The sequence below is a fragment of the Cavia porcellus genome, unplaced genomic scaffold (genome assembly GCF_034190915.1).
Source record: "Cavia porcellus strain 051 isolate PalLab524CR breed Dunkin Hartley unplaced genomic scaffold, mCavPor4.1 scaffold_19, whole genome shotgun sequence".
NCBI lineage: Eukaryota > Metazoa > Chordata > Mammalia > Rodentia > Caviidae > Cavia > Cavia porcellus.
Window position 1 is genome coordinate 29,464,615 of NW_026947502.1, and position 72,089 is coordinate 29,536,703.

A 72,089-nucleotide genomic window follows, 5' to 3' on the forward strand; every position below is an offset into this window, starting at 1 on the left:
GTCTATTTCTCCTTTAAATGCGGGGTTGGTCTCATGACTCCTTGACCAACAAGATGCAGTGTAAGCGAAGGTATGCCAGTTCTAAGCTTTGGCCTCAAGAAACCTCAATCAAACCTTCTTTCTCCCACATAATGTACTCAGGCCAGTCTCCTGCAGGAGTGAGACTAGTGGAGCAGAGCCGAGCCCTACAGTTATTCCAGAAAAGGCCCCAGGCATAGGAGAGGGCCCTGCCTAATCCATCACAGCCTCCCACATCTCTCAGCCATCCACGAACACAGAGTAAGGGTAGCAGAACTTGTTCCAGAGGCCAGCTCAGATGAGCTAACTGCCCAAACAACCTGTAGATTCAGGAACAAAATAAAAGTTTATTGCTGTATACTCTGAGGCTTTGTGATTATAATATAACTTTATTGTAACAACAGGTAACTGATACATTTGTATCTACTGTGTTTCCCCTGCAACTGTAGATGTAGCCAACTGGGTCTATCCTTTCCTAGCCTACACAGAATTTAGTTGTCCATCCCACATAAAACTGTTACAAGTGTTTTTATTGAATTGTTACCATTTGTTTTAAATGGCAATTACAGTCTTAAAGAGCCTATAAATTCTTTAAAAGGAAGAATCATTTAGATTTTTTTAAAAATCCTTTTGAACCCAGCATGGAAGCAAAACATTCGTAGGAATTCTAAAGATGAGTACTACCACCCTAAATAACTATGAAATGCCGTTTGAAATTTGCAAGTTTTTGTTTTTCACATTTAGATCATTAATTCACCTGAAGTTGAGTCCCATGTGCAGGATAAGATGGGGATTTCGATTGTCCCAATTTTGTTCAATAAACATTTCACCCTTTTCCCCTGACCTGTGATGCCAACTCAGAGCAGCTTTCTTCTGCACCTTCAGGGACCCATAACCTCCAGCTGTCCTGCTGCATAACCGCTCCTTTGCCATCACTTTATAACAAATTTTGCATCTGTAGAGCAAGTGGTGCCACCTTGTTCTTTCCTTCAAAATTGTGGCTGTTTCAGGCTCTTTATTTTCCCACATATATTTTACAGTCAGCTTTTGAAGTTACACAGGCACACTAGCGATTTCCTGCTTTTGTTTTAAATTGCACTACATTTATAGTTTATTTGGGAAAAAAAAAACTGTGTCGTTAAAAATGGAATCTCCCTCCATTAACATGATGGAATCCACTTCTTAGATTTCACACTTTTAAAATAATATGTTCAGGATCCAGCGTATCTCTTCAGCTGCACTGTTACCAACGTGGTCCAAGACCCCCACCCACATCTCTGCAGTTTAACCAGCGTGACCTCCATAGATGGCTTCCTCTGCGCTTGGCCTCCCCTAGGGGCTGGTCTCCTCATAGCAGCCTGGGTACATAAAACGGGCTTTGTGTACCATCTAAAGTCTCTCTGCAGCAGTGGTGGGTCTAAAGATTACGCTTTGGGAGACAGACTAAATGAATGAAGGCATGAGTGGATGCTGATTCTATGAAAGGCTCCGGGACTGAAGACACAAGAAAGGAATCATTCCATAAGGGAAACCAAAATGCAAAGCGGAGGCCTCCACCAGCGGGATGAACTTGGTTCCCTACAGAAGCAGAGCCTGACAAGCGCCCAGAAGCAGAAGGCGGCTACTGAGGTCTGGTCTGCAGCCGGGAGGCTCGGACGCACTCGCCCCGGCCCCGCCGGCCTCCCACCTCCGGGGGCGCGCGCGGGGACGAGCTCGCAGCGACGCGCTCCGAGGCGGCAGCGCGCCCGGCCTCGCTGGCGCTTCCGGTAGCGGCGGAGGCGGCGCCGAGTGGGACCGGGGAGCGGCGGCCGGGGGGAAGCGGTGAGTCGCGGGTGGCGGGCCGAGCCGCTGGGTGCACAACGCGCGGGAGCCCGGCGGGGCGCGCAGGCTGGGGCGCGGTCCGAGGGCCCGCGGCGAGCTGCAGGGAGAGCAGGAGGGCAGAAGCCCATTCTCAGGACTGGGGTGCCGCGGGCTGGGGTCCTCCTACACCTTGGGGACCCCCCTCGTGATGCTGCCGGGCTGCTCCCCGCTTCCAGCATCCCGAGGCCCTGGCGCCCCTGGAGTCCGCCGGTGGAGTGGGTCTCGCCCCCCAGTGGGTGGGGGCTCCTCTGTCCACGCCCACGAGCACCCTGCTGAGCTGTCCCCAGCGCACCCTGACGAAATTGTCGCGAGAGCACCCAAGATGGCTGCCGTGGGGACACTCCACCCCGGGGTGGGCGTGAGCGACCGCCAGGTGACCGCGTGGCGCAGACCCCTGTGCCTTTCAGCATCCTAGTTTCTGGCGAAAAGCGAGGCCTGGGAGATAGGACTGCCTGGCCTCTACCTGGGAACTCAGTCTAGTAGCAGATGTGCTACTGGCCCCGTGCACACCTTGCATTTCTGTCTCCTCTCGTGATCCCCACGTGGCAAAGGGCTCTAACGTTCCTACAATGGCAATAACCTCAGTACCTACTGAGTCTGTGCCAGATGGGATAGGTCCCTTTATTTTTACATTCTTCCAGCCCTGTGATGTCCTTGCCATTCTCTCTGTAATTCTGATGGAAAACGGAGAGGCTGGGCAGAGAGGTTGAATAATCTACCCAAGGTCACACAACTGGCATCCCTAAACCAAGGCCATCAGAGTAGCAGCTTAAATGCTACAGCCTGCAGGGTGTTTTCCAGTGCCATGCTGTCCAAATTCCCTCACACAGGCACACCTTTGTTACATTGCACCTGTTTTGTTTTGTTTTTTCTCTTTAACAGCATTTGTTGTTAGTTGAAATAAATAGCATTCACTTGTTTTATTCTCTCCTTGTGAATAGGACCTGGGTGTATCTTGCTTAACCTACTCCCCAACCCTAGCCAAGCAATTGCTTCCACCAGGTAGATCCCAATCAAGATTTGTATGAAACAGCCAGCTCTGCTTGACTTAGTCTGGGCACTTACCAGTCCATAGATCAAAGCCTTCTGATCCCCCAAGGTGTTCTTTTACCTTCTCATCATTCCATTCCCTCTTCTGCTTGCTTTCTAGCTTTTGACCTGAATCCTGGATTCTCTTTCTTTTCCCTGCCTGTCCCTGTTTTATTGAACTGCTTTCATATTCCAAGCATTGTAATACTGTAGGTGCTGGAGGGGAGCAGGGGTGAATTGAGGGGGCTCTGCACAAAGATTTGAAGTACAAGAGGAAACTATCCAGCAAAATGAATGAAGCCCCTGCCAAGAAGTTCTGGGATCTTAAACAGTTTTAGGACTTTAGGGGCCTCCTTGTAAAACTGATGATATTTGGGGAGCAGAATCTGTCAGTTCCCGTCCAGCTCAATATAAAATTCCATTATAGCAAGAGGTAATCTATATTTTGTAGATTTTTAGCCCACATGGTTGTTCAGGAAAGGGATAAGATCTATGGTTGCAATTGTCAGAGAGAAGTCTGCATAGCAATGGGTGGCCAAGATTAAGGATTTTGTAAAATCTTGAGAGTGCTCTTAATTTTCTGAAAATTTTACAAAATCCCATGGAGGTGAAACCAACTGGGAGAGAAGCTCTCTTTTCCCTATTCTTACTTCTGCAAACAAAGCTGAGAGGACACACAAGGCAGCAGTGACCCTTCAGGCAGGTCCACTGTCCAACTTCATTGTTCTCGAATACCTTAGAATAAAATAAGACATCTGCCTACGTCCTGCTGTGCAGTAGTGATGAAATGCATTTAATTGTAATATAATCGTGGGTGGTTTCAACTTTGACTTGTGGTAGAAGGTAAGAAATCAATAGTAGTAACTTTTTTATGGCTATTGTTTTGGGAATAAAACATTTTAAGATAGTACACATACACATTAAGTCTATATATCATATATATATATATATATATATATATATATATATATCCCTTGTGCTTAATTATGCAAAGTTCAGAGTTGAATGTTTAGTTAGCTACTGTTAATTTGTAAAATGATTTTATGGACTTGGGTATGTATAATCTGCAAGTTGATTCTTGTAAGTGGGCGGTAAAACATTCTACTCAGTGTATCCTACATTTTATAGTTTGGTAGTGTTTTATTATGTTTATAGATGGATGTCACCTCAAGAATTGGGGTTGCAAATGATTGACCTTTTGAAGGTTTTGAACTTCACCTGGCCTAAGATGTTGCTTAAGCAACCCAAGAGCGAAGCTGATCTTGAGGACTGGGATGAGAACAGTGATGTGTTGCCGTGGGAGGGGTTTAGCGTTAATGAAAGGGTGGACTCTATATGAGTGTTAGGGAGCACAGGCACAGTGGCAGTCATCCTCAATTCTAGATGGGAAGAGTATGCAAAATGCACACCTGTTGCTAAGTGGAAATGTTCTTTGAAAGAATCTAATTCTTCACGGGAATTCCCCTTTTTTGTCATTAAAATTTGATGTTTTACATGGCCACACCCATAATAAAGAAATGCTTGTTGCAGACAATTGACCAAAAGCCAAAGAGAAGTTAATAAACTGCTTTTTGGGCTGTTTGAGTCAGTGTAACTGTCCATGGCTGGCACTGCCTCTGACCTCTAGAGGACCACAAGTGTGGTACAGAGTCACAGAATTGCCACTTCCAGGCTGAGTCATTAAGTTTGGAACTTAATTTCTTTGAATAATTGTAAAATAGAGGGAGATATCTTAGAAGCTATAATGAGGATTTAGCAATCTAGGACAGTGGAAGCCCAGTGTCTGGGACTCACTGGGCACTCGGTCACATCCACAGGACAGTAAATAACAGTGGCTCCAGTGGGCTGCTTTGCAACTGTCCAGCCCCAGCTGAGGAAGCTGAGAGAGACCCTATCTAAATTCCTTTGCGGCACAGCAGTTTTAACCAACAGGGAATCCCAGTTTAGTAACAGTGATCGTTTTTAATCTAGCCAGGGTAAGAGGCCATTGTTACTAATTTTCTGAGAAAGCACATTTCCTACTATCTGTGTTCTGTGGAATTTCAGAAAATTCTTTTCTAGTAGGCAAACTTTTTCTTTATATGTAGCCAGAAGTTTGCAGTGCAAAAAAATTATTTTTCTTAGACCTTTCTCATCGTGTTCTGCGGGAAGCCAGGGTAGCCAAACTCCATCTTTTCCATCCCTGCTGCCAGTGGCTACATTTAAGGGCAAGAACACAGCTAATGAGAACAGGAATTGCACTCCCCGCTTGTTCAGAATCATCTGTCTGTATTGGGAACTAGGGGCCTCCACCGTACATTTCATAAAGATTTTAAAGACTTCTGTTTACTTCTACTTGGTAAACAGTACCAACTCTGTGATCCAATCCTTATCACCATGTTATTGATGAGAAATGGAGGATCAGGATTATAACTTTCCGAGGAATATACCCTCAGAGGGATTGGGAGAACCAAGACTCGGCCCTAGATAATGTTCATTTAAATCCTTTACCTATTCCAGGGGTTGCAGAGTAAATTCTCAGAATAGGTCACAGGGCGGGAACCTGCCAGGGAAAACAGGCCCAGATAGGATTCCGTGGGGTCACTGAGGTATTTATGCTGCCACAAGAATCTTCTTTTAACTTGCAGGGTACTTGTGCTTATTTATTTTGTGTTTTTGTATTCTTTCAATATCGTATCTCCCAAACTTACCTGGTGTAATCATTAATCATTCATTTTCCATTCACTTCCTTTATTAATACATGTTTGTAAGACATAATGTTCACAGGTTTGTCAGCAGTTGGTGTGTGTACATAACACATCTTCATTCCTTTTTATACCCTTTCCTTTGCTCCCCCCTACCCCCGCATCCATTTCCTGACCCTTTCCTTTTTGGGGCAGGTAGAGGGGATGCTTGTTCTATTTCTTATATAAAGTTTGTCCATTTACTTAACATACTAAGTTCCTTTTTTCAGTCCTCTTTCCTTCCTGTTCCCTCCATTTCTTAATAACCTTCCCCTTTGAGAAAGATGTGTCCCCTACTTCCCATTATTTAGCTTTTATTTTGCTCTTTATTTGTGCTTTGGGTTTCTCGTGTAAGAGAAACCTTGTGATAATATTTAAGCTTGTGTGCCTGGCTTATTTAACTTAACGTGATCTCAAGGTACATCCACTTTCCTAAACATGCCTTAAACTTATCCTTCGTTAGGGCCGAGTACTACTCCATTGTATATAAATACCATGTATTTTTCATTCATTTGTTGATAAGCATATAGACACATAAGGTTTAGCTATTATGAATAGTACTGCCATAACATTTTTATATATGTTTCCCTGTAAGGTGATGTCTTCAACTCTTTCAGGAAGATACTGTACCTAGAAGGGGAAGTGCTAAGTCAAATGGAATTTTTAGTTTTAAGTTTTTGAGGAATCTCCACACTGATTTCCATGGTGGTTATGCTAGCTTACATTCCCACTAACAAGATAGGGATTCTTTTACCCTCCAGCCTCACTAGCATTTCTTATTGTTTGATTTCTTAGTAATGGCCATTCTTTGTGGGATAAGATGGAATTTCAGTGTTGCCCTAATTTGCATTTCTCTAATGGCGAGTGATGTTGAGTATTTCTTCATGTATTTCTCGGCCATTTGTACTTCTGTGAAGTGTCTGTTCATTTCACTCACCCATTTCTTGATTGAATCTTCTATTAGAGGGTGTGGTGGATTGAAAACTGGTAGTCAATTTAAACGCCAGTGAACTGAATCAGTGTGGTACTGAATATAGATGGCCCACCTCAGGACTGCTGCCAGCATAAAAAGGAGATCTAGAGAGGAAGAGTAGCATTGTGGGTTCTCCTAGTTGGTGCTGTGGTTTAGTTCTGTTGGTTCTTTTGGAGCTGTTGGTTCTTCTGGAGGAGCTTGTCATGCTGGCTTCCCTGATAGGCCCTCAGCTGTAATCATCAGGATCTCAGGACCTTGTCACTGAGAATGGCTGTGGCTCACTTTGAGGAGCTCTGGTCCTTACTCTGAGCATCGCTTGTCACTCCAGAGGGGAACATGTGTGCTATTCAGTCTCCTGGAGAATCTTGTAATGGTGGCTTCCTATGTAAACTCGCCTGTTCTCATCATCGGAGGAGCTCAGAACCTCTTTGTCGCTGTGGTACTTTTTGAGGAAGCTCTAGCTCTTACTTTAAGCATTGCTGCCTGTCTTCAATATAAAACCCTCAGCCTACTAGCACAGATCCTTCACTCTGCTGGCACAGACTTGCTAGCTTCCACTGCTGACCTTGGGGCCTTCCCTGCGCAGATCCATGAAATATTCTTAGGTAAGACCATTGTCGTGGGCTCTAGGGAGGCACTGTCATGGCCATAGGTCTTCAGCTGAACTCATGCAGGTTGTTTCTGTGGGATCTAGGCTCTCAGCTGGATTGTCTAGGTCTTCAGCGGTGAACAGATTTCCTGCCCTTTCTTTGTATTTGATTCCTTGAGTGATCATTATAAATAACACTATAAATTATGTGTCCTATATGTAATTGTTCTCCTTATAATCTCTGACTATAGCGGAGACAGGGAAGGGAGGTCTAATTTTTTTGAGTTCTTTATAACTATAGATACTAGTCCTCTGTCTGAGGAACAGCTGTCAAATATTTTTTCTCCATTCAGTAGGTTGTCTTTTCACTCTGGTGATTGTTTTCCTTGCTGTGAAGAAGATTTTTAATTTCATATGATCACATTTATTGACTCTCAGTACAGTACTATTGCTTGTGTAACTAGCATTCTGTTCAGAAAGTTCTTACCTATAATCATGATTCCAAGAATTTCATATATTTTGTCTTTCAGCAGGATGATTTTGTTCTAACATCTAGTTCTTTGATCCATTTTTATTTTAATTTAGTGTACAGGGAAAGCTAATGTGACCTGAGGCAATCTTTTGCATGTGGATAGCCAATTTTCCCAAAACCATTAATTACAGAAACTGTTTTTTCTCCAGTATAAGTTTTTTACTCTTTTGTCAAAGATAAGGTAGCTGAGTATGCAGGAGTTGTAGCTGCATCCTCTCTTCCGTTCCATTGATCTGGTGTGTTTTGTGCCACTACCATGCTGTTTTTATCTCAGCAGCTTTGTAATATAACTTCATTATATTGAAGATTGTATTGCCTCCTCCTTTGCTCCTGTTGCCCAGGATTACTTTTGCAATTCTGAGTCTCTTCTGGTCCTGTGGGAATCTGGGATTATTTCTCCAGTTTCTATAAAGAATACTGGAATTTTGATTGGGATTACATTAAATCTGTGTATCAATTTTGGAAGTATAACCGTTTTGACTATATTGATTCTGAGTATCCAGGAACAGATGTTATCTTTCCCTTTTCTGAACTCTTTGAGTTCCTTTTTCAGAGTACTGTAGTTTTTATTATAGGTCTTTCACATCTTAGCTGGGGTAATTGGTCATAGGGTATTCTCTGTATACTTAAAAAATCTAATTCCTCTCAGCTCTACTGAATCAGATTCTCAAAAGACGCTTTCCCAGCCGCTTGTTAAGGGTATAGGAGTCCCAGAGCCTCGCGACCTAGTTTCACTTTTTGGCACTACCCCAAACTTGAGCAATTTAAGAATGGCCCCCCTGTAATACATAGAGATGATGATTGTTACAAGACCTAAGTTGGACAAGGAAAACTGTTAGAGTAAACCGTTAATGTATGTGAATGGTTTTTAGTGGGCAGAGTTCTAACTGTGTTGATAAAGAAATGTGGAACATGTAATTATATGATCTCCACATAGTTGAAAGAGCCAGAATTTGAACTTAGACCTGTTGCTTCCACAAGCACAGATTAATAATTACCACCCAGTAATAGCTCTCCTGTTACCGGGACCAGGAATGGCCTTTCCTGGTCCTCGTCACAGTCCAGGAAGTTTGTATTTGTGATCCCATGGGAAAGTTAGTGGAATTCTAGTGAGTTTATTCCAGTCTACCACCTCCAGTGCCACACGTGGGAAGAATAAAAACACTAAGGCATGTTTGTAGTTGTGGGGAGCCAAGTGTGTCCTAAGTGCAGCTAGAATGATGGATAACTGGAACAAAGGCCTTGACCCAGGGCCAAACCACAGTATTATTAATTTGTGAGAGGGGAGTGGCTCGGCGAAGAGTGACTGTAGAGTGTGAGGACTACATGAGAGCTGTGAGCTGGGCCAAGTAAGACGCCTGAGATCACCTTGGCAATATGCAGAGAGAAGAATATGCAGAACAAGTCATCCACATAATACAGTCAAGGTGGTATCTAGTACTGCAGCTCTGATGTGTAATTTTGTATGCCCTGGAAAGTCATAGCCTCTTATCTCAAGGCTGAATCCTGGCCCACAGCATGGATCATGGCTCTCCTTACCACCTGACTCACACAACTTTATGGGAGCACTGAGCAGAGCAGCACTGACCTGTCACCTTGCTTCAAATTCTACACCTTGGCTAGGCTGATTTGCATTGCTTAAAGCCAATTAAAGAGATAAGGGAAAGTCCTAGCCAGCTCTGTATACATCAGTATATGCAAATAGCTCCAAGTTTAGCCAAAATGGAGATAATTGCTGTTCTTTCAAGGAGAACTCTCCTTGAAAGAGTATGGTCCTCCATACAATCCTATATACCTTTCCCTCTCTCGGTCCTCCCAAGAATTCTAAGTTATACCAGGTGACCAAAGTTAAGGGAGTGTGTTGTAGAGCCGGGAACACAAGTTAAGCTAACCCACCATTTCAGTCAGCCTACTTGGGAGATGCTTGATTGCAGCAGATTTCATCAGTCATGCAGACATATGTGTGTTGGGAAACATCTCAGGACCTTGGTGTTGGGAATGGTTTAACGCCCTTGCATAACTGTGAGCTACTTGTATGGCATCAGGCAAAGTGATATCCCAAAAGAGAGATAGCCATGCCCTCACAGAAATGTCCATGAAGACAGTTTGAAATAAGGTGGACAGCTAACATTTCCAGCAGGCCTGTGATATAAAATGTATCAGAACTATATAGAATATTTGTCATGCCATTCATTTTCAACTTTCATGATACAGAGTTCTCATAAATTTCAAAGCAAGTTTAGTCTATTAATATGATGGATATTTTTGAGAGATGTGTGCAGGTTTGAACACCAGAGCCATTCATATGCCAGCCTTTAATATGATTATTTACCCACGATAGTAACCTAAAAACTAATTTTGAGATTTCATCAGCAGAGTTGGATGATGTCCATACATGATAAGTTTTAATGTGAAAGGTATATATAGGTATGTTTGGGGAAATTAATTTAGGCTGTATGTCACTAGAACATGTTTGTTTTCAACTTTATTATATATGAATATCTTTCCAAACACAAGCGCAGGCCAATGATAGACCTCTAACAGATATGGAATTAATTAAATTTGTTTTTGAATAAGTGAATAGAAAGATACTGAGAAATTCATCTTGATGAGGCTCCATGAGTCTGTTTGTCCAAAATCTTAGCTAAGAGATGAAACTTTACCAGACTTTTTTCTAATGGATCCTTTCTGTCCTCTTTGAAGCCTTGTTTCACGTATATAATATATAAGATAATCTGTGTACAGATTATCAGTGCTGTACTTACTACTGGAATGCAGAATAGTACTGTACTTACTACTGGTTTCAAATAGCTGATATTCCTAGTTCACTGTGAGAATGTCTTAAACAGTAAAGGTTAGTGGGCAAATAACTTCAAATCACTTTACTTCTTAATGAAAGTGGTGTCAGCCAAGCACAGAAACTTTTAAAATTCTACTTTTTTTGTCTCACACAAAATTGTACATTTTCTTTTAAAATCAGTCCTGAAAAAGATTCTGAAGTCAGAACTCACATCTCAGATGATCAAGCCTCACTGAGGAAGACTTCTAAGTCCAAATTAACACCTCATTCAGTCAGACATCAGGGAGTTACAGTTCAGCTGCTTAAATACATAGGTCTCTGTTGCAGAGTTGGATAACTTCGGTTACTTCCCTACACACCCTATTTCATTGGTCCTTCAGACCATAAAAAAAAATGAATTCTTGGAGTATCAGCAGTCTGACAGCATGATGTGTAAGCCATAACCTTTGTGACTGATGGGCTGCAGTTCCTAGTGAATACCCACTCTGGTCACTCTTCACCTGTCTGTCTGTGATAGACTGTGGTACATTGTCATCTCTTACAGTCTCAATGTCTGGCGATATCATTTCAGTGTTTTTACTTAACTACCTGTCATGGTTTATGTCAATGGCCCCCAAGCCTCATGCAATCATGGGCATGACCAAATCTAGTGTTTGTGATTGGTTCGTTGTCAGTGCTTGGAATAATGGTGAGAATGTTTCACCTAGCCAGGGTGGAGCCAGGATGTGGTGTAATGACGGGAAGAAGATGTGTCTCTCTCTCTCTGTCTTGCCAGTTCACGCCTGGCTGTTTGTGGCAGCTATGAATGGCAGCCCTGCCATGCCACTCTGTCTTGGAGCCAGATGAGTATAAATTGAAACCTCCAAGCACTGTAAGAAATAAACCTTCCCTTCCTTCATTTTGGGTGTTGGGTATTTTGTCCCAGCAAGGAATAAAAAGTAACTAAGACAGAATCTAGTACCAGAGGAGTAGGGTTGTTGACTATACCTGACCATGTGATTTGAGAGCGTTTGGAAATGGCTTGTGGGCAGAGTTTGGAAAGGCTTAGAGATGTCGCCTGAATGATTAGAGCTGGAACAGCTTAGACTGTTCTGTAGAGAAGACTCTGGTCAGAGCTCAGGAGACCAGAAGTCAGATAGAAAGCTTGTTGGTAAAGACCAGGCTCAGGAGGTTTCTACTGGAAAGAAGGACTGCATTGATTGTTGGACTCCAGTTGATGTATGTTATGGCTTGGTAGAAAGTTTGTCTGCATTTTGCTTGTGTCCAGAGACTTTGCCTGAGACTAAGGGCGGTGTGTCAAGGGTGGTGGACTGATTAATCTGGGAGTAGAAATTTCAAGGCAGCCAAATGTTGAGGCTGTGGCATGGGTATTGTTTGGGCTTTTAGGGAGATTTATGTTGCAAATCAAGAGCAAAGAGCCCAGCAGGATATTTAAAATGATGTGAGTTTGGCCAGAAGGAAAACTCCCGTAAAACTGTGGACTGTGAAGATGGAGCTGAGACTTTGATTGCAGAGAAGGAACAGAGAAATAAAAAAAATAGCCAGGGGGCACCCACGAATCAGCAGATCTCCATCTTTTGACACCTCAAAACTGCAAAAGTGAAAGACTTTGCTCAAAGGAGAAAGCTGCAGAGCACTATGCCCCAGAATGGCAGCAGAGGCCATATGAAGTCCAAAATGGTGGCAGCCTTACGAGGTTCCAAAATGACAGTAGTCATATAAGATTCCAAAATGGTAGCAGCCACACCAGGTTCCAAAACAGCAGAAGCATAGAGAAGCTCTCCCTCAGTCAGGTTCAGAGGGCTCAACAATCTAAGCACTTGAACCCTACAGCCAAGAGAGAGAAAAACCTGGCTACTGCTCCAGCTTGCAGCAAACCTTGGCAGCATCCACATGGCACTGATTTTAGGTGTAAGGAAAATGAACAAATTCTGAGGGTAAGACAGCTTCCACCTCAATTGCAAAAGACCTGGAAGGCCAAGTAATGTGCCCCTGAGAGGGCAATATATAAAAATGTAAGGGTAAAGCCAGAGATGTAGTGGAGACCCTAGAAGTTTGGAAAAGCCAGGAACATTGATCATCCAAGAAGAGCTGCAAAAACTGAGCAGGAAGGGCCTAAGAGCGATGTGATGGGAGTTAAAATCACTGGAGGTGCTATGGGGGTGGAATCACCCAAGCATTTTGGAGCTTGCAATCAAATTGCTTCAAATGTTGAGCATGGAACTCTAGGACTTAATGTTCACCCTGCTGGATGTTGGACTTGCTTTGTTTCCATACTTTGTATTCGCCTGTTTGTAACTTTTGGAATGGTAATGTTTATCTTGTGCCTTTGCATTTTGGAAATGTTTAACCTTGTTTCATTTGTACAGGGGGTTACAGTTAAAGAGTTTGTCATAGATCTTGAGGAGACTTGGCACTTGTACTTTTCAGAGATGCTGAAACTGCTAAGACTTTGTCTACTCTTGGAGATGGATTAAATGTGTTTTGTATAAACAATGAGCATGAGTCCTTGGGGGCCAGGAATAGAATGTCATGATTTATGTCAGTGGCCCCCCCAAACCTCATGCAATTATGTATGCAACCAAATCTAAGGTTTGTGATTGGTTTGTTGTCTAGTGCTTGGAATGGTAGTGTGAGTGTTTTACCCACCCACGAGTGGAGCCAGGATGTGATGTAATGTAATGGCAGGAAGAAGGTGTGTTTCTCTCTCTTGCTGGTTCGCACCTTGCTGTTTGTGGCAGCTATGAATGGCAGTCATGCCCTGCTATCCTACCTTGGAACCAGCTGAGTATGGATTGAAATCTCCAAGCACTGTAAGAAATAAACCTTTCCTTCCTTCATTTTGGGTATTGGGTATTTTGTCCCAGCAAGGAGTAAAAAGTAACTAAGACACTACCAAAGCATCAAGTAGACATGGCAAAGAGAATATTCTCCCCCACTGACTATCTCCTATATCTCCATGGCATCTTTCACTTGCTTGATGCATTAGGAAGCTGATGAACTTCCACATCCTTCAGCGTTCTTTGACATTGTGTGTAATTTGTTGTGTGCATTTGATCTTCTATCCCCTGAGGTATGGCATTTTTCATTATTTTTGCTTTATTTGCAGTTAGGCAGTATATATATATATATATATATATAGTCCTCTAAGATCGTCTTTTGAACTGTTCATGGCATCATTGTATGCACAGTATCTATGTAGAGTTTTGCAACATACTCTCTTCCTCTAGCGTAAGCAGCACAAATTCATAGTTAAAATACATCCATTGTAAAATAGTCACCATTCATTATCACAGACACCGTCAGAACCTTCTGACTTAAATCAGGAAGTTAAAAGAGGTGCTTAAGAACACTTCTCTGCTAAGATATTTGATCTTGCCTGGATTAAATCTTCAGGACAAGTCCAGAGACCACATTTCATGAGATAACTGCTCTTTATGCATTAAACCCAACAGAGAGATCAGAGAACTTGTCTATTTCCTTTACCCTCATTCTACCACCACAACCTTGCTTCCTTCTCAAGAAAGTGCTCGTGGCATTCCCAGCCCAGACCAACTCTCAGTACCAGGCATACAAGTTGGATATCTCCACAGCACATTTCCCTGCCTCTCCCAGCTGCAGGTTTCCTGGGTATCTTGCCACCTGCCAACTTATTGTCAATCCACGTGTGGCTACTCACCACTTAAAAGCCAATGCTCAAGAGACAAGATTTGGTGGGAAGAAGATGAGTTTTAATCAAGGGCCAGTGTCCTTGGAAGGTGAGAGGTCATTGCCTGAAAAGCCCCAGTTAAAGGGAAAGAAAGAGCTTCTGTGGGGAAGGAAATGAGGAGCAGGAGCAGGAGCCAGTACAGAGGAAGGCTTCTTACTGAGCAGCATTTTCATCGTCCTGGACATGTGTCTTCTTTTTTTGCTCTAGTGGGAACATTGCAATCAACCTTGACCTACTGGGAATAATTATAAATGTATTACTTTGCTGCAAGTTAAATATTGTAGCAGTGTACAAGCTTTATGTTAGTTAATGCACAAAATTAAAGAATATGAAGGGCCATTTCATATTCTGATGTTATCTGAAGGTCACCAGATGTTCTGGGGTCTGCCAATCTAAAGGAAGATTATTTAGTGGTACCATTTTCATTCAGAGGTGGCTTTTCTTTACAATTTGGAATGCTGGGAAACAGGAGAAGAGGCAGCTCTGCTGAGAACAGTTCCTAAAAGAACAGCCACTGTTACAAGGCACTGGGTGCTCAGGGTGCTGCAGTCTGTACACAGGCAGGTGGAATGGGGTATACAAGGTGCATAAGTCCCAGCCTTGCTTCAGTGGCCCCTCCGGTGCCTGCTGCGCATTGCAAAGCACAGCTCCCAGCCCTGTGTGCACTGCTCAGTCCCATTGATTTTAATGTGCAATAGAAAATATTTCAAAAATTTAGGAATACTGGGTATAAAAACTCACCAATTCATTTGGAGTAGAGAAAATAAAAGCTATTCATGTGCTCACAGGTGGAAGTCTAATTGATACATAGAAATATATAGTTGTTAAAATTTTATCTAGTGTGTGATCAGCTCTTTTGTATGTGAATATGGCATTTCTCCATTACTCCGTTGGTTTTGTTTTTGTTTTTGTATTTTTTTCTTTGTTTTTTTTTTTCTGGGACCTTGGGAACATAGCTCATCAAGCTGTGATCAGCTGGTATGTACAGCTTTGGAATCTCTTTTAAGTAGGGGAAACGATGCTGTATTAATTCCTATTGCTACTGTAACAAATTACCACAAATTGAGTAACCAAAAATAACACAGATTTATTCTCTCTGAAGGTCGGATATCTAACACGAGTATCGCTCCTTCCACAGGAGAGTCCTTGCCTTCCCTTCTCCAGCCCCGAGAGGCTGCCTGCGGCCCTTCACTGTTGACCTGGCATCACTCCAAGCCCCACTTGTCCTCTTTTCTGTCCTTCTGGTCCTTGTGGTTACAGTGGGCCCCTCTGAATCAGACTAAGCTCCCCATTTTAGGATCCTTAACATAATCAGCAAAATCTTTTTACCATGTAAAGCAGCATTTTCTCAGTTTCGAGGGACTAGAGTGAGCACATTTGGGGGTCCTTATTCTGCCCACCATACGTACGAGACCATCAATGGGATTTTTCAGTGCCTTTTCAGGTGGGCTTATCCTGGAGTGTAAAGATCAGCAGTTGGGGTCAAGCTCTTCTGCTTCCTCCCTTGCTGGATGGATAAGGAAGGGTCATGAATAACATCTCACAGTCTTTTCTCTTCTAAAAAATGTAGATAGTATGTTTAAAACATACATTTGTCATGAACACCAAGGCAGTATTTTGGCACTGGAACACACTAAGAGCTTACACTATTAGGGCATCTAGCCCAATTCCTTGAATGTAGTAGAAACTCCCTAATTTTGGGATTCCTTGCTCATCTTTCACGTTTTCCTTGTTAAGATACTTTTTTGAGGCCTTTTCATCATTGTTCTGGTTAACTTGTACCATAGATTTGCTATAAAATTGCTATAGACCAAAAACTTCATAATGTAGTAGATGTCTTTATTGAAAGGAAAATAAACCCTAAAAAATATTCATGCTCTATAGACATTGATTGATTGCACCCTTGAGAAAAAAAATTAACTAAGAGAGACAGTGGATAGAAAGAATGATTCTGCCAGCTGATGGGCTACAGTCCATTGGGTTCCCATGCACTGACAGGCCACCTATGCTAGTTACTTCTTTCCCCTGGACCTCAGTTTCCACATCCACATCATGAACACATTTGATGGTTCATTTGTAAGATCCTATGCAACTATATAATTTTTATTTTATAAAGTAACCACATACTAAAGTGAGGTCATTATCAGGTCCTGATAATCCCCAATCTCCCAAACAAGTGTACAGCAAAGGCTTACCCTTACAATAAAATGAGACAAGTGGTATAATTTTAGGATTCCAGGAGGGTCAAAATCCTTCAGCTGAGCTTGAGACTCTGAGGGCTAAGACAAAGACTTCTCTGGACCGCCCGTATTTATTAGGTCCAAAACAAAGGGTGGGGAAAGTGCAAGAAATGAGCAGGACCATGGGAGTCACTTCAAAGACTTCTCCAAGTAGTAAATTATGTCAATTTAGGAGAACCATCTTATCTCTAGGGTGACATTTATGGTAGGAGTGGACTGCAGGAATTAGATTCCTTCAGCTGCAGTCCTAATTAGTGTTGGAGCCAAGGTGTCCTTAGCTGTGACCTTATCACAGGCCACTACAGGCCTCAGCCAGGATTAGTGATTCACAGAGGTTCACTTACTATGAATCAACTTCTGTCTCCAGGCAAGGGGCCTAGGCCTAGGACAGACTCACAGATAAACGTAGAAAGCAATTAGTTAATTTTAAATACTGCTCCGTGTGGCTTCGTAGTGGTCTCTAACCGTCATATCGGTGACAACTTAGCCCCAGTGTTGGATTGACTTAACAAATGGGAGATTGTTTTGTTACTAAAAATGCAGGAGCTATAAAAGCTACATTTGAATTTTTATCTTTGATTATTTATGTTAAATGTGAAGAAATAGTGACAGAACTAAAAGAGTAGAAAAACTGCTCAGTGCTCAATTTTCTGAGGAAAGTAGATACCGAATACAGTCTAGGGAACATAACAGTTTGAGGTGGGTACAGGTGGAACCTGAGATAGATGTAGGGAGGAATGGCTCTCAGCTCTGTGTATGACCCTATCCAGGGGCCCTTCAGGCCCAGGTCCACGCCCAGAGCACTTGCACAGCTTCTTGCCCTGCTTATGCCATCCCCACTGGATCAGACTTTAAAGAAGAGGTAGTACTTGTCTCTGTAAAGAGCTCTCTTGGGTGGCTTTTGATGTATACTGTTGGTTCGAACCATTGATCTATGCCAAGTGGCTTTGCAGGGATAAATAGTTCCCCCAAAGAGGGGTTGTGCAATGCATTATGCAGTCTCCCTGCTACTTGCTATCGCCAGTGCTTAGCACTTTTAGAATTTGCAGAAATAACTACCTTTGGCATGTCTTTCTCTCCTTCATCAACCCCTAGAGAGTTAAGTCCCCACCTCTTTACTACCCCAAAATAAGATTAAGCAATTATCAAAGCTTCTTTTGAACAAGCAAGCTACAAATGCTTACCTCCTGTCTTCTGAGACACCCCACTTCCCAGGTTTGCTCCCCACTGCCTACGCCATCTTTGTGTCCGTTTCATCTTTTCTGACTTCTGCATCCCACGCCTTGGATCTCTCTTCTCCTTACAGTGTACTCTCCTGGAGATTTCATCCCGTCTTCCTGGTTCTTATTCCAATCTCTGAGCTGCAATCACTGAGCTGACAGCCTCCAGACCACCCCTTTCCTCTGAACTCTAGACCCTCATGTCTCACTGCCTCCTGGACAGCACCACTTGAGTCTCCATTAGGCTTCTCCAGTTTAAGATGTCAACACTTCAAATTCCTATTTTTCCCTGAACTACAGAACTTTCTGTTTCTGTAGTTCGTGTCTTACTTTCTCGTTGTCTGTCTCTCTCTTTCTCACATGACTTTCAGTTTGTCCCTTGTGGTTGTTCTTTGAAGACACGAGAACATTTCTACCTTAGGGTTCTCGCTATGTCTGCTCGCTCTCTCTGGATTCCTCTTGTCCTCTACTCGTGTGATTCAGCTCCTCTTTCCTTCTGGTCTTGCTCCAGCTTTGTTTTCTCAATGAAGCCTGCTCTGACTACCCTATTTTGAAATGCAGTCCATAGTATTCATGATCCTTTGTATCACCTTGCTTTTTATTCTTCCTCAAACCATTTACTGCCTTCCAACATAATGAATAACTTACTTACCTCTTGCATTTTTATTTCTTGTTTCCTCTTTTACCTGCCAGGCTAATGTCTGCTTGCCATGGCAGGAATTTTTATCTGCCTAGTTCACTGAGACCAATAATAGGGTCAGGTAGTTGGTATCAGTGAGTAATTGCTAAAGATAAAAGCATTTTTAGATCTTGGGTTGGGAGAGTGTGTTAAGAGTTTTGCTGGAAAGAATTTCTTATGTTTTTTATTTAAACTAAGCTCTACCAACAGGAAGGAATTATATCCTTGATGTTTCCAGAAATAGATGAAGATATATGAAGTTGTCTTACTGTTTAGTGTTCATTTCATGACACTTACGAGGAATCTTTTTATTTTTATTTATTTATTGTATTTTTGAGATACGGTCTCACTATGCAGTTTAGGCTGGTCTTGAACTCACAGTGATTCTCCTGCCTCAGCTTTCTGAGTGCTAGAACGACAGGCATGCACCACAATGCCTGGCCAGAGGAAGCAAATTGTGAATTATATACATAGGTGTAACTTCAACATGTGACCCAGTTGGGCCAAAATATGAACTGCTTGTTATAAGTCTACATTGTGGTTAAATTATTAAAATAAGCACTAAAACGTTTATAATAGTTGGCCAGAATCATTTAATATCGCTAAATCCAATAATAAAAATTGGGGACTTTAATTCTAATTTTTTTTCATTACATTTCTCTGAAAAAACATATTTTACAAAAATACTGACTTGTGATGGGTTTTTGTTTTTTGTGGCACTAGGGATAGAATCCATGGCCTTTACACCAAGCTGTATCCCCAGCCCATTGTTATTCTGAGACAGGATCCTGCTAAGTCACTGAGCTGCCACAGCTGGCATTGAATTTGACAGTCAGCTATCTTGACCTGCCACAGTACTAAGGTTTACAAGCATATACCACTGTGTCCAGCTCATGATAGGCTTCAAAAATTAGAAAAACTTAAGAGAAGCTCAGTAGAGTGGTACATGATTCCAGCATCCTAGGGAAGCCGAGACAGGAGGATCCCAGGCTTAAGGTGAGCTTGGACAATTTAATGAGATCATTGTCTCAAAATACAAAAGAAAGAAAACAAAAAAGGAAAAACCATTCAAGACATCCATCACATATAGCTTGAGAAGCACTAGTCGAACGGATCTCAAACTTTTAAGATGCCAAAAATACTTATTCCTTGATTTTCAGATTGGCTTTTCTCATATGGTTATCAACTTTATCCTGTTTTCCAAGCACTGTTGTCAAATAACCATCATCCTGAAACAGACATGAAAACAAGTCAGAGCAGATCTGCTAGAGTTGAGACAAGCTTAGGGCTTGGAGGGGCCAGGTCATTGCCTAACAATCACTGAGGTGGTCTCTGGGCACAAGTCTAAAAACCACCACTCTCCTCTGTATAAACTGAAGTCTTCGTTTTTCTTTTTGTCTGGTGTATAGGTAATATAATTGATGTATTCTAATTCAAAATTTAAGCATTTTTCCACATAGCCTTTTGATAACTGTGGTTTTGTTTTCTATGGTTTCAGTTAACCATAGTTGAATATGGCCCAAAATATTAAATGGAAAATTAGGCAAACAAGAAAATGTTTTAAAAGTGACCATATTCACATAATTTTTCTTACAGTATATAGTTGCTTTCTTCACTGATTGTTGTTCATCTGTTGCTGTGCCTAAAGTTTGAATTAAGCTTTATCATAAGCATGCTTGTATACGGGGAAATGTAATGTATATAGAGTTCAATACTGCCCATGGTTTCAGGTCAACCTTGGAATGCATTCTCGTCAGATAAAGGGGAAGCTGCTATACCATATTTCTTGTATCCCTGGACTTAACATGCGCACATTTGATTTGTCGTGATTTGAAGTTTGAGTATGTCTTATCATAATCCAGTCAGCCAAGATAAGCAGGGCAAACCTGTCACCCACTAAAGTTATATTTGTCACAGTAAGGAAGCTTACCTGGCAGAGGAACCGAAGGAAGAGATAGGTCTGCAGTAGTAGGACGGACAGTGGTGGAGCTTGGGGCATTCAATGATGCAGTGTTTTCATGGGCTCAAAGCAGGTCAGTGCTTAGAAGTTTGGCTGTGAAGTAGACCCACATTCTCATCTCCCTGGAAACTGTGAAGTTAAGATAGGATGCGGAATATTGTGGTCCAAAATTCCTTAAGATGAAACTACCACTTTATTATAATCCCAATATTAAATATTTTAATCCCTTATTATAATCCTTTATCTTGTCCTCCTTGGGGTCCAGAAAGTTTACATTTGTAATCCCATTGAAACATTATTGGAATCCCAGCAAGTTAATTCCAATCTAACACCTCCAATGCAACCCATGGCAAAATAAAGACACTTAGACATACTTAAATTTAGGGGCAACCAAGGGGTCTGAATCCAGTCCAGGTGAGGATACATGGAACAGAGGTCTTGATCTGAGGCCTCCCCCTGAATTTATCTCGTGAATAAATGGAGTGGGTTGAGGATGAGTGACAGTGAGGATGACAGGAATTATGTGAGTCAGATGAGCTGAGCTGGCCAGGCAGAGAGCAAGCACCTCTGCAGTATTCAGGGAGAAGGGTATGCAGAGAGACCAGTCTGCATAACTCGGTTAGGAAAGCATTTGAATGGTTTTAGGAAGCTGTTACTTCAGTTTCTGCTATGTAACATTTTGTGCTCTGGGAAGTCAGCCTCTTATCTTATGGTTTGAACCCACTTGATATTCCTGGGGCTATTTGGCTCTACCATCCTGCTGTGCTCAAACATTTCTAGAAAAGATGATGCAGGGAAAGAGGAAGCTGTCAGCTGGCCTCAAGGATTACATATCAGTACCTTGGCTAGCCTAGTTGCATTGCTTAGAGCTAATTACAGGCAAAGGAAATAGCATAGCGAGCTCCGTACATACATGGAGACAGGGTTCAGTTTAATGATTGCTGAAGCAGTTGTGCATTCAAGGCAAGTCACCCAGGTCATCTCCTACACCAGACCTACTCCTCTCTGGACTAGAAAAGCTAGTGTCCCCTTCAATGTCAGAGGAAGGGTGTCGTTTTCTTCTTGTGATTTCAAACAGCAATATTTCTGACCACCTAGGATTATAGAGAACAGTGGATGATAAACAGTGGCTGTCATGACACTTAAAAGCTTGAGAAAAATGTGGTTTCCCCTAAACTTTGCAGCTGACTTTATCTTGTTATCCCAGTCTGCTTTATCATTTGCAGAGCCGATTTTTACTTTGTCTTTTTCTGTTTAGGTGTTTCACTTACACTAAGAGTCCACATATCTTTGGGCCTAACCAACATGTTCAACTTTAGTCTGGTGGTTAATTGAAGATATTGATAAACTACAGGTTACAAATGTGTCTCATCTTAACACATCTAAGAACATATAAACCACGAAAGGAGTAATTTAATGAAAATTGACCTGGAAAAGAAAGCTATGACTAGGACTGATATTAGAAATGGAAGTAAAGGAAACAAGTCCAAGAACAAAAAATAGTTTGAAGTCTTCATAGTGATTAGGTTTGACGATATTGCAACATCCTTCATAGAGATCAAGTCCAAGAAAATCATCAGATATGAGGAAAAAGATTTGTAGACAAGGACACAGGATTATATACACTGGTGCAAAAATGAAATAACGTGAAAGTTGAAAGTGTCATTATATATCCAAAATGAACATTTAATGCCACAGAGGATATTCATAAAATAAATGCAAAGAAGATAATCAGGGGCTAGGGGTTTAGCTCGGCGGCATAAGCGCCTGCCTTGAAAGCAGGCAGTCGTCAGTTCGATCCCCAGTACCGATAAAAAGGAAAAAGACAAAAAAAAAGAAGATAATCAAATAGAGTATAACATCAAATTATTTTTTAATTATTTGATAGTACACATAGAAAATGCTTGCAAGGAAATACTGCAATTAAGGAAATACTGGGATTAACTTGCTAGGAACATTAACAGTGGTTTCCTCAGAGTGGCTGGATGGTGGCAGATTTTGCTTCTTTATTCCTTATTTTCTATAATACACTTGATTTTTGAAAATACTACAATAAGCATGTATTACAACACTATAATGCAGTTCTAAAATAAGCATATGTTAGAGAAAGAAATTAATTATTATAGGGAAAAAGTAATGGCTATGACTCAGAAAATGGACATTTTATGAGAAAAATTATATGCTATAGTGTTGTTCCTATTCGTGAGGCCGTCAGAATGTGTTTCTTCCTCTATGTTGTAGTAAATCAAGGGACGTAATTTATAACTTTGATTAGTGGATTATATGCCAGGCAAGACTGAATGAATATGAGTCTGAATCTTTTGTGAATTGTATAATTTTTATTATTGATTCCTTTTTCTGCATCACTATTTTGTCTCGTAGGAGTAATAAACTGTAGATCAAAATGCAGCAGTAATTTAACGTTTGTTGTTTCACTCAGAAAAATGGGTTCAAATTTACAGATTTTAGCTTTGTTTTAAAAATTTTTTTTTGGTTTTTCTTTTTTTTTTTATTAGTATATATTGTGATATAGAATAAGTACATTCACTATGAGGAATTGGTACAGTATTGCACTTGATTCTTTTTTACCTCTCCCCTTCCTACCTAATCCCACCTCCACAATATCTGTTCCTGCCATGCATCTTTTAATTGGTTTCTCATTAAAGAGAAAACACAATATTTTGCTTCCTGCATCTGATTTGTTTCACTTTGTATTATGGTCTCAAGGTGCACCCGTTTTTCTGAGTGACTCTAAAGCTATTATTATTGATGCTACTTTAAAACTTTATATTTCTGCTTTTTCTAAGGTATGCTTAGAATTCCAACAAGTAAGGAATGAGGTGAAATATATGGAAAACTGTTGAAATGTTGTTAAGATGCATTGAGATTAATAGCCGGCTTTGATTTTGTTCATTTTCTGCCACTTGGAGCAAAATTATATTTACAAATAGGAAGAGCATATAAATCTTTGCTTAAAGGAGAGATAGCACGATGTTACCCAGAGCTGTCTGTGTGCCTCTCTGCAGTCCGCAAAGATGTCTGGGGAGCTGCCACTGAACATTAACATCAAGGAGCCTCGATGGGATCAAAGCACTTTCGTGGGACGAGCCAACCATTTCTTCACTGTGACTGACCCCAGAAACATTCTGTTAACAAACGAACAACTAGAGAATGCCAGAAAAATAATACATGATTACAGGTAACTTTAATAGTTATGTTTTTTTACTTCATATATGAACAGATCATCATGTTTGTCTTATAATTTTTAAACCTTTGCTTGGTGATTTTTCATTTTTTGGCAATGAATTTTTTTTTTCTTATCAAGAAAAGAACAGGAAAGCTCATACCTCCCATTTTGACTCTTTACACAGCTATCCAAAGTTTGTTGTAACCTGCAAATGAGGCAGCCACCCTCCTCCCCATAGGTATCAATCTGTAAAAGGTCCCCAGCATCCTAACTTCTTCCCTCTAATACTTCTTCCCTTGCATGCACAACTGTTCCATTCATTCTTATATCTCTGGAAAGAAACAGCAGCATACAAAAAATAAGCTGCCAAAAATTAAAGGGAGAGTGGTTGCTTCTAAAATGTAGCCCCAGTGAATAAAACTTGGTAGGTGGGGATTCAGGTGGGCAGGATGCTGATGGAAACTCAGGGACTGTAGATTTCGGATGCACTGCATCTGTTGAATACCAGCTGTGAGGTAAGACAGGAAGCTATCTGTGCAGACGGTTGCCCCCCCAGATGCATTAGTTCCATACTTGTGCATTCAACTAACTGCAAATCAAAAATACTTACTGAAAAAGTTCCCCAAATCTGCCTCTGTAGTGAACATGTACAGACATGGATTTTTTTTCTCATTATTTCCTCAACATTAGTATAACAACTTATTTATATAGCATTTATATTCAGTCTTATAAGTAATCTAAGGTGATTTAAAGTACTCAAGGAGGTAGATGTAGGATATTTGTAAATACCACACCTTTTTATGCAAGGGACATGCACATCCACAGATTTTTGTCTCTGCGGGGTGTTGGAACCAATTCCCCGTGGATACAGGATAATATATTCCTAGACAGCACTTGCCAATTTTTCCTGTCTAAATCTGAATAATAAATACTTCAGGCTTTTTGTACCATGAAGGATATCTATCTGCTATAATTTGAATCTAGAGTATCCACCCAAAAGACCCATATGTTTAAAGATCTCTTTGTTAACTAGTGATGCAACTGGAATGGTCAGTTGGGTGGCAGGGCCTGGTAGAAGGAAGTTAAGTCATTGGAGCTATGCACGTGAAGGAAATATTTGGGCCATGGCCCTTTCCCCTCTCTCTTTGTATCTCAGCCATCGCGAAGAAAATAGACTTCCACAACTGTGCACTTCTGCCATGATGTGCAGTGCTTCTTCAGGCTCAGAGTGACAAGGCCAAGTGATGATGGGCTGACACCTCTGAAATCATGAGCCAAAATAAATCTTTCCTCTTTATAGTTAATTATTTCAAATATCTTGTCATAGGGACAGAAAGCTAACACATGGTGGCACATTATTCTTAATTTTTGGACATTTTTAGTAATCTTCTTTAAAATGGTAATAATCACTCTGCCCAGCAGGACATTTGGAACTTGGGTAATAGTTTGCTGGCCCCTGCTATAGAGAAAACTCAGCCAGAAGTTGTCCTAAGTGTGGCACTTAAATGTGCACACAAGTAACATATTTGGGACAGTAGATTGCCTGTGCCTAGGTAGTTAGAAAGAGAACCTATGCAGTCTGAGTCTAGCGAGATTTCACAGCATGCAAACATGCATCAGGAGGAAATATACGCACAGCAGGACACCAGAGTCTTATGCAAAACTACTGACCAGTGAGAGAAAATGGCTCACAGGAGCATGTTTCAGGAAGTCAAGAAAATAAATGTTCTTTGTAAAAGAAATACTGAAATGCAGTGACCACTGTATGAATTAAAGAGACATAAAGAACCTATAAATATAACAAAAATTAAAATCTTTAGTACAAGCAGTGGTAGAGAACTGACAGCAGAAATGGCAACATTAACAAAAGTAGAAATAGAATTGCAAAAAAGAAACTAGAAAAGCTCTTTAGTGAAGATAATCTGAGTTCAGCAAACTTCCTATGAAGGGCTAGAAGGCAAACAGCTTTAGGCATTGTAAAAGTGTCTTGCATTTTTTTGTGAAACAATAAAATAAAATTTCACAGTAAGATAAAAGAACAGTAGTTAATATACTGTATATCATTATCTTCAATGTAGTTACTTAGAGTACAAGACGTCAACAAAAAAGTCTTTCTTATAAAAAAGGAACAGAAAATAGTACAAAACTTTCTCTTCCATGAACTAAGAGAAACTAGTAGTATAAATGAAATGAATTAGTATATATGTTAAAATTTTTTGAAACAATGGAATAGGAAATTTGGAGCACCCTCTGAACCTCTCCCCACTTCCTGTTTATCTGTCTTCTATTTTACTCCTCATTTGCATATACATATATACGTATAACGAAGATTCTACCTTGTTTTGTTTTGTGGTATAGGGAATTCAACTGAGGACCTTGCTTATTTGTTTTCTTAACCCTTTAAAAGTGAAAAAATAATTCTTGGCTCTCTTTATGTCAGTCTGTGAGCTATGGTTTTGCAGTCCCTAATGTAGATGAAAAGATTGTATCAGAGGAACAGAGAATGAAGAGCAAAGATGTAATGATTTGGTGCTTCTAAAGTAGAGACTAGATGCACAAAATATTGGTGATTTTCTGTGTGCTAGCAATAATCTGTTAAAAGTAGTTTTCATTTTCATAAGAACAATAAATATAAAATATCCAGGAACAAACTCATCCGGAAATATGTAGTAATTATAAGACTACTGGGAATCACTAAAATAAGGATTTCAGTAGCTAGAGAGATATTTAATAGGATTGGATGGAACTCACTTCTCTTCAGACAATCCAGTTTCAGTCAAAATAAATTTTGATCACATATTTAACTTGCAAAATAAAATTTATAAAGTAATTGTAAGGTTTTCGTGAAAGAATAAATTGATGAATGTAACTGAGACACTTTTGAAAAAGATGAATGGAATAAGCAACAGTTGTTCCACCAAAAACTAAAATAGACTATCAGATTGTAATGGTGGATTTTCACATAAGGAATATGAGCAAACTGACCTTAGAAGGTCTTAGGAATTAAGCCCAAAACATTAAAGATTTCAGTTGATAGAAACCAACCAACATGGAACTAAAGTCAGACAATTTCCACATTTTTTAATCTTAAATTCTAAATGTTTTAAAATTTTAAGATGAATACTGTTATGAAAATATAAGTTTAAGTGAATAAGTTATACAACTTCCAGGTGGTTCCTTGATTACATAAGAAATACAAAATTTTTAGGACAGTAGATAACTAACCAAATTAAAATTTGGGTCAATTATCCACGGTGTGTAAAGTACCCATATAAGTTACATAAATAACAGTGATTCTGCTTCTGTTGATGATATAATTAAAACAAAGGTATATCTAAATAATAAAAGACAAAGTTTTAATATAGCATGTAGCTTTTATCAGGAAATTATTCATTTCTTTCTAAATAATGTAGATGTGGGAAAACACTTATGTCTGAGGGTTTATTTTATTTATATTTTACAAATGGAAAATTAAAAGCAATTAAAATGCCCCAAATCTAGGAGACTCATATAATGTTTTAGGTAATTTTATGTTATTTTAAAATAATGCAGTGAAATATTATGCAGCTTTAAAAGGATGATGTATTTATTTTCCATGACTGCTGTGACAAATTATCACCATACAGATGAATTAAAACAGAAAACTGTTTTCCACTTGTAGAGGTAGAAAGTCTGACATCTGGTATTAGGTGGGCCATTCCCTGCTGGAGGGGGTGCCTTGTAGCTCTCCCTAATCTTGGTAGCTGTAGGAATTCTTGGGTGTCCCTTGGCTTTATTGGTCCATCATTGCCTCTCTACCTCGGTCATCATGTCTTCTTTGTGTGTTGTGTGTGGCCGTCTTATCAGGATCCTCTTCATTGGATTTAGCAACCACTGTCATCTGGTATGACTTATCCTAGCTAATTGTGTTAGCAAGGATCTAGTTTCTAACAAGGTCACATTCTGTTGCTAAAGGTGGATATAAATTTGGGTGAAACACAAGTCAGTCCAGTACAGATGGTTTTTAAAAATGCCTGCAGCTGGGGATTTAGCTCAGTGATATAAGCACCTGCCTGGTGAGTGCGAGGTCATGAGTTCAATCCCCGGTAACCACCTCCCCCCCCCAAAAAAAAAACCCTGCAAATATAAAGAAATGTTTGCAAACTATTATTGAATTTTAAAAAGTGGTTAAGCAGCATTGGTGTCTTTAAATAAACACAGAGCCTAAAGAGCCTAGAAGTGAGAATGAATGTGTATTCAACAAAACATTACAAGTAGTGACCAACAGGTAAAGGCTGGAGTGGTTTGAACTGCTCTGATGAATTTCTCTATTTTCTAAATTTTTGGCACTGAACATGTTTGTTTGTTTGTTTGTTTGTTTGTTACCAGGGATTGTTAGGGCCAACGCCGCAGGGAAAGAGACCCCAAGGACTCAGCTCTTGGTGAGGAAAAGAAAGTTTATTTCCATGCACATGGGGTCCCTCAGGCAAACGTGTGCGGAGGGGCCCCGAGGGGAATTTGTGTAGGGTTTTTAAAGGTACACGCAGGAGGCAAGTAAGTTTACAGAAGCAAATCGCATTGGTTAATTTTGAGCGGCGCAGGACCTGGCTAATGCTGATTTGAGGGTCTGGGGCTGAGTAACCATGGAGACCGAGGGTCTTGGGTTGACCTTAGAGTGCCAGGTGCTCCCTGGTCCTGTTTATACAGTACATTCTTTTGCTTATCTCTATCTTTACAGAGAACAGAACATCTAGTGGTTAATGACTAGCAGAGACATTCCTTTTGGCCCTGCTCTGACTATCTCCTGGGAAAGGTTTAGGGAGTGAAGCATTCTTTACTGCTCTGTTCTGATAGCTCTGGGAAGTTAGGGAGTCAACCCTTTCATTCCCCGCTCTGGGGAGTTAGGGAGTTAACCCTTTTATTCCCCGCTCTGGGGAGTTAGAGAGTTAACCCTTTCATTCCCCGCTCTGGGGAGTTAGGAAGTTAACCCTTTCATTCCCCGCTCTGGGGAGGGGGTTGTAGCAGGGGGGTCGACTCTCACATTCCCCCCTTTTATTTCTCCAATGACTTTTAATCCTAAAGGTCCTGTATAGGTAAGGGGTCATATTGTTGACGTAGCACCATAACTTTTACCTGAGAGATCTGGGCCCTCACAAATTGGGTTACTCGGTTAATGAGGCAAGGGGCTATAGCCATGACTATAATGAATCCGGCCAGGGGTCCCAGTAAAGGGAGAACATAGGGCAGGATTGATTCCCAGAAGGAAAACATTTTGGCTTCATTTGAAGGGGGCTCTCGAGATTTGATTTTCTCTCTCAACTTTTCCATTGCGTCCTTTACAATCCCAGTATGATCGGTGTAGAAACAACATTCTTCTCTAAGTGCGGCGCAGAGACCGCCTTCTTTTAAAAATAGTAGATCTAAGCCTCTCCTGTTCTGTAACACTACTTTAGATAGAGACGAGAGAGATTGTTGTAACGCAGTTATAGAAGTTTCTAAGGCCTGTAAATCTTGGTTTACTACTGCAAGAAGTTGTTGGCGAGATTGATGCCCAGTAATGAGGGCTGCTGTGCCAGTTCCTATTCCCCCCGCCACACCTATCCCCAATAGGACTGCTAGGGTCAGGGAGACAGGTTCTCGTTTATATCGACCTCTCATGAGGGAGAGCATGTTAGCGGGGAGATATTTAATGCGTGGCATAAGGTCTATAAGGATGCAGGAGCTATCCCCTGCCAGGAGTACGTTTGTGGAGACACAAGGGGTGAGCCCTGTAGTACATAACCAGAATGTCCCAGTAGGAGGGATGAGGTATTGGTTCCTGGGGAAGGAGCGGGTATGTGTGAGGCAACGATGGCGTAGGTTTGTAGGCCAATTATCAAGTGTCCCTATACAGGTTCCTCGGCTAGCGAGGTCAGGTAAAGGTAGGGTGTGGAACACATGATCCCAGTCGCACTGATCGGGATTAGGAGTCAGCGTATAGGAGTCATTTAGAGCAGTCCCCTCATAATATGGAGGGTTAGCATTTAGACATAACCAACAAGCTTGGGCTAGGTCTGGATGGGTAAGATTGAGGGCTTTATGAGCCCCAAGTATAAGACTGAGGAGGGAGTTCACGGTTGGGGGGACGAGTCCCGACTCAGGGGGATTAGTTAAATACCCGGAGGGGATGCGAGGTGAGACTATGGGCTCTTGGCTTTGGGTAGTCACAGGCATGGGGGATGAGGCCCCCTAGCTGTTGTTGGAGCAGGTGTGGACAGCAGTGGCTCTGTCTTTAGTTCCTTTTTAATTAAAATGAGCCCTCCTGTGTCTGGTCCACTCATGTAGTATCTAAATCCCCAGATTCTTCCTGTCGTCCAAGATTGGTCCTCGGGGGTGAGGACCCGGTCCTCCGTCATAGGAGCGGAGGCTCCTCTTTGACAGTGGCAAAGGGCCTTGATGTTGGCCTCCCCTGTTGCTGACAAGCTAAGGTGACGGTCCTTTATTGAGGGGTCCATGCTGTGGCCATCATCTCACATCCCCAGCAGGCACAATAGTATTCGCCTGGGGAATGGCAATAACTCCTTCCTTCCACAGACGCGGGACATAGATATATTTCCGGGGGTGGTCAACGTTAGGGTCAAGAGGGACAATATCACAGGAATAGAAACTAAAGGTGGGATGGCCTGAACCTGTCCACTTATCGACCTCTTTTGGGCTGTCCCATCTGCTTAATGTCCAGACCCAAGGGCGGTGGGGGTTCGCTATTGTAGGGGTGACTAACATTAACATGAGTAATCCCATTATAGCCCAGGGGGTTACAACCTGGGGTTTTTGTTGGGTCATCTCGCAATAATACACAAGGGGAGTGTACAGAAACAGCATTAAAGAGTCTTTCGGCCCAGCTTAAGTTTTAAGGGGTTATCAGACCGCTTGAGTTCCCAGGAGCCGTCCTCTGGCGCTGAAGCAGGCTTTAGATGTGACGCGTGTACCCAAGAGGCGACTCCGTCAACCTTTACCGCTGTAGGAGTAGTCAACAGGACCTGGTATGGTCCTTTCCAGCGAGGCTGTAGAGTCTCTTGTTGGTGGCGCCGGACGAACACAAAGTCTCCCACCTGGTACGGATGTGGCGCGGGGAACTCACTGGGAGCATAGGCCGAGGCTAGCTGCGTCCACACGTCCCTCTGTAGATTGTCAAGGGCGATGAGCCTGTCAGACAGGGAGGTTGGCAACAAGGCAGCATGCTCAGTTAGGGGAGTGAGATCTCGAATGGGGGGTGGAGTGCCAAAAAGGATTTCGAAGGGAGTAAGGTTAGGGGGTTTGGTAGACGGGGTGTTTCGCGCGCGAAAAAGGGCATACGGCAGGAGCATCGTCCAATCTTTTAAGCCAGTCTCATGAGCCAATTTAGTGAGGGTCTCCTTAATAGTTCTATTCATTCTTTCTACCTGCCCTGAACTTTGGGGTCTATAAGCACAATGTAATTTCCAATCAATCCCCAATATGTTGGCCAGTCCCTGACTTACCTTAGCCACAAACGCCGGTCCATTATCAGACCCTATTACCTTTGGCAATCCGAACCGGGGAAATATTTCTTCCATCAATTTTTTAGTTACCATGGCAGCAGTTTCCTTTTTGGTAGGAAAAGCCTCAGTCCATCCAGAAAAGGTGTCTACAAAAACTAGCAGATATTTTAGTCCACATCGGGCAGGCTTAACTTCTGTAAAGTCCACTTCCCAGTATTGTCCAGGTCTGGTGCCGCGTAGCCTTTTGCCGGGGGCCAACTTGGCAGGGTAGGCATTGGTCAATTGACATGCCTCACAATTAGCCACCACCCGATTGGCGACCTGACGTATGGCAGTGGGGGATACCCCTGGGAAGTCTTGGCGTTGGGCCAGTAGGCTTAGCTTTTTAGCTCCCAAATGAGTGAGCTGGTGGGCCTGTTGTATGTAAGCAGTCAAATCAGGTGTTTCAGGGGTTTGGTTAATCTGAGCTTTCTCCTTTTGAGGAGAATCTTTGACATCAGTCACCAACATCTGTGAGTCTCCCATGGCTGCAGATTTTGCTGCCTGATCGGCCAGGTTGTTTCCCCTTGTGACGGGATCAGTCCCTTTCTGGTGACTGTTACAGTGTATTATCGCCACCTTCTGGGGCAACATAACTGCAGCGAGCAACTGGAGGATTTCCTGTTTGTGTTTTATTTCTTTTCCTGCGGAGGTCAGAAGCCCCCGCTGGCGGTATATGGCCCCGTGGATGTGGGCCGTTGCAAAAGCATATCGGCTATCCGTGTAAATGTTCGCTCGCTTTCCTTTAGCGAGCTCCAGAGCCTTAGTCAAAGCAATCAGTTCGGCCTTTTGGGCCGAGGACCCGTCCTCTAGTCTGGCTGTCCATATAACATTGGAATAATCAGTCACAGCCGCCCCCGCATACCGCTTACCTTGAATCAAAAAGCTACTCCCGTCAGTGAAGTAGGTCACCTCTGCATTGGGTAAGGGGCAATCCAATAAGTCCGGTCGTACTCCGGCCTCTTCTGCCAAGACGTCCTGGCAGGTATGGAGGACGGGTTCCGAAGCTTCTTCCGGCAGCAGAGTCGCTGGGTTGAGAGTCACCGGGGGTCCAAAAGTTATCTTGTCCTTGTTGAGCAAGAGGCTCTGATAATGAGTAACTCTGGCATTTGAGAGCCACCTGTCTGGAGGCTGGCGGATGATGCTTTCTAGCGTGTGCGGGGCAATGATTGTTATTTTCTGTCCCAAAGTCAATTTGTCAGCGTCTTTAATGAGCAAGGCAGCTGCTGCGATGGCCTTTAGGCAGGGTGGCCACCCGCTTGCCACAGTGTCCAATCTTTTTGAGAGGTAAGCCACCGGACGCCTCCATGGCCCAAAGGCCTGGGTCAGCACTCCTCTCGCTATTCCTTTTTTTTCTTCCATGAAGAGAGTAAAGGGCTTATCCACATTAGGAAGAGCCAGGGCCGGAGCGGACAGGAGAGCCCGCTTGATGGCATCAAAGGCCTGCTGGTGATCTTTTTTCCAGATAAAGGGAGATCCCCCCTTCAGTAACGGATATAGGGGAGCTGCCAAAGTTGCGAATCCGGGGATCCATAACCGGCAAAACCCCGCAGTGCCCAGGAACTCTCGTAATTGTTTTTGACTCTTTGGAGGGGGAATCTGGACCACAGTCTGTTTTCTGGCCTCAGTGAGCCACCTTTTTCCCCCTTTTAAGGAGTAGCCCAGAAAAATTACCTCTTGCTTACAAATTTGAGCCTTTTTTGCTGATGCCCTATACCCCAGGATAGCCAACTCACGTAAAAGGTCCTGAGTTCCGCTTGTGCAGTCACCCTCAGAGTCCGCAGCCAGCAGCAAGTCATCTACATATTGAAGAAGGGTGAGGCTTGGGTGTTGAGCCCGAAAGGGGGCTAAATCCTTATGTAGGGCTTCATCAAAGATGGTTGGGCTGTTTTTGAAGCCCTGTGGGAGGCGCGTCCAGGTTAGTTGTCCGGCGGACCCAGTCTCAGGGTCCGTCCATTCAAATGCAAATAAGGGCTGGCTATCTTTGTGTAAAGGCAAACAGAAAAAGGCATCCTTTAAATCCAGAACAGTATACCAAGTTCTTGACGGATTTAACTCGCTGAGGAGATTATAGGGATTGGGTACGGTGGGGTGAATGTCTTCTACCCTGCTATTGACCTCCCTTAGGTCCTGTACCGGTCTGTAGTCATTCGTCCCGGGCTTTTTGACCGGGAGTAACGGAGTATTCCATGCAGACCGACAAGGAGTTAATACCCCTTGGTCTAAAACTCTCTGTATGTGCACCTTAATCCCTAGGTGAGCTTCTCTATTAATGGGATATTGCTTGACCCGGATAGGGGAGGCAGTGGTTTTTAAAGTAACCACTACAGGCGGTTGCTGGCTTGCCAGCCCAAGTCCAGCCGTCTCGGCCCAGGATTCTTTAAAATCAGTTAGCCAGGCTGGGGCGATAGGCTGGGGATCCTGGTGGTCGTAGAGCCTATATTCATCTTCCAGTTTTAGAGATAACACCGTAACCATAGGTTGCCCAACCTTTGGGTTACGGAATGTTACTTGAGGTCCTTGGGGCTCAAAGGAAATCTTTGCCCCCAGTTTGGTTAATAAGTCCCGTCCCAGGAGGGGAGCAGGACATTCGGGAATAACCAGAAAGGAGTGTTTTACTTTTCCCTTGCCTAAGTCAACTGTGCGCTCAGTGGTCCACGAGCGATATTTGCTCCCGTTAGCCCCTTGAACTAATGATTTCTTAGTTGAAAGGGCCCCTAAGGGGGCTTGTAAGGCCGAATAAACAGCTCCCGTATCGACCTCGAATTCCACGGGAGTCCCCTCCACTTTAAATATTACCCTGAGCTCGGGGAGGGGATCCGAGCCCCGAAGTCCCTAGTCTTCTTCATCTAGGGCGAGCATGGGGGCTCGGGATCGCTGTGAGGACTGCCTTTCTCGTTCTTCTTTGGCCCGTTTCTTTTTTAACTTTTCACAGTCTTTGATCAGGTGTCCTTTTTCCTTACAATATGCACATTGGTCAGGGTCTAATGGAGGGCGAGTGGGCTTTCCCTTTCCTGGCTCAGGTTTTCCCTGAATAACTGTGGCCAACATCTTAGTTAATTCCTTGTTTCGTCTTTTGTCCCTAGCTAATTCTTTCTCTTCCTCTGTCTCCCGCTTATAGTAGACTTTTTCAGCTTCCTTAACAAGATCCCTCAGAGTCAGGTCTTGGAGACCATCTAGCCTTTGGAGCTTACGTCTTATATCAGGGGCCGATTGTCCTATAAAGGCCATAGCTATCGAGCCTTGTCGGCCTTCCTCCTCAGGGTTAAAAGGCGTATATCGCCGGTAAGCTTCCATCAGGCGTTCTAGAAAAACTGAGGGAGTCTCAGCAGGTCCTTGGGTAACTTCTCTTACCTTGGCCAGATTAGTGGGGCGCCTTGCGGCCGCCCGGAAACCTACCATTAGAGTCTGGCGATAGATAGAAAGATGCTGCCTACCAGCAGGTGAGTTGGGGTCCCAGTTGGGGCGCTTTAAGGGGAAGAAGTCATCGATCCGGTCTGGTCTCTGGGTGGGTCTGCCATCCTCTCCGGGAACAGCTTTCCAGGCTTCCAGGAGGATGCGGTCTCTTTCCTCGGTGGTGAACAGGACCCCTAGGAGCTGTTGACAGTCGTCCCATGTGGGTTGGTGGGAGAACATAACAGAATCCATTAGACCTGTTAGCTTAGAAGGATCATCAGAAAAAGGAGGGTTATTGTTTTTCCAGTTATAGAGATCTGAGGTAGAAAAAGGCCAGTACTGTAAAGCGGGCATCTGCCCTCCATCTGTCCCATCGTCTATCATGGGCCCATAGGGACGGAGAGGGAGGGTAACGACTGGATCCTCAGGCCGTAGCTTGCTCCGAGTGTTCTGGGCTGGGCCCGTGGGCCCCGGAGGAGTGGGCTCGGGGCAAGCCATCGCAGGGAGTGGGGGATATAGAGGGGACGTGGGTATCGGAGGAGGAGAGGAATTTAGCTCAGGTGAAGAGGGGGCTGACGGAGAAGCAGCACTCGATTCGGACGAGGAGGCTGGAGGAGAGAGTGGGTACGGAGGAGGTTGAGTCAGCTGGGAAGGGGGAGGCTGGTCATAGTCGAGTAAGGGTAGATCAGGCTGAGACTCGGGCAGGACCGGAGCCGAAGTGGGAGGTCCTTTCAGAGCTAAAAGCTTTGGTACAGATGAGTCAGAAGGGGGAAGAAAGGATTTTACCCATAATGGGGGTTCCTCCCTGAGGTCCTGCCATACCAGGATGTAAGCGACCTGATCAGGGTGCCCCCTTTGTCCGGGGCGGAAGATGACGTCCTTAACTGCTAGAATGAGGGGCAGATGAAAAGTCCCCTCTGGTGGCCATCCCACAGAGAAAGTAGGCCACTCAGTCGAGCAGAAATCCTGCCACTTACTCTTCTTGACCTGCAAGGAGAGATCGTGAGCCCTCTTCCGCACCTCCGACCAATGGTCGAGGGTGAGGGACAATGGGGATGAGGTCGACTGTCCCATGATGTTCTATTGTCACAGGGCGGTTAACGCAAGCGCGGTACAACAAATAACCAAGCACAGCACCCACGACACACAAAACAATCAGGCCGGCCACCTCATTCACATGCATACGCATCAGTTTCACTCCAAATGAGACACCTTACAGGGTGTCTCCAGATTGGCCCGGGCGGACCACAGACTGGGAATCGAAATCCCCCAGATGAGTCACCTCAAAGGGTGTCTCCAAATTGGCCCAGACGGACCACAGATTGGGAATCGAAATTCCCCAAATCGATAGGGAGGCCCTATCGCAGACGGTGAACCACGGAAACCGTGTGGGGCGTCCCCCAGTCACCAGGGAACAGAGTACGAAACAGATAACAAAAATTGCCCCTAGATCGGAGCCGTATGGCTCGGGGCGTAAACACCGGTGGTATGAAAAGCGACCAGTCGTACTCACCCGTAGAGCCGTTGGGGTCACCTCCCGTGAGACGTGCTAATCTCGCTGGGGCCTCCACGATGTTAGGGCCAACGCCGCAGGGAAAGAGACCCCAAGGACTCAGCTCTTGGTGAGGAAAAGAAAGTTTATTTCCATGCGCATGGGGTCCCTCAGGCAAACGTGTGCGGAGGGGCCCCGAGGGGAATTTGTGTAGGGTTTTTAAAGGTACACGCAGGAGGCAAGTAAGTTTACAGAAGCAAATCGCATTGGTTAATTTTGAGCGGCGCAGGACCTGGCTAATGCTGATTTGAGGGTCTGGGGCTGAGTAACCATGGAGACCGAGGGTCTTGGGTTGACCTTAGAGTGCCAGGTGCTCCCTGGTCCTGTTTATACAGTACATTCTTTTGCTTATCTCTATCTTTACAGAGAACAGAACATCTAGTGGTTAATGACTAGCAGAGACATTCCTTTTGGCCCTGCTCTGACTATCTCCTGGGAAAGGTTTAGGGAGTGAAGCATTCTTTACTGCTCTGTTCTGATAGCTCTGGGAAGTTAGGGAGTCAACCCTTTCATTCCCCGCTCTGGGGAGTTAGGGAGTTAACCCTTTTATTCCCCGCTCTGGGGAGTTAGAGAGTTAACCCTTTCATTCCCCGCTCTGGGGAGTTAGGGAGTTAACCCTTTCATTCCCCGCTCTGGGGAGGGGGTTGTAGCAGGGGGGTCGACTCTCACAGGATCACACTCACAACCTCACACTTGCCAGGCAGGCACTTGCCCCTGAACACGTTTCTTTGATAAAGGAAAGATAATAATGAATACTTCCTGCCTTTTTTAAACTAATGTCTTCATAATCTAGGATTCCAAGCTGTTGTTTTAAAAATGAATTAGTATTTTTGACTACATAGCTTTTTTCTAATTGGATAAAAATATTTTATTAGAGTCTTCAAAGTTCAAGATAGATTTTTCAGTGTGTCATGTAAAACAAACAATACTTTAAAGCTAAGTACAGCTTTTCTTTTTTTTTTTTTTTTTTTTTTTTTTTTTTTTTTTTTTTTTTTTTTTTTTTGGTGCCAGAAATCAAACTCGTGACCTCATGCTTGCTAGGCAGGTGCTATACCACTGCGCTATAGCCCAGCCATAAGTACTATTTTAGAATACAAGACTTTTTAAATTTTCCAAATTACAGGTAATTTGAGAAGGATAGGTTTGAAATGTTTTCAGTGCTTATTGTCCTTTGTGCTTTAACATTTTATCCTGAGAGGGTCTGGGGTTGTAGTTCATTCATAACACATAAGCACAGCCATAGGTTCAATCCTTAGTCACAAAATTAAATAAGTAAATACAAGCCAAGAACTAACAATAGTTGCTAACTGTGTATAGCAGATTCGTGATTTCATCCAGGCACAATTGTTTCTAAGTGACAACTGTTAAAAACCTGTAGCTCCTTGTCTCTAGGACACTGGTGAGGTATTTGAAATGAACAGTTGCTGTGTTATTTGTTGTCATTTTCCTAGACAAGGAGTTGTTCCTCCAGGTCTTACAGAAAATGAATTATGGCGAGCGAAGTACATCTACGATTCTGCCTTTCATCCTGACACTGGTGAAAAGATGATTCTGATAGGAAGGATGTCAGCTCAGGTCCCAATGAACATGACCATCACAGGCTGCATGATGACATTTTATAGGTAAGTGCGGGTGTGTGACAACAGCTTATTCACTCAGCTTTACAGAAGCGTGAAGAATATGTGTAATTTATAATTTTATTGAAATGAATGTCACTTCCTAAGTGTGTGGGTTATGAGTATGTTAACAAGCTTTAACCATTCCACAATACAAAGACATCATATTGTGCCCAGAAATATAGTCAATAAAATTAACTTTTTAAAACAAAATAGAGGTATTGTAGTTGGATACAGTGGTGCACACCTATAGACACAGCTATTTTTGGGAGACTGAGGCAAGAGTATCCCTTGAGCCCACGAGTTCAAGACCAGCCTGTGCAGCATAGTGAGACCCTGTTCCCCCGCAAAAAGAAAAAAAAATAGTGTGGCTTTGGGAAAAATAAAGAAATATTATAAATGTCACTTCATTTTCAGTCCCACTTTGTGTAAATGTTGCTACTCTGTTAAGCACCAGGCCTAGATTGAGGCCTCTAAATAAATATTTTATTCAGAGATCTATTTTACCTTTGCTCTCTGCTGAATAACATCTTCTGTATTGTTCAAAAGAAAGATGTCTTTCCCTGTGTCTTATACCCAAAAGCAAATAAGATACAAGAAGTGGAACCTTAAACTGGTCATGCTGGTACACACCTGTAATCCCAGCACTCGAGAGACTGAAACAGGAGGATCATTGAGAGATTGAGACCCGCCTGGGCTACACAGTGAGCTCAAGGCCAGTCTGAACTGAGACCCTGTCTCAAAAAGACAAAAAAGAAAACAGAAATGGAGCGTTTAAGTGAATTTTCCTTTTGATCCTCTTGTACATGCTGTAGACATAAGGCTAGGTAGAGGTACAGATATATCCATAGCCATCAGTATACATTAACATATAGGGTTACAGGGCAGGAGATACAGCTCAGTGGCATACGTGGGAAAAAAGGGGATTGCGTTAGGGGAGACCAGGATTGCTTGGCCTGCAAATGGCTTCTTTTTGCCCAAATATAGGAATCTGCCATGCATTTAATGTCTACTCTGTGCCAAACTGTCCACAGGGTTCTTTATTTCATCAGCATCACCCTCTGAGCTTCAGGAGGGAACTGATCGTCAGAGAGGATAGCCACACAGGCCCTAAGCCTGCGGCTCCCAAGCATTCTGGCTCCCCATTTCTCCCCTCTCTGGTACCCTCTTCCTGCTGGTGTCCATATTTTCTGTCATTACAGTGGTTGGGTCATAAGTGATGGTGGGCATGTGACGACTGCTCTGTTTTAGGACCACTCCCGCTGTGCTCTTCTGGCAGTGGATCAACCAGTCTTTCAATGCTGTCGTTAACTACACCAATAGAAGTGGAGACGCCCCGCTCACTGTAAAGTAAGACTCCAGGGGTTAACATCTGTTGTGTTTCTCCAGTGCTTGTTTAAGTGGTGATATTCTCTTGGGTTTTTTTAAGCATGTCCTTGTTGGGTTTTTTTTTTTAACTTTTTGTTAGTACATGTTGGAAATATATAATAATTATACTCATCATGAGAATTTGATGTGTGGACAGGGCACATCTTTGTTTTTTCAAGCCCTTACCTTTTCTTCCCACCCATCTTCCTCCATCTCTTGGTCCTCTTCCCTTTTCTTTTTCTTTTTAATTGATTTTTACTTTAGGTTTCTTAAGAGGAACTGTATTTTTGCAAACTGTTTATGTTGGATGCAGTACCATGTATCATCTTTTTAAGTGTTTCTTCTTCTTCCTGTTTCAAAGTAACTGTCTCCTTCATCCTACCTCCTCAGACGGTATCCATGTTGTTAATGGCATTGGTAGAATGTTATCACTCATACACTCCGAGCCCCATAGCCCTGTAGAGCACAAGACAAGTAAATCAGGCCTGGTCTCTGGGAAGTGACAACCTATACTCCCATCGAGCCTGCATCTGTCACGCCAACCAGAATCAAATCAGAGGAGTCAGCAGAGTGTTCTCTGCAGAATTGAACTTTATATTTGCTTTGTTTTTAAGGTAGTTCATCTCTAGAACCCCTCCCCCAAGAAGTAATGAGTTTTATGTATTTGCCTCCTATTAAAATAACTTTTTAAGGCAAGCCAAAGAGACTAGTTAAGCAGAAATGGTGGTGTAACTTGAATAACACTTGAAAGAAAAGTGTTTTTCCTTTTTACCAATGAAAATTGCCTCTGGCAGCCTATATTCTTTTACCGTCATCAAACAGACCAAAAAATACTAAAATCTGCAATTCACAGGTGTTGTCACATTCATGGTAAATTGCTTGTGTTTAATTGTACTTTGAAGATGAGCCTATTAGTATTTTTATACAGTAAGACAATATTTTAAGAATGGCAGCATTGCATTTGGCTTTCCATATATATTAATCTTCTGAGAAGTATTTTGATTTTAGACAATATGCAAAGAAGCCTGTTTTAGGGATCTACCTGCTTTTCAGGGGGTCTCATGAAGTGATAACCACACGTTGCTTGCTGCAATCTCTACTTTTAGGCATACTCTTAATTTCTTTCATACTTTTTCAAATAATAGAATGGAGTTTCATGATATGTATTTGTCATGTACACACTCTTTTTTTCTTTCCAGAGAACTGGGGACAGCTTATGTCTCTGCAACAACTGGTGCTGTGGCAACAGCTCTAGGACTTAATGCATTAACCAAGGTACTCTGTTTTGATGTCTCATTTCTTCTCACCTGGCTGGATCTCAGTGGCTCTATTATTTTGCCAAAGGGAGATAAAGCCACATAGCTTTTTCTTGTATTCATTGTATTTAGCTACATATTTTAGTTATATCTCCTGAAGACTATGGCAAAGAGTGTCAACCATGATATCACCCAATAGTGTGGTCCGTGCCTAGCCCTCTGTATTTAATACCAAATGCCTCCCTGACCCAAAGACTGTGCAGTAGGCAGTGTCTTTAAAGAGGCTGAAGACCCAGCATATGAACTCAAGACTTTAGGACTCTAAATTCCATACATCTTCAGCCTCAGTAAGCTGTCAGAATGTCATACGAGTACACTCTGTCCCAGCCTACCTATGCTAGAAATATAAAAATACTACTAGGAAACAAGCTTTGAAAGTCCTCTAGCTCAGCAGCATAAACGCCTGCCTTGCAAGCAGGCAGTCATGAGTTCGATCCCTGGTACCGATAAAAAAAACGAAAAAGCCAAAAAAAAAAAAAAAAAAAAGAAAGTCCTCTTGGACTGAGTTTCTATACAACTAAAATTCTGCAGTTTAGGAAAAGATAAATATTTCCATTCAGTTCTCCAGGAAAAGTGACGTAATGTTTTTGGAACATTTCTCTTTTCACAGCATGTCTCACCACTGATTGGACGTTTTGTTCCCTTTGCTGCTGTAGCTGCTGCCAATTGCATTAATATTCCATTGATGAGGCAAAGGTAAGATTAACTTGTGCTCAACAGAAGAATCTATTCTAACAATTCGCTTTGTTAAAACTTTCATATTAATATGTCCAGAGGAAATCTATGGAATCTTAGATTTTCTTCACAGTAACCTGGGGTTGAAGTTAAGAATGGGCCCATTGATACAAGAAGCTTAGTGAAAAGCTGCTCATTTTGAGTGTGTGGTAGTGGAGAGTCATCTTTATACTGCCATATAATAAAAAGCTTCAAAGATATGACTGGTTTATACTGATTTGTGCTTGAGTTCTGCAAGGAAAGTCTCTGCAAAGAAAATTGATTCTCTAATATAGTTTCCTTTTCCTGCTATGGACTTGTTTTGGAGCTTTTTAAAATAAATATATATCTTTGAAAGTATGTTAGAACTTGCAAAAATCAAAGGAAAAGAAAGAACAAGAAAAAGCATTTTGGAATTGACAATAAGAATTGTCCTTACTGTGTTAGTAACTACAGTTAATAAATACTCAATAGGGCCATGTTTAAGCCTGTAACAGTGCCATTAGTTGACACTATGTATATAACTATTTCTGACTTAGAATGTTACTCAGATTTGTACATGAGCATAAACATTAGCCTTATCTTTAAATTAACATCTGTATCCTTCAAATCCTACTGTTACTAAAAAAGTACACCTTTTTTAAAAAGCATACTAGTATGATTTTTACCTGTGTGTCCATCACAAGAAAGTTAGACTTATTCATGCTATTTAAAAATAGACTTGTCAGCACCAAAAATGACATCTGAGGGTGTCTGGATAAAGCAAGGACTTGCGCCTTCCCAATCTAGTGCTACTTCAAGACTCTGCATGAAGGTATTTGTGAACTCTTTTTACATGTGTTTTACTCTACAGGGAACTCAAAGTTGGCATTCCCATCACTGACGAAAATGGGAACCGCTTGGGTGAATCAGCAAATGCTGCAAAGCAAGCCATCATGCAAGTTGTCATCTCTAGGATTCTCATGGCAGCCCCCGGCATGGGTTAGTGGAACTTGGTCATCCATTCATTTTTTTCTTAAGTTTAAACTGAATAAGCTTTTATCTTCCAGTAAACTACAGCAAAAAGTCATTCCCCTTTATGAAAATGACCTTACAGTGAAGGAGGCAGAAGATGAGAACGGTATAGTAGAAGTTTAGTGTCCCTTATCCAGAATGCTTGGAACCTGAAGTGTTTTAGATTTAAGTTTTTGTCTATTTGTTTGTTTTGGTTTGGATATCTGCATATACATCATGAGCTATCCTGGGACAAGACCTAAGTTTAAACATGAAGTTTATTTACATTGTACATATACCATATACATGTGACCTAAAGATAATTTTATGTAACTTTTTGATGATTATGTACATAAAACAAAGTATGCATATTGCAGGTGAATGGGGCTGTCAGGTGTTTATTCCCCTTGAGGATGCAGAATAATTATATATTGTGTGTCTGCATTTTGATTGACCTGTCACATGAGTCAAATGTAAAATTTTCACTGTGGCATTTTTTAATGCTCAGAAAGTTTTTGCTGTTAGAGCATCTTGGGTTTCAGAGTTTCACATTAGGGAAACTTAACCTATATGTGGAATGACAGTAAGGATTAAAGGAGAGAAGGAACACTGGGCATGTAGGAGGCAGCCTGGAAGAAGACCAGGCGGAGATGAAGGCATGAGCCAAGTAGTTGTCAGGAACCAAAATTCTGGGCAGAGACGGTAGCCACGGGACTGCAGGAGCTGATCTTTTGTGTTAGAGATTTGCCAAGGAAGAAGGTGTAGTGGGGTAGAGATGGAGATGGAAGCTACAGAAAGGAAGCCACGATGTACTGGAGAGGATGTGGATGGTTACCTAGGCTTTGCAAGCTTGGGCTTTTAGTCTGAAGTGTAGGAAGCCATGCAGAGTTTTAGTCAGGCAGTAGCATCCTCCAACTTGGTTTTACCTGCATGCACGCCTCTGCGTGCTGTGTGAGAACAGACTAAAGCAGGTGCAGAAATGTGTGAAAACCTGCAAGAAGGTGGCTCACTGCTCCTGGCAAGAGATCATGGCTGGTTAAACAAGACCGGAGGGATGCAGTAAGGTGATGAGAATTTGAAGACAAGGAATTTGATACTTACAGATCTTAAAAGAAACTTCTAAAAGTGCATGGAGAGAAATAATTTCTACTGAAGATTTATTTGTATCAATCTGAAACCTTTGGAACACAGAACAAATGAAAATGCTTAGAAAATCTCCGCATGTGTTCAGTTTTCTTCAGAGGGCTTAGAGTCTGTGTGACCAGAGACAGGAAAGCTGCCTTGTATTTATAATTTCTCTGGCAACCTCTTGTGCACCCACCAAGTTGCTTAAAGCTACCTTCAGAACAGGGGCCTAGAGATGGTTCTGAGACATACTAAGAAGCCAGAGGGACAAGGAGTTTGCAGGGAAAAAATCTAAAACAGAAGTTAGTATGTCTAATTTTGTCACCTAAGCTGCATGCATATAGCACTTTGCTATTAAAAGGAAATGAAATTAAATAAAATTTTGACTGTTTTCAAAGTCCTTTTGACATGGTGAACGCTCATGAGTAGACACCAAAACTTGAAGGAAAACTTTTCTACAGCCCTCCCTCCTGCAATATCCACAGTTAAGCATCCATGGAGTCAGCTACCCAAAGATTTTAAAAATTGTATGTGTGCTAAACACGTACAGACCTTTGTTTTCTTTGTCATTATTCCTTCAACAATTTAATACAGTCATTACATTTACATTCTATTAGGTATGATGTACTATCTAATATAGGAATGATTTGAAATATATAGGAAAATGCATGCTGGTTATTGTATATGCAGATGCTGCAGCATTTATTTAAGGGATGTGAACATCCACAGATTTTGGTATCCATAGGGTTCCTGAAAACATGAAGGAACAAGAGGTGACTGTCTTTGCATTCCAGATAATTAGGGGAAGATCAGTGTTAGCTGATTTAACAGAGAAGCCCCTCAGTGTCTTTGTGGGATGCCTCTGTGTTCTGTGAGGATGTCTAGGAAGCCACAGTGCTGAAACATAGGCAAACTCTGCTCAGATCAGGAACCAAAATGCTTGTCCCCACCTAAGAGGAAGCTGTGGAGTTCATCCTGACCTACTCCTGAGCCCTGATCTCCAAATTTACTGAAAACAGTATCAAAACTCCCAATTCCCACTCTGCATTTGTTTTTGGCTTGAGTCTTTCCCATTTTTGGACGGTCATACTTCTCTTGGAGTTGTACTAGCCCAACAACTCCATTTCCAGGAATGTGGTTATTATAAGCACTATTTAGTCACGGGGAAGAAAATCTCTCTGTCTGAGTGAAACTTACGAGGGTGATTGAAGTAGCTGATATGACAGTTATGTCTAATAAAAGTTATAAGGTAATGAGCTGCCTACCACATACCAGACATTTCACATGCATTATCTCATCTAATCATCACAGCCAATGTAGTATAATGTTCCCCATTTCATAGCTGGAAAAACAGAAGACTGAGACTTAGAGTTCAGTCACTTTTCCAGCATTCTCCAGCTAACAGGTAGTCTAGCAGGTACTGAAGGAAGATGTTCTATAGTGTTCTTCATGCGCGGTAGACACTCAAGGAAAGTCATCTTTGGTTTTTTAATATAAGAGGGAAAATTCCTGATGTTTGTACTGTTGCCTGTTCAAAGACAAATCAAGGTATATCATGCGCAGGTACAGACTCCCTGTGATGAGTGTGATCATTGTATATACCTAATTGTAGCAAAAAAGATAATTAAATTAAAACAAACTAAATATGAAAGACAAAAGAACAGAGTTACAGATAGAATTCTGTTCAAGATTGTAAAACTTCATGGCTTTTTCATTGCTTTTGCAGAAATCAAGAAGACAAATGTAGTTTTTAATAAATTTGAATTTATTGATTTAAATTTTATTATCAGTTTAAGTAGCTAGACATATGCGGTATACTGTGATAATTTTATACGTGTGTACACTGTAATGATCAGTAAATTTAATAATTTTAAAAATTACTACAAACTATTTTTACTCTGCCAGTGTAAAAATCTCCCTAAGTGATATAAGTTTTCTAGCAAGCTATTGGGGGTGGGAGGAAGTGACATTAAACCAAGATTTAAGTGGCTCTGTCTTTACTTCCAGCCATCCCTCCGTTTATCATGAACACTTTGGAAAAGAAAGCATTTATGAAGGTAAGCTTCAGGTCTGCTATTTTCTCAGTCATTTTAGTTCATTTTCAGATTTCAGACTCTATAGAATATTTTTAGATAAGTAGCAAGAAAAGAAGATCAGCTGCTCTTGGATATAAATGTAAATAAAGAGATGTTTTTGGCAATATTTTGTTTCTCATCTCAGAGGCTTGTAAGGGCTTTTGTAAATGAAGAGCACCTCTATCATGAGGCTGCAACTCGGTGATCTGTGCTGCGTCATTGCATGCCTAGATAGGTAAAACTTACAGGATGGTGTGAATGTAGGCCATGTTGATAAGTCCTATACATCAGGAATAAACAGATAATTTGGAGTCGTACTTTCATGGACCACTGAGTGTAGGGCCCTGGTTATCACATCTAGTGATTTATTATCTGCCAGCTCTCTCCCATCAAGTTGTGAAAGCACTACAGGTGAAATCGTAACCAAGAAATCTCAGTGTACTGGATGCCTTCTTTCTAGATTATATTTTGCAGGTATCATGACTAATGTGATAATAGTTATATTTAACCTTGGTTTTCTGATTCTCACGGCAAATGGCATACATGGGAGGGGTGACTCATGGGCCTCACACTGTGTTTAGCATCTCTCACGGCTGGATCTGCTGGAAGCAATGGGCCAGGTTCCTCCTGGAGGAACGGGTGTATTGTGGTAAGGATGGCAGTCCCTTGGGGTGGACTCTTGAGTCTTAGAGCAGTGACATAGTGAGGAGACTTTTAAAGCCGTAAAAATTGCACATCATTTGCATACCTAGCGCTTCCTAAATGAGGTCAGAGATAAGTGGAATTCTAAAAATCTTACAATATATTCATAAATCTGATTGCTCTGGGCCCAGCAGGAAAACTAAAGTAATAAAAGAATATTTTGTAAACCCTTTTGCTGCAATAATATTCTCAGAAAAATAAGACAAAAATATTCTGTAAAGAAAAAGTACTACTAAGTATCTCATTTGACCAGTATGTCTAGATTGCTGAATGTCAGTGTACCAGCTAATATGAGAGAAGATGCCTTCTCTAGGCACCTCTCACACAATAAGGAGCTCTGGGGATATGAAAGAACTATATTCCCCATAGAGGCACATGTCTGTAATCCTAGCACTCAGTTAGACTGAGGCTGGAGGATTGCTGCGAGTTCACAGACAGCCTGGGCTACAAAGTGAGTTTTAGGCCAGCCTGAACTGCATAGCGAAACCCTGTCTCAAAAAGAAAAAATAAAATAAAATAAAATAAATAAAATAAAATAAGCTATATTCCCCAAAATGAAGATTTTAGAACCAGTGCTTCTATCACTCTTATGTGCATTTGATAATTACGCTATACCAGTGACGGCGAACCTACAACACACACATAATGGACTGTTCGTTATCATTGAAAGCTCTAAAAGGCCATCACTGCTCTACACTCCAATGATGCAGCTGTCCCTTTGCTCCTTAGAGAGTTCCCAGGGGGAACCTCCAGCCCCCAGGAAACTGCACCCTCAGAATGCCTCTGAATCCTCATCCATCTCCTTTGGAGCTTTCTGGCATTCTTAGTCTCAAGATTAAACAAAAATACAAAACAGTTTCATATTTATAAACAATAAAGCAATAGGTACTATAGCCTGCACCATTCACTCTGTTTTTAATTCCCAGTCCAAAGATATAAAATGGAAAATTCCAGAAATAAATATTTTACAAGTTTTAAACCGTGCACCCTTCTGAGCAGTGTGGTGATACTGGCTGTATATACCATCTCCCTGCATGAGCGCCATCCCCTTGTTCAGCATATGCCGGGTATCAATGCCACCTGTCCCTTAGCCACTTAGTGACCATCTTTGTTATCAGATCAGTTGTTTCAGCATCACAGTGCTTGTGTTTAATCCTTAATCCAGTATTTTTTGTAATTCTTCTATTTTGTTACTGTTTTTTAATCTCTCCTCATGCTTAGTTTATAAATTAAACTTTACCAGATGTACTTATAGCAAAAAGGCTTAGTACTATCAGCCTCCACTGGAATCTTGGATATGAGGAGACTATTATATAGTGCAAAACGTAACTCTAGACTCTTTTGATTTTTTAGTTTTTATGTATTTATTTTAATTAATATATATTTGTGATACATATTAATTGTAAGGAACTGATACATACATGCATTGTATCTCAATCCTTTTTAATCCCCTTTCTCTCCTCTAAACCTTTCTTCCCCAGACCCCTTCCCCAATCTCCAAAAAGTCTGCCTCCCTATTTCCTACTATGTCTCGTTTATTTTACTCTTTAAATTATTTATATTTTGGATTTCTAATATAAGGGAAAGCATAACACTCCATTGTTTTAATTGGATTTTTTGGGATCTTTTGTTGTTATTGTTCTTTGAACATTAGTCTTCTGTCCAAGGGATACCTGGCAAAGCTTTTTCTCATTCTGTACTTTGATAACTTTACTCCATAGGTTGTTTCCTTTGATGTAAAGAAGCTTTTTAAGTTTAACATAACTCCCAATTGCAGATCCTTGGTATTATTGGAGTTTTGTTCAATAAATTTTTGCCTATACCGATGACTTCAAGAGTTTTAAGTATTTTATTTTCCAGTAGATTCAGTGTTCTGTTTTTATATGTCTAGGTCTTTGCTCCATTTTTATTATAGATCTGTATTTTTCTGCATGTTGATAGCCAGTTCTCCAAGCACAAGTTATTAAAGAGGCTGTTGTTGTTCTCCAACATTTGTTTTTAGCCCTTTTGTCAAAGATCAGACAGTAAGTTAACCAGGACTGTCTTTGTGTGTGATTACGTTATTCTGTGCCAGTATTATGCTGTGCTCTTTCTGTAGCTTTGTAGGATAATTTGAAATTCAAGATATTAATGCCTCCTGCTTTGCTTATTTTGCTCAGAATTTCATTGTTTATTCTGGTTCTTTTCTACAAGAATATTGTTGGTATGTGATTGGAATTGCATAAAATCTACATATAATTGGTAGAATGTGGGCATTTTGACAATATCAATTTTGCCTATCCAGATACAGAATGTCTTTCTGTTTTCTAATGTTTTCTTCAGTCTCTTCTTTAGAGTACTATAGTTTTTATTGTCAAGATCTTTCACTTCCATGGTTAAGTTAATTCTGAGGTGCTTAATTTTTTGGAACTTACTGTGAAAGGTATCATTTCCTAATTTCTTTCTGAGTAGGTTCTTGGTATACAATAACACTATTGAATTTTGTGTATTGATTTTGTATCTTGGCACTTTACTGAATTTGTTGAGTCTTCTGGTAGAATTTTTTGGGTCTTTTATGTAAAAGATCATATCATTTGCAAATCTGGATAGTTTGATTTCATTCTTATTCATATCTCTTTTATTTCTCTTGGTTGCTTGCTCTGCCTAAAGTTTTGAATACTGTATAGACCAGCAGTGAAAGAGTGGATACCTTGTCTTGTCCCTGATTTTAGAATGTTCTCAATTTTTCTTTGTATTATGTGATGTTGGCAGTCTGAACTATATCGAGAAATCCTGTCTCAAAAAAAAAGTAAATTAAAAAAATAAAAAACTACTAAGAGGTAGATTATGTACTGAAGCAGTGATTATATCTAAAAACTACCAAATGATAGACTCATCTGGAATCTTCCAGGTTTAACATCTCCATTATAGGTAATCAGGGGGCGGGAGGACTCATACACCTTCCTTGTTCATCCCTGCCTGACTTACAAGAACTGATTCAGTCTTTGAGGTAGAACATCTATAAAGCGAATATTAGAGTGGGTATTGTCAACATGATTCTTCATAACGGTAGAGTAGTAAGTGACCCATCTGATAAATCCATAACTTTATAGACATCAAATTATTGCTCTGTATTGTTGTCTGCTGGCTATATATCTTTAGTCACTAGATCTGTGCTATTTCCACAAAGATACATTGTGACCTTTTGACTTGCTTGATAATTAATTCCTCAGTATTGGAGTGGATAACTTGGAACCAAGAAAATCAAAGAGTGTATTTAACAAAGCAAATTTTCCCACCTACTGAATTTCAGCAAAACTGGGCTTTAAAAGCAAAACGAGATGTCCAGATGAAGGCAAAGCTTAGAAATTGTCATCTTATTATGTTAGTTTAGCATAAAAGGCACAGCTTTTGCAAGAAAGAAATAGTAAATGTGGGTCATTCAGTCGATTATATAATAAGGCCATAATCATGATTTTGCAGTTGATTATAAAAGTAATTTGGAGACTACCTTCAATGGCAACATCGTCACCAATTAAGCTTTCCATGTGTCACCCCATGCCTGGTTAACAGAAGGATCTCAGTAGCATGATTCGCAGCGTGATCACCTCCTGCTGCTGAAGGGATATGATTAAGTAGAGTCTGGCTCCAGCCTATGCCAGTAGGTGTACTCTGGCTGCTATGGTAACATGTGTCTGAATTCCAGAAATTCTATAAGAAAGTCTGCATTTCAGACCAAATTAGTTCTGAACAGCTAGGCCAATAGGGGAAACCCAGGAAGTGAAGTCAGTGTTTCATTCTGAGTTCAGTTGTGCCTTTCAACTCCTGGGGTACCTGTGATGGGATGGTTACCACAGTTCATCTAATCTGTTTGTGACAAATGCTGGACACTACACAGAGTTGGGCATATTACATCATTTTCTTGTGGGGAGAGATGAAACACTGGCATATACCCTGTAACTATTTCACATGGGAAGGATTAGCAAATGGTGGAAGCATGTTAGCCTGCATGTCCACACTGCGCTAGGCTTTTACATAATTAAAAAGACAAGTAAACATCATCTTCCTTCCAATCCTTATCTTGATTTGTTGGTTTTAGCTCGGCTTGTTGTCTAACCCTCCGATAATTTGGAAACTGGCTCCTCACTTCCTCCTCCCACAGATTACCTTTGCCTGCCCCGTGCCCCACACATAGGGCACTAGACCTCTTGTAGCAAAGTTAAAAGAGGTGGCAAGAGTAGCTGAAGGGTCGGTCCAAGTGCGTAGCTATAGAAGATCTGGTTGTAACGGACCTCCTTCAGGTTTCAAGGTGTGATTTTGACAAATCAATACCTGAGTACTGTTGAGGTGCCCTTGCAGCCCTAACACTCTCAAATTCAGGGTTGCTGTTCCATTTAAATATTACATTTTGCCCACATAGAGATGACTTTTGGATTTATATGATAGTATAACCATTACTAAAACATACATGGAAAACATTTATATCAATATCTGTACTTCCCACATTCAAGGCATTTTTACATCGTGTGATAAAAGGTGGGCTTGACTGTACCTCCTTCAAAAAGGCTTCAGAAATTATTTCTGCAGCAGCAGATGCTGCCCACATGGTCACTGCCTGCCACAGGACCCTTGCTCCGTGGCCAGAGCTGCCGCCTCCACAAGGATGAGCTCCCCTGGGCCTTCACCTTGCAAATGACCCAGCTTCTCAGTGAACATGAAAGTAACTGAATGTTCTGGGCTCTTTGAAACAACAATGCTTTGGGAGCATTTGGCATGACTCACTCTTCTCCCCATGCCTGCCTTATCTTTTCTTAAGTGAAACACTGAAGAAAGGCAGCAGATTTGGGCAGAAGACACATGGAAATTTTTGTAGCTAACCAAAAAGTTCACTGCCTAACATCACGGTGTTTCTGCGTTCAGTTTGTTTTGTTTTGTTTCGTATTTTTAGATGGGGTCTTGCTTGCTATGTGGCTTAGGGTGGTCTCGAACTCACTATACAGTCCAGGCGGCCTGAAACTCACAGCATGCAACCTGGGATTGCATTGGGTTAAAGGCAGACTCTACCATGCCTAACAGAATAGTTCTTATCGTCTCTTTAGTTTTAAGTCTTCTTTACTGAGACCTTCATTGGAAATAAAATTGATATGGTTTAGAGCCTATAATGGTTCTGATTCCTTTTCATAGTTCTTTTATATTTCCTTTAATAAAAGTATATTAATGTGTCTCCTCAGTAGCTTAACAGGATTATCTGCTACTTGAATGTGAATAAAGCCATTTATTTGTTCATTCATCGTTTTTATTAAGCAACCCTTTGCCAAATGTCTGTTGCATGCCAGGCAATGTGATGAGGACTGCAATCATAGAAGAAGGGTATGCACCCTCCTCTCGGGGAGCAGATAGCATGGGTCTTAGTTATTTTTATTCATCACTGAGACAAAATACCTGATGCCCAAAGTTGGGAAAGGAAAGGTTTGTTTTTTATAGTTTTTGAAGGTTTTAGTCTATACTGAGTTGGCTCCAAGGCAGGGTGGTATGGCAGGGCCTCAGTTTATGGCAGCTATAAACAGCAAGGTGGAAACCAGCAAGAGAGAAACACACCTCTTTTTTTTGTTACTAGATTGTATGTTGGCTCTACCCCTATGTGGTAGACATAGGGGTACCATCTGACACCATCAATCTAAACTCTAGACAAAGAACCAATAGCAAATCTACAATGCAAATGTATGAGGCCTGAGGGCCACCGACATAAGTCGTGGCATTTTACCCCTGGCCCCCAGGACTCATGTGTATCTTTTATAGGAAAGACATTTAGTTTATCTCTAAGAGTTGTCAAAGTTTTAACAGTTTTAGCATTGTTGAAAAGTCTAAGTTTTAAGTTTCTTAAGATCTATGGCAACCTTTTAACTGTAACCCCCTGTATAAATGAAACAAGGTTAAACATTTTTGAAATGTAAACGTGCATGATAAACATTACCATTTTAAAAGTCACAAACGGGAATATAAAGCATTGGAAACAGCAAATCTAACATCTAGCAGGGTAAATATTAAGTCTTAAGAGTTTTGTGTTTAACATTTGAAGCAATCTGGTTGTAAGCTCTAAAGGCTTGGGTGATTTTATCTCTGGCACTTTTAGGAATTTTAGCTCTCAGCTTTTTTTTAAACCCTCTCTATTTACTTTTTGTAGCTTTGTTTGGATGATCTATATTTTTGGCTTTTTTAAATTTTGGGGGTCTCTATTGTATCTTTGGCTTTATCTTTATATAAACTGCCCTGTCAGGAACACACTGCTTGGCTTTCCAGGCCCTTTGTAATCAAGGTAGAAGCTGTTTTACCCTCAGAATTTGTGGGGTTTTTTTTTTTTTTTCTTTTTTTCTTTAAATCTAAAATCACCATGTAGATGCTGCCAAGGTCTGCTGTCAGCTGGAGCAGCAGCCCGGCTTTTTTTTTTTTTTTTTTTTTTTTTTTTTTTAGCTATAGGGGTCAGTTGCCTGGATTGTTGGGTTTTGTTTACCTGATTGTGAGGAAAAGCTCCTTTATGTTGTTACCATTTTGGAACCTCATGTGCCCTCTTATCGCCATTTTGGAGCATGTTACTCTGTATCTTTTTTTTTTTTTTTTTTGGCAATTTTTTTTACTTTTGTAGTTTTGAGGCTGTAAAGGGTGGAGACCCACTGCTTCCTGGGATTCCCCATGGCCATCTTTTTTATCTCTCTGTTTTTCTTTAGCAATCAAAGTCTCAACTCTGTCTTTACAATCTACAGCTTATTCATTTAGTGTTACAGTAAGTTCTGTTTGAGAAATAAGTATGAATTAGACAGGATGAGGTACTAGAGGGATCAGAAAAAGAAATAGCATCAGTTTGGATTTTACAGGATAACCTGGATTTCACCAAGATCTTTGTCTTTACAAGGAGTCCTTGCACTAAAACCCATTGTATGAGCCATAGTCAGTGTTTGATTTATAGACGTCTATCCCTAGGATGACACACCGATGTTCCCTTTTGGATAACTGGTTAGCCTCATTTACTGCAAAAAAGCATCCATTTGAAATGAGCAGGCTGGCTTTCCTGGCTCAAGTCCATCTCTCCACAGCATCTCATTCAGTACTTAGCTTGCTTGTCCGTACCAGCCAAGGTTCTCACGTGTCCAGGAAGATCTTATGCAAGAATTTACCATCTCCCTAGAAAATCCTTCATCAAACAGCCAGTTGTCCAAGATAACAGTGCAGTCATGTGTTACATGGTGACATTTCAGTCATGGCGTCCATATATGATGATAGTCCTGTAAGATTATTGTTAATGTCATAGCCATTCAGGTGTGCATAAGCATACTGTTTGTGTGCTTGCATAAAGACTAAATCATCACATGATTCATTTCTCAAAGGGTTTCCTATTAAGTGAACATGACTGTAGTTTCCTTCTATCTCTTGCGGGTTGGGCCCCCTCCATAATCTATGTGGACTGATCACTTGATGATATTTCTCCTTTCCTCTTCAGTCTTTGTGTTTCTCCTTTTACGTTGACACTCCCGATGTTCCCTTTGTCCAGAGGAGTCTGCTGGGGTACCAGGGTATGCCTCTTATACACATTGTCTTGTTACTGCTTGTTACTGACTCTTTACTAAGTTGCCTGAATACATTACAATGTATTCACAACTGGGTTGCAGCTATTTCTGTGGTCTTATAATCCTATGATCACTGTGTTCTTTATATTATATATTTTAGTCCTACTTTTTAAAACCTAAAAAGCTAACAGTATTTATGTTCAAAAAGATGAACCAACCCCTTCCTTTCAACTAAAAAAAAAAAAAAAAAATAGCAAGAAAAACAAATGCCAGCAATAGTTTTAACCATACTGATAGCAACTAAAACTGGGAAAGACTGAGTGCAAATGGGGGTGGGAGATGGTAAACGTTTCTTGAGTGTACAGGAGTATATAAGTGTTTTGTGAATGCCATCGCATGTATCTTTAGCACATACTTTGAAGATCTTACTAGGGTGTTCATTTTGCAACAACGTAACAAAGAAACTACAGCACTGAGGTATTAGAAGCCACCTACCTTTTCCCCACAGTCAGGAAGTAACTGCTAGGGTAGAATTTGGATGTGAGTTTATCTGTCTAAACTTTGGCATCATGTTAGTCTGCCTCCCCAGTCAGGAGATAAATTATAGCTAAGTGGTAACTACTTCTCTATCTTTCTGTATATGTAAGCACCACTCAGATTATAAGGTGTGATCAATAGATAGTGAATATGTATATTTTAAAAAATTTATTACAGTAAAAAACACATTGTCATTAATGCCCCTCAAAATAGCCCCCCTTGTTTTGAACATATTGTTCTTGCTATTTTCTGAAGCAGTTTACATTTATGTCAGTTTGTGTCAATTAAAAATATTACAGTGTATCTTTATCCACTGGATCTTTGCATGTGTGTTCACTTACAGATCAAAAGGGCTGGAAAAAATTCAGATTAACACGAAGCATACTGTTACCCCTAAATTTTGCTAACCATATTGCATTTAAGTTCTCTAATTAATGTGCAGAAATTTCTTCTAGTCAGGTCCCAAAAGCCCTCATGAGAGGTACTCACAATCATATATCTCTCTACACAGAGGTTCCCTTGGATGAGTGCACCTATACAGGTTGGATTAGTTGGCTTCTGGTGAGTAATTTCAAATTTTTGTTTTAATTTTTGTTCAGTGATTTGTTTGAAGGGAAGAGTCTTGCTATTTTGCTTAGTCCTAGCTGGCCTTGAACTCATAATCCTCCCAAATAGCTGAGAGGATTTGTAAAAGTATATAAATTAGTATTTTAATTGTATATATATTTATGTTCAATAATTCAGTATATGTGTATAATATGTAGTGTTCAATCTGAGGTAATTAACATTGAAATTACATTTAGATTTCCATTAAGATAATTAATTTTTAAAAGAAAATATATAGCCTATGAAACATAAAAGAAAGGATGAAAAATATGGGACAAAAGTTTTGAAAATGAGACAATCTGGGAGCATCTGGAATTTACAATCTCAATAATTGGAGAAAAGTAAACTGTATTTGGAGAAACTTACAACATTTAAGGCTATTTCTGTCATTCTTTTTTAAATCTCTGTTATTTCTTGGAATGTTGTTGATTTTAGTGGGGATTTTTTTAAACCAAGTAATAAAATTAACAACATTTTTATAAGGAAATCTAATGCTTTAAACAATGAAAGAAGATTGATATAAAAATAAAGTGGAATAAGACGTGGAAAATTTGAGACTGCAAAATGCTGATTGTCTTTTTCATCTTTTTTTTTTTGAAGTCTGGTGTTCGCCACGCCGCTGTGCTGTGCGCTGTTTCCTCAGAAAAGGTACGTCCTCCTTGTTCTCTGAAGTGGTTCACCAAGACTTGTGATTCTAAAAATCATCTAAAGATATAGATGTAGTTATTCCATTTCATGGGAGGGAAAGTTGAGGCTCAAAGGTGATGAAGCCAAAGTTTCTATAGGAAAAAAACAAAGGAGAGATCGGACTTAAGAAACAAAAGGGGAGATCTGTTGAATTTCAAAACTGTTTCCCCAGCTCTTTTCTACCCTCTCCTGTTAAATTTATTCTTTTCTAAAAATCAGGTTAATTCTGCTGCAAATATCAAAATTCAAATATGGTATCTGCGCATGGTAGTGCATACCTGTAATCTCAGCACTCAGAAGGCCGAGCCAGGAGAATCACTGCGAATTCAAGGCCAGCCTGGGCTATGAAGTGAGTTCAAGGCCAGCCTGAACTGCATACTGAAATCCTGTCTCAAAAGAGAAAAAAAAAATTTAAATATGATTCATTGTCATCCAATCCATTTGCAAATGCATCTATAATACAGATACTTTGACCTTGAGGTCCAGCCCACACCCCCTACCTAGCAATTACATGTACTTGGTTTAGGTAATTGATGTTTTTGCTTCTCTACTTTCTACTGAGTTTTTTCCTTAAAAACTCTGCTGTATGGTGTGTTTTACTACAAGCTACTGTTCAACTCTGTCATAAAACCGAACTGACCAGGATTAAGTCAGCATTGTCTAAATTTAGGTCTCCAGCTTCTTCCTAGTGTTACATTACACTAAGGCACAAAGAAGAAGCAGTTTGTTGATTTTAGTTTTGTTTTAGTAGTACCATGTCCCCTGCCTTTGAGTTGAAGCATCACTTAAACCACTTCTTAATGCAGGAACCAGATGGTCTTACAGGTGAGTTTTGCCCACCTGTCAAGAACCAAACTGTTGCAATTTTAAACAGATTCTCTTAGAAGATGAAAAAGAGAATATCCTTCTTCACCCAATAAGGTTTGAATAACTTCAATTCCAAAATTGAGTTGGCCTTTAAAATATATTAATCGTAGTTATAGGTATTTGTAGATATCCCGCTGATCAGGAGCATGGCTTTTTGAAGCAAAAAAGAGCTGGCTTCATATCTCATTTACCTCTTGAGTTTCCTCATATGTAAAACTATCCAAAACCCTGATATTCAGAGTCTTTACCAGGGTTAAAATGTACGACTGGTCCAATGAAAGATCAGTAAATGATAGCCATTATTATCAACGTCAGCATCATTTCACAGTTACCCAAAGCCCTAGAGTATACACAGCCACCATAAATATTTTTTCATAGTCACAGTTTTTCTTTTACTTGTATTGCATGTTTTATATAGGTTTATATCCTGATTTTTTATTTCATGTTTTACTACATCTTAGATATATAAAATACCAAGTATAAAAAACCAAAATACTGGGGCTGGGGATTTAGCTCAGCGGCATAAGCGCCTGCCTTGCAAGCAGGCAGTCGTGAGTTCGATCCCTGGTACTGATAAAAAGGAAAAAGACAAAAAAAAAAAACCTATATTTTTAAGAAATAAGTTACAGTGATTTTTCTCGTAGAAAGTATACTGGACAGTTTTTTTATTAAGTACACTTGCATTTGATAACATGTATTTATTATAAGAGCTTTAATATATTTGGTCCTATAATACATTCAAACACATTTTTAAAATTTATAAGGCAAATCATTATCTCCTGGGGATGGGACTGAGTGTTCTTTTTCTTTTTTTATTTGGGTACACTTTAACTTTTTCTAAAAGTTGCATGGTGAGCACGTACTGTGTAGTGGACAGAAACGTGCCCATTAAGGCATGCCGGTTAAGTTATTAGTGTTGTATATTTTACTTAGTACACATACCTTTCTTTGTCAACAGTGAATGTTTATTTGGTTTTCCCTGGAAGTGAACCGGCCACAGATTTCTTTTCTGACCCCAGCAATGTCTGAGAGTGTTTTTGCCATACATTCTCACCCATGATGAGAGATATCTGAACCTTTCACAATAGAAGAAATACAAGTCAGTGGTTGGGTTCTTTTTAATTTGTTTGTTTGGTATTGGGGATCGAACTCATGACCTAGAGCGTGCCAGGCAGGCATTTACACCACTGAGCTAAATCCCCAGCCCAGTGGTTGGGTTCTTATGGTGCATTTCTGTACCAGACAGTTGATTTTCCTGGAGGAAATTAGATACTCATTTTGCAGCTGCAAGAAGCATTTCTCCAGCAGGATTCTGTCACCACACCGTGTGTCCTCTCCCTGCACTTTCCAGTTCTGCTTCCCACCTCTACCTGTATAATAACCTTGTTGTTCTCCCTTATCCCAGTTCTATGTCTGTGACAAGCTTGGAGGCTGACCTGCAAGCCAAGATCCAAGAGCGTCATCCTGAATTACAACGTGTGTACTTCAACAAGGGCTTGTGAAGCAGGGGAAGAAACCTGGATGGTTAATCCTGCCTCCTGCAAAGCCAGCATGGCCACATCCACAACAAAAATCTTGTTCAGTCTGGGTTCTCCCAGTTTAAAAAAAAAGGAAAAAAAAAAAAAAAAAAAAAAAAAAAAAAAACCTTTGGAGATTCACATTAGCCTTTTAGAAAAAGCTGCTACTTAGAACATGGCGCCTGCTGCAGGTCAGGTGCCTGGTACCTATTGGCTCCCATACATTTGAATCATGTTGTGATTTTCAGAAATACCCTTCCTGTAGCTTTTATGGTAACTATTTTTCAAAGACAATCTCCTACCCCTAAGCCAGGGTTTAAAAGTACTTCTAGGTATAGAGTAGGTGCTCAGCGTCTGCTCCTCAGTAAGTGAAGAGGTGATCTGCTCAAAGTAAGAAAGAAGTCTCCTTCCCACTTCTGTTTCAAATCAAGGAGGTCTCAGCAGTCAATTTGGAAAATGCAAAAGCTCTGGGATCAAATGTAGAAATTTAAATACCAAGGAAACTTGTCTGTGCCATGAGCCAGACCAAAGTAGATGCCGAAGGTTTGGTTTTCCTTTAGTAGAGCTAAAGCTCCTTTGTGTCCTGGAAGTCACAATCATAAACCAGCGCACTGCACCTTCCCTGCTGTTAACAACTGAAGGCATTCATATTGTTGGTGGATTTTACTGGTTGACTTTTGAATTTTTTTATTTTATATTCTTTTAAAGCTATTCATCTTACTTTGAAGTTACTGACTTTATGTTCAGTTATTTCCATCAAATCATCAAGTTACCTAACTTTACAAATAGCAATTTTAGACATGTTTCAGTAATAGTGCTGTGTGGCTCTAATAAACCTGGTGTGTTGGATTTTTTAGAAGTGGGACCACAGTTCCAGCCCCTCACATGTCATTCCTTGCCCTCCTTATTTATCTTGTTGGCTTTCAGAAAGATACAAAAATAATTTGTCTATAAATCAGCAACTGTGAGTTTTACTTGAATGTTGTGTATTACATTCCACTGTGTTTGAGGATGAGGAAACCATGTGCCACTGTTTACATCACTAATAATTTGACATATATTTAATGTAACATTGTTTCAAGTCTGTAGATCTTCAGTGTCATCTGCAAGGCAGTTTGGCTGAGTGTAGATCATTGTAATTCATAGATTTGTAAGTAAAAAAAACATTTAGAAACTAGTTTTGATGGATCATTTTTTCCTGCCTAACAATGTGTCCAGACTGAATCTCCTCATAAAGAAAAACTGGTGTGCCTTGTGTGCTGTGTTTCTCTTTTCTCTGAAAGGATTAATGGATCTGAAGCTCTGAGCCTTCCCTGACACCGCTAGGATCTTCTCACTTAGATTTGCTGTCAAACCATTGGAATTGAAATGGCTTCCCCATGACATTTCTGGCCTTCGATGTATTTTGTTACCATCAGTGCTCTCTTTAAAAAGTGTTGAAAGCCTGAAATCCAAGGCTGACCTCTGTAAGGTGCTTATTAACAAGCACTCTCAGTAAAAAGCTAACGTTTTTGAGGCTGTCAGATCCATCCAGCTCCTCTCAGTCCTTACCCCTACCCCAGTTAATGTGTAACTCTACTTCAGAGTGAACGTGACCTTAATGTGAAAATTTAATGACCAGTAAAAAGATTGGCAAACTCATCAAAATTTTACACACACTGGGAAGATACAACCAAAGCATAGTTATTAGAGGCATAATGATCATAGAAGTGTGTTTTTTTAAACTTGTATATTGAAGCTTCAGACTCTTAATGCTTTTCTATAGAAATATTAACTATAATCATGATTTATTTTAAAAAAAGAACAAATGAACCAAGATTAGCAATCTTTGCTGAACCCTTAAGAATACCTTTTGGAGAAAAAAAACCACATAAAGTGCAATAATCTTGTAAAGGTAGTTATTAGTATTTCTACTGACGTGATACAAAGAATTACAATGTATTTACAGACTGGCAGTTTTATTTCAGTATTAATAAGATGTCTTGCCAGTGTTGGAGTCAATGTATTATTTCAGTTCAAGTGGATGAAATTTTAAATAAACTCAAAATGAAAATAAATGCTCTCTTTTATTTGTATATAAAAGACAAAGCAGCTTACATGTTATATGCGATGGTACCTTCCATCTAAATTTACTTTGCTGTACCATCAGTAAGTACTAAAAGAAAGATATTTTTGTATCATCCTTTTAGCAAAAATTAAGATTTCTCTTTTGGGTTACTAGTCTGCCTTCTTGAACCTCATCTACAAAGGTCTCTCAGCACTCTGCACCACTCACCATCCCCAGAGGGATACATTCCAAGATTCCCAGTGAATATTTGAAACCTCAGACAGTGCTGAACCCTTTGCAGACTTTTTTATACCTACACATCTGTGATAGTTTAATTGATAAATTAGGTACAGTAAGATATTAACAACAATAATAAAATGGAGCAGTTTTAACACCACACTATAGTAAAAGTGATTTAAAACATGATCTGTTTATTTCTGGTAACATTTTCTGGCCTGGTGAACCATGGGTAGCTGAAACTATGAAAAATAAAGCCACAGACATGCATAGAGGTCACACACTGCCCAGCCTCCTAACAACATAGTGCCAGGATTGTGAGACGGGAGAAATGAGTTTCTGCTTCAGAACGTGATGACTAACACCAGGACGATGCACTAAATTGGTCTGCTTGTCAGAGTCTAACAGAACTAGCATTTGCTGTAGTTAAAGTCTAAATTAAGGCTGGGGAGAGCTTTATTAATAGACTTAATAAAGGGTTGAGGATTTTTTAACTTTTTTGCTCATTTCTGTGTGTTTTGTTACTATAACTGTCAAATTATTTACATATATTCAAGAGCATTGGTATAGGGGGTCAGGCAGAGCTGGATCCAGCTGTTGCTGTAATATGCTTTGGGGATAATGACATGGCCTCTGTGTTACTTAGCTTTCAATTAATATTTCAAATAATCAGAAGAGTGTTGTGTTTACAGTTTTGTTGGGGGTTCTAGTCCAGGTAACGTCATGGCTTTCCGGCCTCGGGTGGGATGCAGGGTGACCGTGGCAGGGAGCACATGACAGAGCCAAGCAGAGAGAGGAGAAAGGGGCCCATGTCCTCAAGGACATGCTCCTATGGACTACACCTTAACTCTATTTTAGGGGGACATTCCAGATCAAACTACAGCACTGTGAGTTTCAGAGGTTTTATTTTTTTTTTCCTTTTTGTTTGCTTGTTGTGATTATGGGGCAGAAAATAATTGAATCTATCTCGTAGAGTGTTTGTAAAGATCAAAGATAATCCTATTTGAAGCACAGTCTTGCCCTAGTAAACATTCAGTTACTGGCTTCCTGCCAGGTGTTTTAGAGGCACTGGAAAGGCCAGTATATCATTGTTATGAACGATTTCAGAACCCTGGCATCTTTCTCAGGGATAACTTACAACTTAACTAAAAATACTGAACCAAACTAGTGAAATACCTGATTTCATCCTGTAAGAGTATCTAGTTATTAAGGCTTTGTCTAATTTAGTTAATGAGACTAACCATCTCCACACTCAGTAGGGAAAGATGAAGCTATCAGTAAGGCTCTACACACTTAAGGCTGTACTGGTCACTTCAAAACTGCTGGGAACCTAGAAGTCTAGCCCAACCACGAGCCCTCCCTAAAAATGTAGGTTATTAATATACTCAGGTGTTTGTTTGATTTTTTACTCAGAATTCTACTGAAAATTAAAGAAAGGTTATGTCTAGTGGTGATTATTTAAGGCCTAACCTTTGATCAATAGCCCAACACCATTGAAGCTTGTTAGGAATGCAGATTCTTAAACCAGACCCTGGTCTACTTAGAAGCATCAGGATCACCTGGGATCCCTCTGCACATCATAGCTTTGAAGTTCTGGCATTGGTGTTCCTAGAGGTAAGTAGGCTTTGGATCAATTTAGATTAACTTACGATTTTATATGAATCTAAGTATTTATCTCTTGCCAGATTCCAAGAAAGCATCAGAAGTCAATGTTAACATACTGAAGGGTAGGTTAGCAAGAAACATACAAGGCTAAGGATTTTTGTTCTGTCTCTTTCCATTCATCCAGCTTCCATTCATCTTTACCTAAAGTCACGGGTCCATCCCCGGCTCCTTCCAGGAATCTGCAAAGTGTCTTCAAGTTCTGTCCAAATGTGCGAAAGAATCCACTGTGCCACAGAGAAGTCACCACTGTGGACACAAAAGGGAACAGTATCCCTGGGAGCCTAGAACAGACAGGACTATGGCAGTCAACGCTCAGCCATTGTTTGAGAACCGTTCCTTTCTACATGGAGGATGCAACCACCCGCAAGCTTCTGGAGCAAAACAGCAGTGACACACACAGGCCCTTGCTTGGTCCTCAAAGAACCCATAATGTACCATTCTAAAGCGAAGTTACACTCAGAGAAGTGGGTTAAATGTCTAACACCACACAGCTGAGCCACACATGGCATATCTGCAGAACTCCCCAGGGCTTCCCCCTGAGCCTCACAGCTTCCTAATCAGTAGGAATGATTATAACTCACTTTGGTACAGCATTTTAAGATCTCCAAAGTGTGTTCTACCTAGAGTATTCTAACTTTTTTTTTTTGTATCAGGATTCGAACTCAGGCACTATGCTGCTGAACTATATCCTCGACCTTTATTCTTTTCTAATTTTCTACATTTTCTTTTTTGAAACTCAGGACATATAAACCGCTACCAAAAAAAGGACCTGGATACATGATAATCTCAATTTTATAATAAATTCAGGCGTACATATAAAAGGCATTACATCAAAATGATTAGCAGTAGATATCTCTGGGTTTAATCGGTAATTTTTATTTTCATCATACTTTGCTGGCTCTCCAATTTTCTAGGGCGCACCTCCATTTTGGGGGGCTTTTTGTTGTTTGTTTTTTTGGTACCGGGAATCGAACTCACGACCTCACACTTGGCAGGCAGGCACGCGTATGCTGCTGAGCTAAATCCTCAGCCCATCTCTGTTCATTTTATAAACGAAACCGTCAAGTTCAAGCTATCAAGTGACATCATAGCTGGAGGCTGTGCCTGTGTCCTCATCCTCCTGGAGGCATGGGCAGTGATCCCGGAGCCAGCCGGATGTGGACCTTTCTAGGCCCCACCCACAACTTCCCCACTCAAAAACTCTGGTGCTACTGAATCAATCAAGGCCCGTTCTCTAGACCCCAGCAACCCACTGGAAACGGCTTGTCAGTCCTGAAGGCCAGATACGACCTGCATCGTGCAGAGGCAACGCCAGGGCGCAGCATTGCCTATGAGATCGCGTGGCCAGAGCCGGGCGCTTCCCGGAGCGGCCGGTAGGTGGCCCTGGGCGACGGGCTGCCACCTGGAAATGGTAATCTCTGGATTTCCCAGGAAAAGTCAAACAAAGGAGGCTAGAGAAAGACCTGATCTCCCCAGCTGCAGCAAGCTGGCTTGGCGTGCACAGGAAGAAATGGGATCCTCCTTTCTGTATACGTTTCCTTGGGGCACATTGTACAGGGTCCCTGATGAGGAGGTCGTGAGACGATCAGAGAAAAAGGGAGGATTAGATCTAACGCTTGAGCTCACTGTCATCTGCTCAGGTCCATAACACAGGTGCTACAGGACAGAAAATAAGCCCTGAACTGTGCTGGAAAGGAAGTGGGGACAGAGGAGGACTTTGGGATATAGTACCATGATCGGCAGCAGAGAGACGAGTAGGTCTTCTTCAATAGAAACGGAAAACAAAAAGAAAATCAGGGATTCTAGGTAAACAAAACAGTGCATTCAAACCCCTGGCGACCAAGGAAAGGCACAGAATTCAGATAGACGTTCCCAGGTTGGCAAATCCTGAGGCCCTCAGTGCCCACAGGAGCACCGCGGGTCTGGTTCTCAAACCTGGGCTCTTCTGAAGGCTTTTGTGCAGAGGAGGAGCAGAAGCCAAATCCTAGCTCTGCCTCTTAGTGTCTCACTAATCTAAGACAAGCCATTTTTCCTGTTCTATTACACAGGACAACAAAATCTAATTTGCAGTTTTGTGAAGATTAAAAGTCATAAAGGAAGAACCCTAAGTTAATTTTCAATTCCTGTGAATTTTTCTCTCATCCAAATGGAAGAGACAGACAAGCAGACCACTTGCAATACACCCATGGGGCAGCCTGGCAAAATTTAAGGTCCAGAATTATCCCAGTTGGGGTTCCAGGGGCCAGGAACTCATCACATTTGATTGCAATCAAGAACAAATTCTTCCATCTTATTCCCACTTAAAATACAAACTAAATTCTGGTAATAAATATGTATCTTATTCTGATAATTAAAACATGTTTTATTCCGATTACAAAAATATCATCTCTGGGGAGAAGTGGTGATATGAGAGAACTAATAAAGAAAACCCTGTTGAAATAGGAAATGTCTCAACCTCATGAGTCAAATTCCCAAAAATTTTTGTTCAGAATAGAAGGGGGGGATTTCAGGAATCACCAGACAGAGGCAGGAAAGGCTGGAGCAAGTCACAGCCAGCCAGGATGAGGCAGATCTGAAGATCCATGGAGAGGAAGGGGGTGTAACCCACAGGGGCTTCAGTTTCCAGTGCTCCTTTGCGATGCAAACTCTAGGCCACGGGGAACAAATCAAGGAATGGTAATCTGCTAGGCAGAGTCTCACAATCTAAAGCAGAGGGAACAGAGAATAAGAACACTTCAGCGTGACCCAGGCCTGTAGCAACTGCAAGTAGCCAGAGGGAAAGAGACGGTTCTGGAGGGAGAAGCTGGGGAAAGGCGCAGCTAGGGAAATCATTAAAAGTTGACCCAGCATTCATAAGACATCCTCATGATGGTGTCCCACAAGGGTCACGTGAGAAGCATGCAAACAGCTTCCTGCTTAGACCTTACCAAAACCAGTTACATCACAACCCCTGGAGATAGCCTGGGAATCAGTGTTGAGCTCCTCAGGCCTGACTGGAGCTGCAGCCAGGGTTGAGAACTTCTGCTTTAGTACTAGAAAAGCACTCAGAAGTGTGGTAATGACTCTGGAAGTGCTGGAATTGTAGACAGCTAAATTAGGTAGAAATATTATAGGCATTCAGAGCCAGGTTCTTAAGGGAGTCAGCGCGGAACATGTGAACACATTACAATTGTGGATGGAGGCACATCTGTGGAAGTCCAGGCCTCAAGATAAAGATAGAGTGACCAGGCCTACCTGCCTCCCCAAGGGATAAGCAAGAATTTGAAGAGTGTACTGTAACTGGTATCACTTGGTCCAATAAAGTCTGATAAACATCAGTCACCCAGGTGGGTGACCAAGAGCTCCTGATCCATCCCTCCTGAAGAAGGTCCTTGTCCTTCCCATGTACACTTGCTACGCAACCTGCTGCTCCATTGAATCAATATTACTTAATCAACTACACTTGTAATCTTATTGGTTGATCATAGTTTTGATCCACATTGTACCACCATGTGATTTTGCTGTATAAAACTTCCTCTCTGGGAGGCTGGGGATTTAGCTCAGCAGCATAAGCGCCTGCCTTAAAAGCAGGCAGTCGTAAGTTCGATCCCTGGTACCCATAAAAACGAAAAAACCAAAAAAAAAAAAAAAAAAAGAACTTCCTCTCTGAAGTGGGGTCCACAGCAATCCACTTTTCAGTCCTCTCCTATCTTTCAGGAACTATCTCTCTCCATAAACTTTTCCAGTTCTTAACCTCTGCTGTTCCTTAGAATTCATTGCTTTATTTCCGGAAACACAAACTCAGCATATCTGACATCTAGCAGATTGGGTGTTACATTATCTCCTTCATATCACTGACACCATAGTAACATGAGTGTCCAGCCCTAAGCTAGAAGTATTGGTGTGCATTTACATCTACTTAGCCATCAGGGAGCCTAGATTTGCAGATACCAGTGCTAACATTCACCGAGCAGTTATTTTGCTCTGGACAACTCTTCATCCAACCTCATAACAGTCCTGTGAAAGAGCTACTCTAATCAGCACTATTTCACAGTTGAAATTGTGACACAGACATTTGAGTAACTCACTCAAGACCAGCCAGCTAGTGCATGGCGGGGGCAGGACAGAACCCAGGCACCTGGCCCCTTTGTGTGCTGGTCCATGCACCAGTTCATGTCCCCATCCCATCCTTTTCAGACCCTCCCCGCTCCCTGCCTTTGATCGGAAACACAGACAGAGGCAGTCGCTATCCTCAAGTTAACACAACCGAGACTCTTTCAGACTGGCATGGGAGACAGATATGAACTGTCACTGAAGACAAGCAACAGATGTCCCCAAGACCCAACTCATTTGCTATTGCAGAATGTGGCTCTGAAAAGACTCCAGTATGAATGGAGTTCATGACTTGCAAGATGAAGCATTGCTGGGATGCTCTATTCTGGGCATGCACCTGTTCCCCCATTCATTCCCCTCTCTCCGTCATCCTGGAACTCCTCCTTCTCCTCCTCCTCCTCCTCCTCCTCCTCCTCCTCCTCCTCCTCCTCCTCCTCCATCTCCTCCTCCTCCGCCGCCTCCTCCTCCTCCTCCTCATCTTCCAGCCTTCCTTCACACTTCAACCTCTCTGGCCATTTACTACAAAATTAAAAGAGCTTATAATAATACGTTGTAACGCAGAAGTGTGTAAAATGATTGCTTCTCTCTTCCCTTTCCCTGATCCCAACCTCCAGCACTACCCTTGCTATGTGTCATCCAGATCCTGCATATACTTAGGAAACATATGCTCATCTTTATTTTGGTTTCAGTTTGCCTGTAAAAATGAAATCCTATTATGCCTATCATCTTGCAGTCTTATTTTTACTCAAAACATATCAAATTTTGAAGATAATATGTGCATATAAATAGTAGGTGGGTACCAAGGTACAGATCTTTTTCATTCTTGTTAAGAGATGAATAGAATTCCAAAATATTAATTCCTATCATTTACCATTCTAATTTGATTGACATTTAGGGGTTTTCCCCCCCACACTTTGCTGCTACAAAAAAACAGTATCATGTGCATAGCTTTATATTCTTGATGTCGTTTCTGTAAAAGCGTTCTTAGAAGTGAGACTTGCTAGGTCATAGAATGTGAGCATTTAAAATTGATGATGGTACTATGATGCTAGCTAAGTATACTTAGCACTTACTTTGACATGCTAGATATCATGAGAATGTTGCATTATTTTATTTAACCTTCCCAATATTAAAATACATTCTATTAATATCATCATTTCCATGCAATAAAGTTGAAACCTAGGGAGACTGGACCCCTGCCCCAAGTCACTCGGTCAAAGCAGTACCAATTTGCAATCTAGCAACAGGTCTGTCTCTTCACTCTTCCCCACACAGGATCATGTTTGCCCCGTAAGAACTGATACCTTGAAGCATCTCTTTCTCAGTTTGCGTTACCCAGCTGTGAGGTTGTGCATCAGAGCCTCAGCCACCTCCATTGATTATCAGGTCAGTGCCTCTACCATTTGGACCCGGCTTCCTCTGACTCCTGACCCCAGGCTTCCCCTGACCAATCCACCTTCCACAAGGCCTGAGCACTCAATCCTCCCAAAGCCCTTTGATGTCTGCTCATCACCTTCAGAACAAAACTCTTGGCTTCCTATACTAACAGCTGAGGCTTTTGCTGACCACGTCCTGCCAGCCTGGCCAAATCAGCCTCCTTTCCCTATATCCCCTGTCCCTTTCCCTTCAGCTTTTACAACTGTGCTGATGCACCTTCACCTCTCCACGCTTGTCTCATGTCATCTCCCTTTATCTAGACGGCCTTTCTAGCTTTCATCTGCCTGGCAAACTCCTACTGATCCTTGAAAGCCCAGTTGAAAATGGCTCCTTCTGGAATGAGAACGAAACCAAGAAGGAGAACACCAAAATATTAAGAGTTACAGTATAAATCGCCAAGAAATAGTTATTTCTGTTTCATACATTTTTGTCCTTTCTACATGTTTTGCAACAAGTCATAATCACTTTGAAATTAGGAAAAAAATAAAAGAACTTTGATTTTTCAGTAACTTGCAGTTGAAATGATTTAATTTGCACTTCATGAATTAATTCTTTAGGATCCTGACCTAGATAATTCTAAATGACTTTGTAAAAACTCTGTGCTTCGTTTCTGGTTCATGTTCCTGTCAAGGTAAGTGTCCATTTCCTACAATAATATTTCTAAGATGTCCAACACACCACTGTCCCTCGATAAATAGTGAATGAATTTATTAGTTAATAACAAAACACATATACACCCTGCCTGATTTCTGAATCTTAAGTTCCTTGTGTATCCAAAAGCAGGATCCTCCCCTGCCCTCCCCCACACTGTATCACACACACACACACACACACACACACACACACACACACACACAGAGAAACTAGGGATGACATTTCGGAGAAACCCCATCATAACACCTGGGAACTGACCCGCAAAGGTAACTGGTGCCAGGGGACAGAAGAAAGCAGCACACAGATCCAGAAGTCCATGGAGGGCAACTTACTGGGGACTCAAGAATAGACTCCAGGGCAGGAAAAAGGGGTTTATGTAGCAAGCTAAACGAAGATGGGCTGTGGCCCACTAAGGTGTCTCTAGCCTTTCTCAAAGCCATCATCACAAGTCCAACACTGGTTAAGAAGTAGTCGGGGTGCCTATGGCCAGCAAGACATGCTCAGCTAACTACCTGAGGACTCCATCCCAACAAGGATTAGGATGCATGGCAGGTAATTAGGCAGGAAAATAGTCTTAACTACCAAGGTGGCTGTAGTCATGCTGAGCTGGATCTCTTGAGCTTAAGCAAGTCCTTACATGCGATAACTTCAGGATTCCTCTCATGTTCAGCTGCAAGAGACCAGGTGCTACACACGGGTCTAGCAATGGTCCTGACAAACCCCAGAAGGCAGAGCAGTTTGAGGACAGACAAATGGAGGCTGAGGGCCAACTCTGTTCTGCTCCATGATATGAAATTCTGATCCTCTGATCACTTTCAGATTATGAAAGAGCAGCCTTGAAAATAATGCAGCACCTTAGCTTAGAGACATATTTGGACCTGGGTTGATTTGAATGGCAATGTTTCAGAGACTTCTCTTTTCTCCTTGGATGGTGCTTATATGAGTACATGTGTGTCAGTTATATGTTGCTGTATAACAAACCACTCTGATTATAGCATCATAAAACAACAAGCAGCTACTACCAACTTTTGACTCTACAAGGTTGGCTGGGTCATTCCACTGCTGCCTTCCCGGAGATCCTTGAAGTAGCCATATGTGGTTGCAAGAAGGTCCCAAATGTCCACCATCTCATGCCTGGGAGTTAGTGCAGACCATAGGCAGAGGCCCCTTGATGTTCCTCCATATGGCTTCTCATCTTCCAAGAGGCTAGCTTCCTTGTGCAGAAGCCTCAGGAAAGCATCCCAAACCTTTATCGAGCTTCTGCTCATGTCATGTTTGCAGATGTTTATTGGTCCAAGGAAATCACCTGGCTAAACCCAGAATGAAGGAGGACAGAGGCTGAGCTGGCCTCTTGATGAGAGCAGGGATGACGAAGTGGTGGCCTCAGTTAGAGAATGCACCTCTTTTATGCCTCTTCCAGAAGCCTCTAGGAGAGGCTCCTTCCAATAAACTCTTATTGCTCATAATCCTGACTTCATCCACACTTTATGATCCTGCACTCTTGACTTGTATTTCTCTATGGTTTGCTTATTCTCTGGGTTACCACCCAAGCCCCACAATACAAGGAGCTGATCCACAAAGTCTCCTCTGTATAAAAGATTCCTTCAATCCAATTAATGGAATAAGCCTATCAAAGCAGAGTCAGACAGAGCAAACCTGGCTTCTGAGTCAGGTGCTTAGTCTTGGAAAGCAAGTAAGTCATTGTGTCTGCAGGAAGCCTGGACTTAAAGCAACGAGGAACCTTCACAAACCTCCTTGCTCATTCTGTGCCCTGGATATAAGACTTTAGTCAAGATACAAAGCCATCTGGGAGTACCATGTAGGAAGAAGTCATTGTAAAGTAGGTATAGGGAGTTATGCCTTCAAATGCAAAGGTGACCAATGCCACAAAGGCACCTGCCTCGTGAGTCTGGATATCTTTTTATGCATACAAGAGTTGCTCTGGGGTTTCAGGGAATTAGAGTAATTTTGATACTTATCAACATTTTTCTTAGAAGTGACTTTGGAGTAGCAAAAATGTCTTTCTGTCCTTTGTAGATAAATAGTGCTCCCTTCAGGGGCTTTAATCATATAAGAGACTTACAAAAGATATTTATGAATGATAAGTTCTTAATTTAACCCAGATCTCAGCCCAAGGCAGAAGATTATTTTTTTAAAAAAACATTTCCTTTCTTAATGTCATTGGGTTGTAGGCAGTGGAAGAATGTTAAATGCCTTATTCTAGAAATAGAGGTCCTGTGTTTTGGCATTTGAGACCTAATATATGGTTATGAAAGTGTTATACATAGAGGCCTTTACTTTTTCTTTCCTATAACTGTCGAAGCATGTTATCTTGTACTTCCCCTTTGTCCAAGGGGAAGGCCCACTAATGTCCAGCTGCCTTCCTAACAGCTGTGTGGACTTGGGCAACTCTCTTTCCACTTTAAGCCCGTTTTCTCATCTGCAATGTAGGGATCATAATAGTACCTGCCTTGTAAGGTTTTCCTGAGGATCACACACAGCGCCACTTATAAAATACTCAGTTCAGCAAAATACCTAGCACAGTGCCAACACTTAGGTACTATCTCACTTGGGGTTTCTCAAAAAATAGGACTCAGATTCATGGTTCATTTATGAGACCATTCCAGGAAGCCTGGTGGGAAGAGTAAAAAGCAAAAAGTCAGTAAAAGCTATTGTCATGAGGAAATTCTTGCTGTGCCCTCTGAACAATAGCAGGGAAAGAGCATGAAAAAGTCCAGGGTTTGGCAGAAGCTATCTATGGACTCCAGGGCCCATGAGCAAAGTGAGCCCTGGGAGGCAGGGACAGCCCCGCAGCACATTGCCCCTGTATCAGCAAAGAAGCCTCAGCAGAGAAGAGAGATGAAAACACTTGTAAAGAGACATGCTTAGCTTGCAAGCCAACTCAGGGAGTCCAAGGTGGGGAAGAAGCAGACAACCACACTTTCTACTCCAGATACCATTGTTAGTACTATAATGACAAGCACACGTAACAGGATATATTATCTTGTGCTACCCATTTATAAACTATAACAGACTCAATCCAGTTTTCTCCTGAGATGCTCCAATGCCAATTAACTCCTGCACAGACTCCATAGTTTGAAGAAAAAGGGGGAATCTACCAGTTGCTGAGGACTATGGTGCACAAGCAGTCCTTGAACTTAGGTATAAATATCCCCACCTTACAGTGAACAAAACTCAGACATGGAGAATTCCAAACTGTGCAGACTATGGGAAGCAGAAACAGAATTTGAATGCACAAAGAAAGATTCTGGAGTCCATCATCTCACCCTCCGTTGGGTTACACTGAGGACACATTATTGGGTGAAAAGGTCAGGAAACTTGTGGGGTAAGCTGGACAGAGACAGACACTGAAAGTCAGAGGCCAAAGAGGCTGAGAAGAACATATACTAAACGCTTCTTCAGGGTCTCCTTCAAGCAGGGTTTCCCTTCTGTTTCTAGTGAAGCTAAGGGAACAATTTGCACATCTAAAATGAGAACTGCGGTGAATTAAGATTGAATTGACAAAGTGCTATTGAGTTAATCAAGAGCTTCCATGCAAATTATTTTGTCCTCCCCACAACCTTGAGAGGGAGCAGTTTTGTTGTATTCTAAACTGTTTGATGGAGGAACAAACACATCCAGATAGGCTGCACTACAGGCTGGTGGCAAAACTAAGACTAGATCCCAGATGTCTGATCCCAAAACCCAGACTCTTTGTTTGCCTTCCACACTATTCTTAGACTATGCTCATTCATTTGTTCATTCATTCATTCATTTACTTTTTTTTTTTTTAACACATTGTGCTGATTCTTGGGTTTAGCTCTGCTTCTGGCACAAAAGCAAGAATGACATAAATATCAGGTTAAAGCTCTGAGAAGCAAAGTGCAATGGTGGTTGCCAGAGATTGAGGGGAAGGACAAGAGAAGATGTTGGTCAAAGGGCACAAACTTTCAATTAGAAAATGAACACATGCTGGGGATGGTGGCACACACCTATAATCCCAGCACTCAGGAAGCTGAAGTAGGTGGGTCCTTATGAGTTCGAGGTCAGCCTGGGGTACAAAGTGGGCTCCAGTGTAGCCTGAGCTGCACAGTGAGACCATGTCTCAAAAAGACAAAAAAAAGAAAGGAAAGCACAAGTGCTAGAAATCTAATACATAGCATATCATGAAAGGTTATGAAACATTAATTACTTTGACTGTGGTATTCATTAAGATGAATGTATATCTATATCTATCTTTATCAAACCATCACATTGTATACTTTGAATATATTCAATCTTTGTCAATTTTTTTTATTCAGTGGTGGAG

The 72,089-nt window shown here is 41.4% G+C and overlaps 1 protein-coding gene across 3 annotated transcripts; it reads left to right on the plus strand.

Moving 5' to 3' along the window:
• The first annotated feature begins 1,700 nt into the window (after window positions 1-1,700).
• Sfxn1 (sideroflexin 1) lies at window positions 1,701-58,903 on the plus strand. Of its 3 annotated transcripts, XM_013156200.3 has the most exons (12): window positions 1,701-1,839; window positions 23,359-23,531; window positions 37,436-37,606; window positions 38,852-38,950; window positions 40,168-40,243; window positions 40,895-40,980; window positions 41,852-41,979; window positions 45,124-45,173; window positions 53,368-53,440; window positions 54,483-54,532; window positions 55,178-55,225; window positions 57,537-58,903. In XM_013156200.3, exons 2-12 carry the CDS (start codon window positions 23,368-23,370, stop codon window positions 57,564-57,566), a joined length of 975 nt encoding a protein of 324 aa, XP_013011654.1. In that variant the 5' UTR covers window positions 1,701-1,839; window positions 23,359-23,367; the 3' UTR covers window positions 57,567-58,903. The 3 variants fall into 3 exon arrangements, with proteins under 3 accessions (XP_013011654.1, XP_003473272.1, XP_063086876.1); XM_003473224.5 differs by lacking the exon at window positions 53,368-53,440; XM_063230806.1 differs by lacking the exon at window positions 1,701-1,839 and having other exon boundaries at window positions 37,456-37,606.
• The last annotated feature ends 13,186 nt before the right edge of the window (window positions 58,904-72,089 follow it).

Excerpts from the sequence above, each read along its gene's own strand:
- Sfxn1 (XM_013156200.3), top strand. The coding sequence starts at position 23,368 with ATGTCTGGGGAGCTGCCACTGAACATTAACATCAAGGAGCCTCGATGG. Across the intron at positions 53,441-54,482 it reads GAGTCTGCTGGGGTACCAGG|AGGTTCCCTTGGATGAGTGC; the intron begins GTATGCCTCTTA and ends CTCTCTACACAG. Across the intron at positions 54,533-55,177 it reads GTTGGATTAGTTGGCTTCTG|TCTGGTGTTCGCCACGCCGC; the intron begins GTGAGTAATTTC and ends TTTTTTTTGAAG.